At 44.2% G+C, this 72,089-nt stretch overlaps 1 long non-coding RNA gene across 1 annotated transcript; it reads right to left on the bottom strand.

Annotated features, from left to right (window-relative positions):
- Positions 1-37,411: 37,411 nt before the first annotated feature.
- LOC139180924 (uncharacterized) lies at positions 37,412-66,493 on the bottom strand. Its single transcript, XR_011565122.1, has 3 exons — positions 66,441-66,493; positions 42,803-42,872; positions 37,412-38,147 (listed from the first exon to the last, which is right to left on the bottom strand). It is a non-coding gene; the product is annotated as an uncharacterized lncRNA (long non-coding RNA).
- Between the last annotated feature and the right edge of the window lie 5,596 nt (positions 66,494-72,089).

Below are 72,089 nucleotides of genomic sequence, written 5' to 3'. Positions count from 1 at the left end.
GTCAAGTGGGCCTTAGGAAGTATCACTAAGAACAAAGCTAGTGGATGTGATGGAATTCCATTTGAGGTATTTCAAATCCTCAAAGATGATGTTGTGAAAGTGTTGCACTCAATATGCCAACAAATTTGGAAAACTCAGCAGTGGCCACAGGACTGGAAAAGATCAGTTTTCATTCCAATCCCAAAGAAAGACAATGCCAAAGAATGCTCAAACTACTGCACAATTGCACTCCTCTCACACGCTAGTAAAGAAATGCTCAAAATTCTCCAAGTCAGGCTTCAACATGTATGTGAACTGTGAACTTCCAGATGTTCAAGCTGGTTTTAGAAGAGGCAGAGGAACCAGAGATCAAATTGCCAACATCCACTGGATCATCAAAAAAGCAAGAGAGTTCCTGAGAAACATCTATTTTGCTTTATTGACTATGCCAAAGCCCTTGTCTATGTGGATCACAACAAACTGTGGAAAATTCTTCAAGAGATGGGAATACCTGACAGTGGAAACAGTGACTGACTTTATTTATTTATTTTTTGGCTCTAAAATCACTGCAGATGGTGATTTTAGCCATGAAATTAAAGGATGCTTACTCCTTGGAAGAAAGGTTATGACCAACCTAGACAGCATATTAAAAAGCAGAGACATTACTTTGTCAACAAAGGTCTGTCTAGTCAAGGCTATGGTTTTACCACTAGTCATGTATGGATGTGAGAGTTGGACTGTGAAGAAAGCTGAGCAGCAAAGAATTGATGCTTTTGAAGTGTGGTGTTGGAGATGACTCTTGAGAGTCCCTTGGACTGCAAGGAGATCCAACCAGTCCATCCTAAAGGAGATCAGTCCTGAATATTCATTGGAAGGAATGATGCTGAGATTGAAACTCCAATACTTTGGGCACCTGAGATGAAGAACTGACTCATTGGAAAAGACCCTGATGCTGGAAAAGATTGAAGGCTGGATAAGAAGGGGACAACAGAGGATGAGATGGTTGGATGGCATCACTGACTCAGTGGGCGTGAGCTTGAGTTAGCTCCAGGAGTTGGTGATAGATAGGGAGGCCTGGCGTGCTGCAGTCCATGGGGTTGCAAAGAGTTGGACACGACACAGCAATTGAACTGACCTGAACTTTTTAATCATTTTGTCTTTCCAGAATATAATTTTGATAGCTTTTTCTGCTTTAGTCTTGGGAAACAAATTCTCTCTGCAGTTGTGTCTAAAAGTGTCATTAAAATCATCTACTAGGGGACTTCCCTGGTGGCCCAGGGGTTAAGGTTCTCTGGTCCTCTGCAAGGGACTTGGGTTCAATCTCTGGTCAGGGAACTAAGATTCTGCATGCTGCTTGGTATCGCCAAAAATAAAAGTTAAAAAAATTTGCCCATTAACATCCTCAGGTGAGTAATCATTACAAAAATCATTAAAAAAATCATCCTCTAATCTTTAATTCTAACTAATGTATGTTTCACAACTAGAAATTCTTTTTAATATCAATTGTGATACTTTTTGGGGGTTCCCTGGTGGCTTAGGTGGCAAAGAATCTCCCCGGTATGCAGAAGGCCTGGGTTTGATCCCTGGGTTAGGAAGATCCCCTGGAGAAGGATCTTTTTTTTATCATTTTCAGTTTTTTGCTAAAATTGTCAATCTTGTTGATTATTTCTTAGACAGAATTGACTGAGTCTGTGTCTAGTAATTGAAGGATCTGAAATCTTTGTGTTTCTTTTGTCTGTTGGCTTTCACCCACGGTGCCACCTTTTCTTGTTGCCTGGTTGCCTTTGAATATAACCAGCTCCAGTTTTCTCCTGAGTGTGCCCAGAAGGCCCACAGCAAGCGTTCATGAAAGTAACCTGTCCACCTTTCAGCAGTGTTCCACGTGGTCCTCCTCTCCTGCTCAGTTACATTCAAGGATCTGCAGAGCTGGGTGAAATCACCTCATTTTTGCCTTCAGTGGAAGTTGCCTCCCACAGGTCATTGCCACTTCCCCACACAACCAATGCCTCTCTCGCTTATTTTGCTCGGAGGGCCAGAGCGACTCTGCATCCGCTGCGGTTCTCAGGAAACTGCGGGGCTGGGCTCTCTGTGCAACAGCGCTGGGGGGTGGGGAGCCAGTGATGGGCCCCTCAGTTGCTTGGGTTGGCTTTTTAATATTTGGGGTAAAACAACTCCTGCGATGTTCACTTGTCTTCCTCTGGCTACCTCCCACGGGGATACATTCCGGCGGCAGGGATCAGAGTAGACTGTAAATACAACAGCCCCTCCCGCCCGCTGATGACGGTTGTTGTTTTCAGCCTTCAGCCCAGCTTGTCAGCCTAACTTTCCGTTCCTTTCAGCTTGACACTTCGACAGCTTGGTACACGCAGATTAGCGTCTGGGAGGGGGTGCGGCAGGTGGGGGTGTGGAATGTTACCTCACACGCTGCCAGGCATGCTCAGACACGTGGAACACCCAAGAGGCGGAGGTTGGGGGCCGGGGGTAGCGCTAAGGGTGGGAGGATTAAGGAGGCGAGAGCCGCAGAGCCTGCTTCGTAAATGACCAGAACTTGACACACACGCGCGGGCCCCCCCACACTCACACACACACACGCACACGCACACACTCACACATGTGTACACACTCACATGCGCACACACATGCGTGCACGCACACACACTTTCACACACTCACACATGCGCACACACTCTCACACATGCATATACACACACCCTCTCACACGCACACACTCTCACACATGCACACACTCTCACACATGCACACACTCTCACACATGCACATACACTCACACGCACATACACACACTCACACACATATACTCTCACACATGCACACCACACACACTCTCTCTCACACATGCACACACACATGCACATACACGCACACACACACACTCTCACACATGCGCGCGCGCACACACACACACACACACACACATGCTCACCTATTTTTGGCCTAAGTGCCTCAGGGCTTTTCTTGGGGAAAGCACATGCACTCTTTCCCTCCCCAGGTTCCACCTGGTAAATTTCCTACAGCCCTGCTGTGGAAGTCTCCGCTGCCCTCCTCCCAGCCCGAGCCCAGTGCCCAGAGCGGAGCGCCTGGCCTGCCTGCCCACTTCCTGTTTCACTGTTTCACCTCAATGGACGGAGTCTGCTGGGAGCCCGTGGGGAGGGCTCGAGCCCCAGGAGTACCCCACCCTCCTAGGCGGGGGCACTCTATGTCCCGTCCCAGGCACTGCTCCCAGAACAGCGTCACCCTCTGTATCCCTCCCTTGAGACCCACTCCTGGCCGTCCTGAAAATAGAGTTTATTCCATTTTCATTGAGGAGAGGGGACTCCACCATCCTCATACCATCTGATTCGCCTGAAGAGTCACATCTTCCACCCTCATGAAAAACACAGCAGCTTGTCACAATGAGTGATGTTACCGTGAATAATGCAGTTTTGAGTTGAAGCTTCTTCTTTTCCAAGAATCAGTAAATTTCCCTTTTCCTCTGCCTTTCCTCCTCTCCCCCATGACATCTAGGTTTAACAAGTCATGAGTCATTGTGGTTTTACTCTTGGGGAGAATTGTTTTTTTTTTTTTTTCCTACTGTTAACTGCATTGCCAACTGATGAAAACATTTAAAAGGAGCATTGAGTAAGGTTCCCTGAGCTATACAAGTAGGTTCTCATTACTTATCTATTTTACGCATGGTGTCAATAGAGTATATATGTCAATCCCAGCCTCCCAGTTCATCCCACCTCCCCTTTCCCCTTTGGTGTTCATACGTTTGATCTCTATGTCTGTGTCTCTATTTCTGTTTTGCAAACATTTACAGTAGCCAGAGCATGAAATGCCCATCAACGGGGGAACTGATAAAGAAGATGTGGCACATATAGACAATGGAATATTACTCAGCTATAAAAAGGAACAAAATTGAGTCATTTGTAGAGATGTGGATGGACCTAGAGACTGTCACACAGAGTGAAGTAAGTCAGAGAGAGAAAAACAAATATCATATATTAATGCACAGACTTGGAATCTAGAAAAATGGTATAGATGATCTTTCGCTGTCCTAAGTGGTATGAGATGGTATCTCACTGTGGCTTTGATCTTCAGGTGTTGGATTTTATTCTAAGGGTGGCAGGGAGCATTGGGAGGATGAGAAGCAGGGTTGAGGGTAGGTGAACAGGATGCTCAAGTTCAAAGGGACCTCACTGGCTGCTGTGTGGCAAACAGATGGTAGGAGACTCCAGCGGTGAATTGGGAGGTGCTGATAGCTTGGATAAGGATGAGAACAGAGGAGGTGGGGAGAAGTTGTCAGATACGGGTATACTGTGAAGGTAGTACAGAGTTGACAGTTTTTGCAGATGGATTGAACATGGAGTTTGAGAAAAAGAAAGGAGTCAAAGATGACTACAGAGTTTTGGCCTGATAGGCAGTGGTAACCCCATTAACTGAGATGGGAGCCAGAGGGATGAGATAAATTTCAAGTGGGGAGGGAAATAAAAAGTTGCATCTAGAATGTTACATTTGGGAAGTCTAATGCATATTAGACATCCAAGAGGGCATGGATTGGGGCCTTTAAAGCTCAGAGACAAGGCTGGGTAAAAGATAGGGATCAGATTTGTGCATTGTTCATTGGAAGCACTGATGTTGAGGCTGAAACTCCAATACTTTGGCCACCTGATGTGAAGAACTGACTCATTTGAAAAGACCCTGATGCTGGGAAAGATTGAAAGCGGGAGGAGAAGGGGATGACAGAGGATGAGATGGTTGGATGGCATTACCAACTCAATGGACATGAGTTTGAGTAAACTCTGGGAGTTAGTGATGGACAAGGAGGCCTGTGGCGTGCTGCAGCCCATGGGGTCACAAAGAGTCGGACATGACTGAGAAACTGAACTGAACTGATACATATTTAGCTTCTCCTTGGCAGTGGCTGCTCTTGCTCGGCTTTAGAGCTTGCCAACTCAGTAGTTGTGGTACACCGGCCTAGTTGCCCTGAGGCATGTGCAGTCTCCCAAACCACATGGGACCCAAGGAGGTTGTCTAGGTCAGGGGTCAGCAAACTACCACCCATGAGCCAAATCCAGCCTGCTGCCTCTTTTTGTACCAAGGGCTAGCTAAGAGTGGTTTTTACATTTTTGAATGTTAGGGAAAAAAAATGTTGAAAAGAATCAACTTTTTGACACATGAAAATTGTATGAAATTCAAATGGCAGTGTTCACCAATAAAGTTTTCCAGGTACCCAGCTGTGCCCATTGGTTGATGTATCATCTGTGGCTACTTTGGTGGCCTAGGGACTGAGTGAGAGAGGGAAGACAGAGAAGAGGCGTGGGGGCTGAGGCCTGGGCAGTGCCTGTCAAGGGTCAGCCACTGCCCCTGCGAGTCCAGGGGACCAGCAAGCCAGGGTTGCTCACCTCCTGCATTCAGGCCTACTTAGCATCTCCTGGATGGCTGAGGTCAGAGCGTCCATGAGAAGCACTCAGACGGTAGACTCTGCCTGCCGTGCAGGTGACCCAGGTTCGATCCCTGGGTTGGGAAGAACCCCTGGAGAAGGGCATGGCTACCCACTATAGTATTCTTGCCTGGAGAGTCCCATGGACAGAGGAGCCTGATGGGCTACAGTCCATGGGGTCACCAAGAGCCAGACATGACTGAGCGACTTAACATTTTCACTTCCACGTGAAATGGCTGGCGTCCTGCCTTGTTTTCCTCTGTAGGCTGCTGTAACAAATGACCACAAACAGCATAACTTTAATATCTGTTCTCTCACCGTTTCAGAACATGTAAGTCTGAAATGGAGGGATTGGCAGGTCCGCAGGAGGATCCAGCTTGCTTCTTTGTGGCTTCTGACACCCCATCTTAAGCATCCTTTGGCTTATAATTGCCTCACTACAGTCTGGTTCTGTTCTCACACACCTTCTCCCCTGTGTCTCGGCATCACCATGTTCTTAGAAGGACATAAGTCACTGGATTAGGCCCCTTCTTATCCAGTGTGACCTCAAACTCGATCACATCTTCAGAGACCTGATTTCCAAACAAGGCCACACTCGCAGGCATTGGGGTGAGAACTTCAGCACACCCTTTGGGACACACTGTTCTATCCACGACACTTGCACACACAAAGATCACGTGGGTTGATCGAAGCGTGCCTGAGTTCTTGAGATGTTTTTTAAAAGGACACAGCCAGGACTTCCCTGGTGGTCCAGCAGTTAAGAATCCACCTGCCAGTACAGGGGACATGGGTTCGATCCCTGGTCCAGGAAGATCCCACATGCTGCGGGGCAGCTAAGACTATGCACCACAGCTCCCGAAGCCGGCAAGCCCTACAGCGCATTCTCCGCAATAAGACAAGCCTCTGCAAGGAGAAGCCCACTCCCTGCAACTAGAGAAATTAGAGAAATTTCACGGCAATTAGAGAAAGCCCGTGCACAGCAATGAAGACCCAGCGCAGCCAAAATCAAAAGCAAAAAAAAAAGAAGGACACAGCCAGGAGACTGATCTTGGGGAGGAAAAAAGAAAAAAAAATTCCTTTATTGGTTTTATGATCTTCATGCCTTTGGGTGGAGTGGCTGCCTCCCTATGGGCAGAATTTGGGCAGGAGAAGAACACAAACATCTCTGATGTCATAGTGAGCTCAGGCAACCCACTGTGGAGTTTCTTGAGTTTCAGGTAGAGGTTCTCTGCCAGGAATTTCAAGTCTCAGGCCTGAGATGCCACAGGAAAAGGCAGTGAGGAGACTGCGGGGGAAGGAGCCCTGGACCCAGAGACTAGGGGCTGTCATCCTGAGGCTGCGTGACCTTCAGCAAGTCACTGTTGCTGCTCCCCTTGGACCTCAGCTCCTTCTGCAGGAAGGAAGTGACCACGGCCCCATCTCTCCTCTCTCGGTGTCACCATGAGGATGAGCAGAAATCTGAGCCCTGGACGCAGCACGCACTTCGCAAAGTGTTATTTCCAGATGAAGCAAACCTGACATCATAGCATGACTAAAAGCCTGACACTTAGCATCTCATCTGTAGTGGATCAAGTTTCTTTCCAATAAATCAAATTTTGCGAACTCGAAAAATTGCCAGATAACTTGTTTTTCCTCCAGCCTCCCTTTTCCTCTCCAGTTGTAGTAAAATAGACATAACAGAAACTTTACCTTTTTAACCATTTCAAAGTGTACAATGCAGTGGCCTTAAGTACATTCTAGTTCCAGAATATTTCATCATCCCAAACAGAAGCCTTGTTTCTGCCAAGCAGTAACTCACTGTTTCTGCTCAGCCCCACCCCCTGCCCCTGGCAATCACAAATCTGCTTTCTGTATCTATGGATTTACCTATTCTGGACATTTCCTTTACATGGATGCACCCAACATGTGGCCTTTTGTGTCTGGGTTTTTTACGTAGCATAATGGTTCCAAGACTCACTCATGCTGTAGCATGTGTGTTTCATTTTGTATGTCTGAATAATACTCCATTGTGTAAATACGCAGCTTTTTGCTTATCTGTTCATTCGCTGATGGACCTTTGGATTGTTCTGCCTTTTGGCTCTTATGAGTACTGCTCCTACAAACATTGCTGTATACATTTTTGCTGGAACACTTGCTTTCAAGTTCTTTTGGGTACATACCTAGGAGCGGAATTGTTGGGTCACCGGGGCTTCTCCTAAGGGCAGAAACAGTGCTGGTAGGCATCCTTCTTTGGGGGCCTCCCAGGTAGCGCTCGTGGTAAAGAACCCGCCTGCCAATGCAGGAGACACAAGAGACACGGGTTCGATCCCTGGGCCGGGAAGATCCCCTGGAAGAGGAAATGGCAACCACTCCAATATTCTTGCCTGGAAAATCCCATGGATAGAGGAGTCTGGCAAGGTACAGTCCTTGGGGCCACGAAGAGTTGGACAGGACTGAGCGGCTGGCATATATATATGTTTGATTTGTGGTGGAACTGCCAGATTGTTCTTCATAGTGGCTGCACCATTTTGCACTTCCATCAGCATGTATAAGGATTTCGGTTTCTCCCAGATAATGTCTGAACACCTGGTTTGTTAAACGCAATAATGCCTCCTGAACAAGCCAGCTGCTTGTTTTTCTCTGTCTTTCCTGCATGATTGGAGGCCCTGGGGGTAGCCAGTGGTACCCCCACTCTGGTCCCCTCGGGGACCTCTCCTGGTAGGTCACTCATGGCCATCATTCATGCAGATCTTCCAGAACCAGAGAGCTGACCCTAGAATGAGGATATGGGTCAGCTGACTAGAACCTCTGCAGTACTCATGGGGGCAGAGGACAGGCCTGTCAGCATGGGATGGTCCCCTGGTCTTGGACTTGATCTTAATCAAGTCCCTCTTCCTGGCTGCCTGGCCCTGCTGGCTGAAGAGTCAAGCTTAGGGGACCTGTTCACTCCCAGTTCAAATCTCCTGACAACTCCTTACTCTGCTGTAATGGGTCTGCTGGCCCCTTCAGGCTACCTCTTGTCCTGAACCCTTTCTTCTCCTGCCCTTATTCTCCAGCCCCTTATTCTTCCAGTGCGCCATGGGCTGGCTCTTACAGCTCTTTGATCCTCAGAGAACATTCTACTGTCTCTTAGGGGAGCAGAAAAGGCATTTCAGTTTATTTATTTACTTTTTACTTTATTAAATTTTTAAAAAATTTTATTTAAATTTACTTATTTATTTTAATTGGAGGCTAATTACAATATTGTAGTGGTTTTTGCCATACATTGACATGAATCAGCCATGGGTGTACATGTGTTTCCCATCCTGAACCCCACTCCCACCTCCCTCCCAAGGCATCTCAGTTTAGATCCAGACACACACCATGAACTCACAATAACTCACATGGAACTCACAATAACATTGATATACAACCAAATGGGTTGAGTTACGTAGGTAAATGTATTATTTATGCTCAGTGTTCTAGAGGGATGCGAAGAATGTGGGGTCAAAGGATCCCTTGGTCTGACAGTGTGAACCTGTCACCTCTCCACTTCTCTTATTTTTGGGGTAAAACCCCCATGGAACTATGCCCCCAGGGCACCATGAGGGAGTCGATGAGAAGAATCCTTTCACACGGCAGACTTTTAATTTCCTGGATGGATTGGAGCCATGTCTTTTTCTCTTTTTGGCTGCACCAAATGGCCTTGTAGGATCTTAGTTCCCGGACCAGGGATCCAACCTGTGCCCCCTCCATTGGAAGCGTGGAGTCTGAACCACTGGACCGCCAGTGAAGTCCTTGGAGCCATCTCTGACCAAGGCTTTTTTTTCCTTGAATGACCAAACAGCCTGCTGTATGTTCCTGCTGGGATGTCCTTTGAAGAACATTTTGGAAGTGAAGGGAGGCCTGGCTGGAAGCAGCTGCAGGAGGAAGTTTGAGGAGGCCATATGTCGGAGGTGAGAATGGTCTCAGCCCAGGGAATGCAGCAGGAGAGTGTTTCTGGAGCCTGGATGCATTCCACTTTGGTTTTTAGTTCTAACCAAGCTATTTACGGGAAACGATGTTTGCAAAAAACAAAGTTGCCCCCGGCCCTGCCGCACCCCCGTCACTCCGGCAAGCCATCCCCACCGGCCGGGGAAGGTCCAAGATATGCAGGCGCATGAGCCGCCCCACTGGGCACATGAGGGCGCATAATTTTCGCGGGCCCCTGCTCCGCGGCTCTGGTGAGAGCCCGGCTGTGTGTTCAGGACTCAGCCTCCAGGCCTGGCTTTTGGCCTTGGCCTCACCTCCCGGGGGGTGGGGGGCGTCTGTGCGGGACTCAGGACTGATTCCACAGGCAGCGGACACGTCGCCAGTGTCACTCACGGCCCCCCGGTGTGTGCGCTTCCTGTCCCCGTGAGTCTGTTTCTGTCTCCCACGCTGTGCCGGAGGCCTGGCGCGCACAGTACTTTATATTTGGAGATAACGCATCTGGGGAAGCGAGGGACATCAACAGTGGAAGGGTCAGTGGCATCTTTGCTTTTACTGTGTGTGTGTGCTTTTGTCTTGCCAACGTTTTTTTTCAGCCAAAGAAGACAGAGGTCTGTTTTGTGCTGCAGGGCCCAGAAGTGAACTGCTTACTAAGAAAGTGTCCACTCACCTCTGTTCTCCAGGCTGAGGCTGGGCACAGGGTCTCAGGGGCAGGAGGAGAGGAGGAAGAAATGGAGGGGCACCTTGGAAGGACTGGTGTGTCTTCCTGCTCCCTCTTCCCTTCCCTGCGCTGGGCTGATGGGAAGAGGAAGAGAAGGAGCCTGTGGCCCTGGGGGAAGGGGTGCACAGGAGGAGGGGCTGGAGGGGAGCCTGTGGTTCCTCCCAGCTCGACCTGCTACCAGGGCGCCTCCCTGCTGCTGCTCCCCTAGAACACACCCTACACACACATCACACCACACACACACATCACACCACACACATCACACCACACCACACACATCACACCACACACACATCACACCACACACAATCACACCACACATCATACCACAAACATCACACCAAACACACACCACTACACACACATCACACCACACACCCCCCTACACACCCACATCACACCACACACACCCCTACACATACATCACACTACATACACATCACACCACACACACCACTACACACACATCACACCACACACACCCCTACACACCCACATCACACCACACACACCCCTACACACCCACATCACACCACACACATCCCTACACATACATCACACTACATACACATCACACCACACACACACCACTACACACACATCACACCACACACACACCCCTACACACCCACATCACACCACACACACCCCTACACACCCACATCACACCACACACATCCCTACACATACATCACACTACACACACATCACACCACACACACACATCACACCACACACACACCCCTACACACACATCACACCACACATATACCCTACACACACACATCACACTATACACACACCCCTACACACACACATCACACCACACACACACCCCCTACACACACATCACACCACACACATACCCCTTACACACACATCATACCACACACACATCACACCACACACACACCCCTATACACACATCACACCACACACACACCCTTTACACACACATCATACCACACACACACCCCTACACACATACATCACACCTCACATACCTAATATCCTCTACACACACATCACATCATGCCACAAACATACCAACTCCCCACACCACACCACTCATATACCAACACCAGACACACATATGCACACACCACACGTACATCGCACCACACACCCAATACCACCCCCACACCAAACACACACCTCACACACACATACATCACGTACCAGCACCCCCTCCAACACACACACCCAATACACCCCTCATACACATCCCCATACTACAGACACACTCCTGACATCACACCACATCTAACTCTCTTACTTTTCCTTAATCTTTGTTTGTTAATGTTCAGTCGCTAAATCATTTCCAACTCTTTGTGACCTCACGAACTGCAACACGCCAGGCTCCTTTGTCCTTCACTATCTCCCAGATTTTGCTCAAATCAGTGATGCTACCTAACCATCTCATCCTCTGTGCCCCTTCCTCCTCCTGCCTTCAATCTTTCCCAGCATTAGGGTCTTTTCAAATGAGTCAGTTCTTCGCATCAGGTGGCCAAATGATTGGAGCTTCAGCTTCATCATCAGTCCTTCCAATGCATATTCAGAGTTGATTTTCTTGAGGATTGACTGGTTTGACCCCCTTGTAGTCCAAGGGACTCTCAAGAGTCTTCTCCAACACCACAGTTCAAAAGCATCAATTCTTTGGTGCTCAGCCTTTTTTGTGGTCCAGCTCGCACATCTATACATGACTACTGGAAAAAACACAGCTTTGACTATATGGACCTTTGTTGGCAAAGTGCTGTCTCTGCTTCTAGTTGTCTAGATTTGTCATAACTTTCCTTCCAAGGAGAGAGTGTCTTTAATTTCATATCTGCAGTCACCATCTGCAGTGATTTTGGAGCCCAAGAAAATAAAAATTTTCACTGCTTTCACTTTTCCCCCTTGTATTTGTCATAAAGTGATGAGACCAGATGCCATGATCTTAGTTTCTTTACTGTTGAGTTCCAAGCCAGCTTTTTCACTCTCCTTTTTCACCCTCATCAAGAGGCTCTTTAGTTCCTCTTCACTTTCTGACATTAGAGTTGTATCATCTGCATATCTGAAGTTGTTGATATTTCTCCTGGAAATCTTGATTCCAGTTTGTGATTCATCCAGCCTGGCATTTTGCATGATGTACTCTGCATTTAAGTTAACTAAGCAAGGTGGCAATGTACAACCTTGCCATACTCCTTTTCCAGTTTTGAACCACTTAATTGTTCCACGTCCAGTTCTAACTGTTGCTTCTTGTCCTACATACAGTTTTCTCAGGAGACAGGTGAGATGGTTTGGTATTCTCATCTCTTCAAGAATTTCTCACAGCTTGTGATCCATACAGTCAAAGGCTTTAGTGTAGTCAATGAAGCAGAAGTGGATGTTTTTCTGGAATTCCCTTGCTTTCTCTATAATCCAAGGGATTTGATCTCTGGTTCCTCTGCTTTTTCTAAACCTAGCTTGCACATCTAAAAGTTCTTGGTCCATGTACTGCTGAAGCCAGCTTTAAGGATTTCCTTACTGGCATGTGAAGTGAGTGCAAATGTACAGTAGTTTGAACATTCTTTGGCTTTGTCCTTGTTTGGGATTGGGATGAAAACTGACTTTTTCCAGTCCTGTGGTCACTGCTTAGTTTTCCAAATTTGCTGGCATATTAAGTGCATCACTTTAACAGCATCATCTTTTAGGATTTGAAATAGCTCAGCTGGAATTCTATCACCTCCACTAGTTTATTAGTAATGCTTCCTAAGGCCCACTTGACTTCATACTCCAGGATGTCTGCTCTAGGTGAGTGACCATACTATCATGGTTATCCAGGTTATTAAGACCTTTTTCTGTATAGTTCTTCTGTGTATTCTTTGTATTCTTGCCACCTCTTCTTGATATCTTATGCTTCTGTTAGGTCCTTACTGTTTCTGTCCTTTATCACGCCAATCCTTGCATGAAATGTTCCCTTAACATCTCCAGTTCTCCTGAAGAGATCCCTTGTCCCTTCTACTCTGTTGTTTTCTTAAACCTCTTTAAAATGTTCATGTAAGAGTGGCAGCCAGACACTTTGCAGCAAGAGTATTTGTTCAGTCATGTCCAACTCTTCGTGATCCCATGGACTGTAGCCCACCAGGCTCCTCTGTCCGCGGAATTTTCCAGGCAAGAATACTGGAGTGGGTTGCCATTTCCTACTCCATGGGATCGTCCCAACTCAGGGATCGAACCCACGTCTCCTGCATTGGCAGGCAGATACTTTACCATTAAGCTATCAGGGCCTTCTTATCTCTCATTGTTATTCTCTGGAACTCTGCATTCAGTTGGAGAATGAATGTTTGTTCAGTTCAGTTCAGTTCAGTCACTCAGTCGTGTCTCTTTGTGACCCCATGAATTGCAGCACGCCAGGCCTCCCTGTCCATCACCAACTCCCGGAGTTTACTCAGACTCATGTCCATCGAGTCAGTGATGCCATCCAGCCATCTCATCCTCTGTCATTCCCTTTTCCTCCTGCCCCCAATCCCTCCCAGCATCAGAGTCTTTTCCAATGAGTCAACTCTTCACATGAGGTGGCCAAAGTACTGGAGTTTCAGCTTTAGCATCATTCCTTCCAAAGAACTCCCAGGGCTGATCTCCTTCAGAATGGACTGGCTGGATCTCCTTACAGTCCAAGAGACTCTCAAGAGTCTTCTCCAACACCACAGTTCAAAAGCATCAATTCTTCAGCGCTCAGCTTTCTTCACAGTCCAACTCTCACATCCATACATGACCACAGGAAAAACCATAGCCTTGACTAGATGGACCTTTGTTGGCAGAGTAATGTCTCTGCTTTTGAATATGCTATCTAGGTTGGTCATAACTTTCCTTCCGAGGAGTAAGTGTCTTTTAATTTCATGGCTGCAGTCACCATCTGCAGTGATTTTGGAGCCCCCAAAAATAAAGTCTGACACTGTTTCCACTGTTTCCCCATCTATTTCCCATGAAGTGATGGGACAATATGCCATGATCTTCATTTTCTGAATGTTGAGCTTTAAGCCAACTTTTTCACTCTCCTTTTGCACTTTCATCAAGAGGCTTTTTAGTTCCTCTTCACTTTCTGCTATAAGGGTGGTGTCATCTGCATATCTAAGGTTATTGATATTTCGCCCGGCAATCTTGATTCCAACTTGTGCTTCTTCCAGTCCAGCATTTTTCATGATGTACTCTACATATAAGTTAAATAAGCAGGGTGACAATATACAGCCTTGACGTACTCCTTTTCCTATTTGGAACCAGTCTGTTGTTCCATGTCCAGTTCTAACTGTTCCTTCCTGACCTGCGTATAGATTTCTCAAGAGGCAGGTCAAGTGGTCTGGTATTCCCACCTCTTTCAGAAGTTTCTACAGTTTATTGTGATCCACACAGTCAAAGGCTTTGGCATAGTTAATAAAGCAGAAATAGATGTTTTTCTGGAACTCTTGCTTTTTCAATGATCCAGCAGATGTTGGCAATTTGATCTCTGGTTCCTCTGCCTTTTCTAAAACCAGCTTGAACATCAGGAAGTTCACGGTTCACATATTGCTGAAGCCTGGCTTGGAGAATTTTGAGCATTACTTTGCTAGTATGTGAGATGAGTTCAATTGTGTGGTAGTTTGAGCATTCTTTGGCATTGCCTTTCTTTGGGATTGGAATGAAAACTGACCTTTTCCAGTCCTGTGGCCACTGCTGAGTTTTCCAAATTTGCTGGCATATTGAGTGCAGCACTTTCACAGCATCATCTATCAGGATTTGAAATAGCTCAACTGGAATTCCATCACCTCCACTAGCTTTGTTCATAGTGATGCTTCCTGAGGACCACTTGACTTCACATTCCAGGATGTCTGGCTCTAGGTGAGTGATCATACCATCGTGATTATCTTGGTCATGAAGATCTTTTTTGTACAGTTCTTCTGTGTATTCTTGCCACCTCTTCTTAATATCTTCTGCTTCTGTTAAGGTCCATACCATTTCTGTCCTTTATCGAGCCCATTTTTGCATGAAATGTTCCCTTGGTATCTCTGATTTTCTTGAAGAGATCTCTAGTCTTTCCCATTCTGTTGTTTTCCTCTATTTCTTTGCATTGATCATTGAGGAAGGCTTTCTTATCTCTTCTTGCTATTCTTTGGAACTCTGTATTCAGATGCTTATATCTTTCCTTTTCTCCTTTGCTTTTCACTTCTCTTCTTTTCACAGCTATTTGTAAGGCCTCCCCAGATAGCCATTTTGCATTTTTTGCATTTCTTTTCCATGGGGATGGTCTTGATCCCTGTCTCCTGTACAGTGTCACAAACCTCCTTCCATAGTTCATCAGGCACTCTATGTATCAGATCTAGTCCCTTGTATCTTTTTCCAACTTCCACTGTATAATCATAAGGGATTTGATTTAGGTCATACCTGAATGGTCTAGTGTTTTTCCCTACTTTCTTCAATTTGGCAATAAGGAGCTCATGAGCTGAGCCACAGTCAGCTCCCGGTCTTGTTTTTGCTGACTGTATAAAGCTTCTCCATCTTTGAGTGCAAAGAGTATAACCAATCTGATTTCGGTGTTGACCATCTGGTGACGTCCATGTGTAGAGTCTTCTCTTGTGTTGTTGGAAGAGGGTGTTTGTTGTGCCACCCTCCAAATTCTTATGTTGAAATCTTAGTGTTCAATGTGATGGTGTCAAGAGGTGATTAGACCATAAGGGTGGAGCCCTCACAAATGGGATTAATGCCCTTACAGCAGAGACCCTGGAGGGCTCGCCGGCCCTTCTACTGCGTGAGCGCACAGTGAGAAGTCTGTAACCCAGAAGAGAGCCCTCACCTGACCACACGAGCACTCCGAGCTTGGACTTCCACTTCCACAACTGTTAGAAAAGAAATTCTGTTGTTTCTAAGCCGCCCCACCTATGGTATTTTGTTACAGCAGTCCAAAGAGACTAAAAGACCCACTGTCACCCGTTTACCCCATTTATTCAAAAATAGAAACTCTTGTAGCTTTCTCTCCGTTGGGGCTCAAAGCCAGTCTTTGAGGCCAACAGAACCAGTTCTCCTCTAAGCAATCCTCTCTCGACAAGATTCTCTTGGTAACCTGGGTGAGTGTCAGTTAATGCAAATCAATCTGAAGATGACGCCAAGCTAGACTGAGTCCACTCTGGATTTGGGGCTCTGTGAGGACACCCTCTGCTGCCCCATGTCTCAACCCCCCTCTAAATCATAGCACGTCCGAGGCAGGATTCCCACAGACGTCTCTCTAGTCCTTGGAGGCAAGTGACCTGCAGCTGTGCCTGCAGGTCATGCTGGCTCTAGTCTCTAGGATCATTCCCACAGCAAAATCTCAGGCCCCAGGCCTCCCACTGCCCCCCACCTGCAGGCAAAGATGGGCCTTACAGGATGGGTGGGACCTTGGCAGGCAGAAAAGGGGAAGGGACAAGTGTTTAAAGAGCTCTGTGTGGCTCCCAGACACTCACTGGTGTGTTATCTTGTCTGCTTCCTCAAAGAGCTTCCTGGGTTGGCTGGGCCATCCTGTTGTTGCCATTTTTAGAGCTGGGGAAAAGAGTCTACCATGACTTGCCCAAGGTCCCCGAGTCAGTAAGCCTCGAGTGAGAAGAAGCTCCTCTCTTCAGAAATCCAGCCCAAGTCTCCTTTCCCAGCCTGACATGGCCTCTGGGTTAGAGGCAGCTCTTTCAGAGAGGAAGCTATCCTTGGAGAAGACCCTCCATGGAGGCTGCTCGATCTGCAAAAGGAGAAGGGAGGGGGTGGGGAGGGTGTTGCTAAGAGCATCAGAGTTCCCTGGAAGGTCTGCAGTTCTCCCAGGAGTCATTTTTCTGGGGGAAAAGATGGTGTCTACTGTCCAAGCTTGGAGGAGAGGCTTTGTGGATTACATTTAAAACAAAGGGCTTCCCTGGTGGGTCAGAGGTTAAAGCATCTGCCTGCGAGGTGGGAGACCTGGGTTCAATCCCTGGGTTGGGAAGATCCCCTGGAGAAGGAAATGGCAACCCACTCCAGTATTCTCGCCTGGAGAATCCCATGGATGGAGGAGCCTGGTGGGCTACAGTCCAGGAATCGGAGTACACTTTCACTTTCACTTTAAAACAAAGAAGAAAGACAAGGCTGTGGTAATGGGTAACTAATTCAGCTAAGGACACACCAGTTCTCCCCTCAATCTCTTTTGAACACATTTTATTTAAACAGTGGATAAATTTTTTTTTTAATCTTCTGGCAGTGTTGCACAGCATGTGGGATCTTAGTTCCCTGACCAAGGATCAAATCCATGCTACCTGGATTGGCAGTGTGGCGTCTCCACCACTGGACCACAAGGGAAGTCCCACAGGTGCTGTTTAGCCTAAGTTGAAAGCAAAACCCTTTTGGTAATCACTTCTTTCCACTTAAATGCAGGCTCACTTGGCAGGTAAACACTTTGGTGGCTGAGGACCCAGCCTGGTGACAGGTGAGTGTTTCTGCTGTGTGACACCTTCAGGGAGCAGGACAGAGTCTGGCTGCAAGCAGCTGGTGACCTCAAGGTGGACATGGGGCTGAGAGCACAGAGTCCACGCCTACAGGCTCCAAGTGATCAGTAAGAAGCTGGGACATGACACAGGACGGCCAGACAGGCAGGCTGGGACGGGGTGCTGTTCCTCTCTGGGAAGCCTCCTTGCTGCAGCAGCCAGCGAGGATTTTGGACCATCACCCTGGCTGGACACCAGGTCCCAGCCACTGGGTATCAGACCCTGGGATGTGAAGACATTGTGAGGGGCTGACCCAGACTGTGCCCCGTTGTTGTTGTCTAAAGACTAATGTGTCTCCCACTTTCTCAAATCCAGATTTCAAATCTCGGTGATGCTGTGATGAATGAAACCCCAATTTCAATGTTTTATTAACATACCCCCATTCAATAGACGGGCTTCCAAGGTGGTGCTAGTGGTAAAGAACCTGCCTGCCAGTGCAGGAGACTTAAGAGATGCGGTGTGATCTGTGGGTGGGGAAGACCCCTTGGAGGAGGAAATGGCAACCCACTCCGGTACTCTTGCCTGGAGAATCCCATGGATGGAGGAGCCTGGTGGGGCTACAGTCCATGGTGTTGCAGAGTCAGACACAACTGAACAGGGGAGCCTGGTGGGTTACAATCTGTGTGCTAAGTTGCTTTAGTCGTGCCCAGTTCTTTGTGACAGTATGAACTCTAGCCCTCCAGGCTCCTCTGTCCAAAGGATTCTCCAGGTGAGAATACTGGAGTGGGTTGCCATGCCCTCCTCCAGGAGATCTTCCCAACCCAGGGATCGAACCTGCGTCTCTTACGTCTAATGCACAAACACAAAAGTGTAATGAAGACAAACGAAATTATTTGACACTGCGATGGACTGAATTGTGTTCCCTGTCCAAATCTTTATGTGGAGGCCCTAAGGAGGCCCAGTAGCTCAGAATGTAACTATATTTGGAGATGGAGGACTTTAAAGGTGATTAAGTTAAAATAAGGCCATAAAGGGTGCTAATCCAATCAGACTTGTGTCCTATGAAAAGAGGAGATAGGACACAAAAAGGCACAGAGGAATGACCGTATGAGAACACAGCCAGAAAATGTGGGACACATCCGCAAACCAACCCTCCCGGCACCTTGATCTTGGACTTGCAGCCTCCAGAGCTGAGGGACAGTAAAGCTCTGTTGTTTAACCTGTCCAGTCTATGGCAGCCCGAGCAGACTATTAAAGGAGTTGTCCTGCTTGGAAAGGCTGTCTAGCTCTATTCCCACTTTTGGCCACGTGTGGAGTTAAGGAGTCATGGGGTGGGGGCTGGAGGGGCTCGCTGACTGTTCAGCCCTTCTCCACCCTCAGGCATCCTCATGAAATACTTGGTTGGCATTGATACCCTCAGCGTTGAGATGCTTGGTCTTGGTTTGTGTACCCACTCTGATGGCAAGCCAAGCTCATAAAGCAAAACAGAAGACGGCAGACAGGACAGAAGGAAGCCAAGACCGTAACCAGGTCCCCACACGGACACCTTGAGCACTGGCCCTTGGCCCTGTGGCGTGGAGGCCTCTGCGGCTTCACTGGGATGGCTTCCTGTGGTCCCTTCTTCTCCCCATCATCACTCCTGAGTCAGATCCCGGATGGGCTGAGCCTGGGCTATGTGCTTGAGTCCTAATGGCAACTTCAGCAGGAATGGGAGTAGTTCACGTGTTCAGCTTCTGTACAAGGACATTCTTGACCTTGCCTCCCACCAGATGCATCCACAGGATGAAGGATCCCCCAAATGCAGGGATGCTGGGTAACCAAAATAATCACAGACTCTCTCTAATGATGGGATGTGTGTGTGCACACACACACGCACAAGACGGGGATGGCATTGACCTCTCGTTAGAGTAGCGAAGAGAATGAGCTTTAGCATCACACAGATGGGTCAGAGTATCAGCACCCTCAGTTATGAGCTCTCGATCCTGGCTTTTTACAGTTTAAGCCTCAGTTTTCTCTCCTGTAAAAGGGGAATAATAATACCTACCTCATAAAATGGTAGCCATTATTATTATCATTATTGATGTTATTATTAGAAATATCAGCAGAGCCATGCAGTGACTCATCTGTTATGGACTCCAGGCTTAACGACAAGGTCTCATTAGATCAGTCTTCCAGATTTTTCCCCAGTGTCTCCGGTGGTGAACTCATCTTCCTCACCTCACAGTGACAGCCATCAAAATGCAGGTGTTTTAATAAAAAGGATTATGCTAAGCTCAAAGCATAAGGTTTTTCTTGCTGTTTTATCCTGTGGTACGTGGCCCTCTAGCACTGTTTCATAAAAGCTATGGCTTGTTGGGTGTACCCAAAGTCCTTTGTAGCACTAACCTTAAGAAATATAAATGTCAGGAGGTGAAAACTGAAAAAGTAGTATAAAGTAAAACAACTGAGCTTCCCATTAGAGTATGCAAGAAGATGAAGCCTGGGAGCGCAAGAGCCAGAGCGGGAGGTCAGTGGCTGATTTCATTAGCAAACAGGCCAGTACAAGGAGTCACTGGAGTTTATTGATGTGAAGCTGTTACAGGGTGAGCGCCAAGGCACAGACAGATCCAGTGCATGTGGAAGGGGCAGCGTGTGCCCAGCCAACGCACACAGCACCCTTTCAAGTGGGTCCTTTAACCACAGGACTTCTGTACCTTTTGTAAAAATGACGAAAGATCGGCTCATGTTCAATAGGTTTTAACTGGGAAGTGTATTTCATTATGTTCTAATTCTTGGAAACTTAGGGAATGAATGATGTAAACAGCAATTTTCAATCCTCTACCATGTTTAATGGAGCAGAATACTGTATTCTTCTACCTACTCACATAGTTACCTGACTATTAATAATAACTAATAGTTACCTATAAAATCTGCACAACAGACTCTTTTTTCCCTCTTTTGTACCTAGGGGAAAATGAGTACATAATCAATTTCTAGATTGCATCACCTTGGAAAAAATTTTCCCTGAGCTCCAAATCAGTATATTTGTACCATAATTCTAGATGGAGACAGAATGGCAGGATGGATGGAGATTTACAAAAGGTGGCTTTTCCTTCTGACACTTTTGTCTTTGCTTGAGTGGTGAGTGGATCATCAGATCATATCTGCTTTGGGGCAGGAAGCTCCTGAAATGTTCAGTTTACTCAGGCATGGGTTTGTTTGACTCAGTCACACCATGAAGATGTGGCAACAAGAGGCGGGTGCTGGTGGGGACAGTGCTGGGAGGGGTGGGGTGAGTTGGGTACAGGAGGTGGATTTAGAGCAATCAGTTTGAAGGACTGACTCCTAGTTAACAGAGAGCTCTTTAGCATCTACAGTATGCCAAGCCTGGTCCTAGGCACAGGGCAGACAGGGGAGAATAGAGGAGACACCATCACTGCCCTCATGGTAGGCGCGCGGTTTTCAGGTTGTTTCATGCCAAAAGAATGAAATTTTGAGGAAGACGGAAGAGAGTGAGCATTGTTTACATGAGCTTCAAGTGGGCTTTTTTTCATTTGTACTTTCATTTAATTCCTCCAGCATTTATTATTGACCGTTTACTACACACAGGCTTTGTGCAAGACACTGGGGACACAGTGATGATCAAGCCCCATTTCCAGCACTTGTAGAGTTCAAAGTTTGGGAGGAGGGAGGTGTAGATATCCCAGGACAATATATCTGAGCTCTGGTAGAGGCAGGCTTGGAGGAAGAAGATGCAAACCTTGCTGAAAAAGATGTAGAAGGCTTCCTAGAAAGGGAAGATGGAGGTGTAGGTGTCCATCCTAAAGGATGAAGGAGAGGTTGTGGTACGACAGGGAGGAGAAGATTCCGGGAAGAGGGAATAGAAGAACTCAATTAGGGGACACGGACACAAGAAGAAGCTTTTTAAGCAGGGGAGGGCCATATGGAGAGCCTCCGTGGGAAATCTGGTTTTAATTTAATTGAAGACATGATGGGGGATCACAATCAAGTTCAACGAGTAACTCGACGAAAATGACATTTGAAGTTGATAACGTCTGTGTTCAGGATCATGTCCTTAAACAGAGAATGTCTATTAGCAAGCCAATTAAGGCCCTTAATAGGCAAGAACAACAGTTGGAAGTCTCTCTGTAGGTCTTGGTACATCTTCAATCTCTTTAACCTTCTAGACCTGTGAGTCAGTAAAGCTGGAGCTACAAAGTATCAAAATCTGTTTGATACTGCCCCCAGCCCTGGCTCTCAGCCTTGGCAGACATCAGAATCCCTTAGGCAAATGACTGAAAACTGCACATTCCCACCTCACCGCCTTTTCTGGATATTCTGTTTACCCAGATGAGGAGTGGCCGTCCAAAATCTATATTTTGTAAAGCTCCACAGGGATTCAGATACCTCACCTGGATTCAGACACCTCATCAACGTTGAGGTACCGACTTGGAGGCTCACGGGTGTTCTATGGGACTTCTCAGGTGGTGCTAGTCGTAAAAGAACCCGTCTGCCAATGCAGGAGACTTGGGTTGGACCCCTGGTTGGGGAACGTCCTCCAGAGGAGGAAATGGCAACCTGCTCCAGTATTCTGGCCTGTAGCATCCCATGGACAGAAGAGCTTGGCAGGTTACAGTCCATAGGGTCACACAGAGTCTGATACGACTGAGGTGACTTGGCCCGTGTGCACCCACGGGTGTTTTATCAGTTCAGTTCAGTTCAGTTACTAAGTCTGACTTAGTGACTCTAAGTGTCCAACACTTTGTGACCCCATGGACTGCAGCATGCCAGGCTTCCCTGTCCATCACCAACTCCTGGAGTCTACCCAAACTCATGTCCATCAAGTTGGTGATGCCATCCAACCATCTCATTCTCTGTTGTCCCCTTCTCCTCCTGCCTTCAATCTTTCCCAGCATCAGGGTCTTTTCCAGTGAGTCAGTTCTTCGCATCAGGTGGCCAAAGGATTGGAGTTTCAGCTTCAGCATCAGTCCTTCCAATGAATTTCCTTTAGGATTAACAGGTTGGATCTCCTTGTTGTCCAAGGGACTCTCAAGAGGTGTTCTATAGGGTTCTATTTTAAATCGTAAATAGCCCTGGGGAGGTAGTGCTGCTCTGGACTTTCCATGGCTGCCTTCTCAGACACACCATAGGATTCCAGTGGCTTTATGGTGTGGAGTGTGGGGGTTCAGAAGAGGGCTCTGAAAGAATGTTCTGGAAGGGGTTTGGTGTGTTGGGGTGAGGAAGAAGGGGACAAGGTAGAAAAGGTCTAGGTGGTAGGAAGGGCTTCCAGAAGGGAGAGAAGGCACTTAAGATGCCTCCAGCTGCTGGGATTTTGCTGCGCATGCCCCACCCCTGAATCTGGAAGCAGGCTTATCTCCAGCCTCACCCCTTTCCGGTGGTGGGTGCTACATGTTAGCCAGCTAAGGAAATCCTTGGAAAGAAAAGACAGCACAACCATCAAAGATGGCTACTTTTCAACCTCATGAGTTGATCTGTGTTTCTAGAGTTCCTGGTACGACCGTCCCCGTGACTGCGGAGAGGGCTGGGGTTCTCTGCCCGGACTTTAAGCTTGAGCTGTCCCCTATCACGTGACTCCAAGGCTGTCGACGTCACCACAGAGAGTTTTTTCCTCAGAGTCATTCGCCATCTTCAGTTCTCTTCAGTCTTGTGTTCACCCATCTTCAGCAATTTGTGATGAAGGCGTTTATTTTTTCACCATGGCCTACGCTTACCACCCGCCTCCCAGTTTTCCTGTTGCATTCAGAAACTATTTTATTTTATTTTTTTTTTTTACAAAGGAGCGCTCCTTCCTCCAATCCAACCTCAAAACAAATATGGTTTTGGCAGAACGAGCCTGCCTTGTAATGGCTGGCCTCCCATACCAGTCACTGTCACTTCCTTCACGTGTTTTCTCCCTTGGTTCCTCTTTATTTCTCTGCCCTTCCCCTCTGTTGGAGAAGGAACTGGCAAACTACTCCAGTATTCTTGCCTGGAGAATCCCATGGATGGAGGAGCCTGGTGGGCTAGAGTCCACGGGGTCACAAAGAGTCGGACGTGACTGAGCGACTTCACTTCACTTCACTTCCCCTCTGTGGGAATGAGGGTGGGCAGGACTCCTCTCACCGGGCCCTGCTTATTTGATGGTGTCCTAGAACTGACTGGTGAAAGATTCTGATCTCATATGGAGATCCCCCTTCAAAATCTCCACTGGCATCTAAGCTTTTGCTGCAAGGCAAAGACTGGTTTCCTGTCTACCGTGCTTATCAGTGTCTTCTCTTTCTGGAGTGAATTTGGTGTGCTTTGCTTTAGATGTGCCAGTTCCAACACATATTCTGTGTCCTGAGGTAGACAAAACGGGAAGGACCTCATTCCACTGCAAGAGGAGATTTCAACTTGATCGAATGTTCTTTCTCGCAAAATCTCCCCAGTATAAGCAGCCTAGCAGCCCTCAGTATCTGGGAACCCATGATCCTTCTGTCTTATTGCTTGGCTCCCTTTGCATGATCTAAGATACCTCTTGGTTGTTTCTTGAGCCAGGCAGTAGGATGCCATTTAAGGGTCTCGTGGGGAAGTCACATAGTTCACTTCTGTCATATCCCACTTGCTGTTAGTCATGTGACCATATGTAGTGAAGCTAGGAAATGTTGTTTTTTCCTGAGTTTCTATGAACTCAGCTGAATCCTTCATTGATTATTGGAAGATTTTTAAAAAAGTATTTCATGCATGTGTGAGAAGGCTGTGCATTTTCTAATTATTGGGTACAGAATTCTGTTTGTGGTTATTAGGTCAAGTTTGTTAATTGTGTTGTTGACTTTTATCTGCCCAACTTTTAAATAATTGAGACCTATCAAACAGTTGAAATCTCCATGATGAAGTGGATTTGCCCATTTTCCCTTGAATTTCTATTCTTTCTCTTTATATTTTGAAGCTAGTTAATTAGATGCAATCATATTTTGAATTGCTGTGTCTTCTTGGAGAACTCTTTCATCACTACTGAGTGATCCTCAAGTCCTAATTATGCCTTTTGTCTTGAAGTATGTTTTATCTAATATATGTCTGCTACCTTTTAAAAATTATTTAATTTTTAACTTTTTCATGTTTTAATGCTTTAGATATATCTCACAAATAGTACATATGTGAATTTTGTTTTTAAAATCTGATCTAAAAATTTGTTTTTTAATTGGAATATTTAGACCATTTATATTTATTTATTTTTTTGATGTATTTGTCTTCATTTTAAGTTTAGTAAAAAGATTTAAAATAGAAGATTTCTGCTTCTGTTATTTAGACATTTTCATATCTGTATCTTTTATATAGCTTAAACATGCTTTCATATCCTTTGAACATTTTCTCCATATTAATATCCACAACAACAAAAATTCCAAGATGTATGATCCCTTTTCTTTCACATACTTCTTGCAGTTTCTTTTGGATGTGTTTTTCCTGAGTATAATATCTTCAAAAAGTTTTAATGTGACTCTTAGTATGGCAGATTTCCTCAAGCCTGTATGTTAGATAATATTTTTATTACATTCTTATATTTGAATGACAACCTTGATGGGAATGGAATTCTAGTTCAAAGCATCTTTTCCAATGCTTTAAAACTGATACTCTGTTATCTTTTCTCATTTAACATTGTGTTTAAAAAATGTGATGTCCATTTTATTCTTTTTCATTTGCAGTTGATGTGCTCTTTTGGAGAGTTTTCAGATTTTTTTCTTTGAGTGCTGCTGCTAAGTCGCTTCAGTCGTGTCCGACTCTGTGCGACCCCATAGACGGCAGCCCACCAGGCTCCCGTCCCTGGGATTCTCCAGGCAAGAACACTGGAGTGGGTTGCCATTTCCTTCTCCAATGCATGAAAGTGAAAAGTGAAAATGAAGTCGTTCAGCCGTGTCTGACTCTTAGCAACCCCATGGACTGCAGCCCACCAGGCTCCTCCGTCCATGGGATTCTCCAGGCAAGAGCACTGGAATGGGGTGCCATTGCCTTCTCCGTTTCTTTGAGTGTGGTTTTTCTTAAATTTCATTCTAGTGTGTGTAAGTGTTGGATTTTCCTTCTCTCTCCTTTTGGAATTCTATATACCCTTTCAGTTTGAAGTTATTTGTCTTCCTTAATTCTGAGGACTTTATCTCCATTGATTCCTCAAATATTTTCTTTTCTCCATTTTTATTTTATTTTTTCTTCTATTCCATGACTCCTGTTTTCTGGATACTGGTGCTTCTACAACTTTCTTAACTATTCTTTTATATTTTCTATTTCTGAACCCTATTTTCTTTCTGGAGACATCTCATCTGATATTCCAACTCACTAATTCATTCTCCAGCTGTATCCATTTAACCACGTAGAAGACTTACTGTGTTATTTATTCCCGTTATTTAATTTTCATACCTTATATTTCCCCCTATTTTTGTTTTTTATTGTTTTGTTCTCATGAACAAGGAAAGAAAAGGGGGAAGTCCAAGAGAAAGCCCCACATAGGACACTCATATTTGGTATAATCCACCAAGCAATTCTTGAGCCCCAGTCTTCCCCTTCAGTGTCTGAGGTAGAGGCAGCCCTGGCTAGAGGAACTCAGAGATGATCATCCCAGCCCTGGGTTGGGAGAGCAGGGAATGCAGAGTCTACTCAGCTTTCACTTGTGTTCAGAAACGCTTCACAGGAACAGGACTTTTGAGCTGTTTTTTCTTTTTTTTTGCTCCTAGACCAGCAGTCTGGGCTATTACTATTAATTTCTGAAGGGGGAGAGCAGCTATTGATTCCAAGGCAATTGGAGGAAAGAGCAGAACTCAAACCGTTTTTCCTACTTTATCTTCCTAGAATGACACTGGCTGCTGTCCCTGGTTTTTCTTTTGTTTCCTAGATTTGGGGTTTCCTATCTCCATTCAGCTCACTCTGAACGAGACAGGTAATGGATTGTGTGACTTCTCCATTGCAGCAGGAATGGGAACCTTAGGAGGATACTCTTCAACCATGCTCTATTTGTCAGGCCAGAGAAAGGATATATACACTATCCTATTATATATTTAATTATATACATTATCATTGTATACATATATATGTACATATAATTATATACATATTAAGAAAGTATAAGATTTATATAAGTTAAGATAAAGTATAAACATGCCACTCCTGCATTATTGCCTGTGAAATTCCAGTGAATAGAGGATCCTGGCAGGCTACAGTCCATGGGGGTCACAAAGAGTGAGACACGACTGAGCGACTAACACACTATTTTATAGGAAACATGTATACATCTTATGTAGCATAAGATTTATCTAAATCTTATATGATTTATATGTGTATATATTTATATTTATTGTAAAGAACTTTTTAAAGATTCATTATAAAGACTTGGCTCATGTGATTATGAAGGCTGGGAAGTGCAGAATCTTCAGGGTGAATTGATTGGTAAGCTGAAAATCCAGGGGACCGTGGAGAGCAAGTGTCACAGTCTGATCCCTGCAGACAGGGTCTCAGTCTCACCAAAGTGAGCTCCACCCAGGATGTGTCTTAGTATCTAATCAGGAAATAAGGCCATGCCCTTTGTGGCTTCCAGCATCTTATGAATTCCCCACATCAAAGAAAGACAAAGATGCCTTTCTGTTGCTCTTACTCACATGGAAGCGACTGTACTGTTCCTATGGAAAGATTGACTCTCTACCCCATGACGAGGGTATCAGCTCAGGGTAACCATTGTTGTTGTTGTTCAGTCGCTCAGTCGTGTTGGCTCTTTGAGACCTCATGGACTGCAGCACACCAGGCTTCCCTGTCCTTCACCAACTCCTGGACTTTGCTGAAACTCATGTCCATCAGGTTGGTGATGCCATCCAACCATCTCATCCTCTGTCGTCCCCTTCTCCTCCTGCTTTCAATCTTTCACAACATCAGGGTCTTTTCCAGTGAATCAGCTCTTCCCATCAGGTGGGCAAAGTACTGGAGTTTTGGCTTCAGCCTCAGTCCTTTTGATGAATATTCAGGGTTGATTTCCTTTAGGATTGACTGGCTTGATCTTTTTGCTGTCCAAGGGACTCTCAAGAGTCTTCTCCAGCACCACAATTCAAAGGCATCAATTACTTGGTGCTCAGCTACTGGAAAAACCATAGCTTTGACTATATGGGTCTTTGTCAGCAAAGTAATGTGTCTGCTTTTTAATATGCCGTCTAGGTTTGCCATTGCTTTTCTGCCAAGGAGCAAGCATGTTCTAATTTCATGGCTGCAGTCACCATCCACAGTGATTTTGGAGCCCAAGAAAATAAAGTCTGTCACTGTTTCCATCAGGCTCTAGAAGATACTAATTGTGCCCTCTGTGGGGATGGAGAGAATGAGAATGATTATTTGATAGCAGACTAATGTCATGCAGAAACAGACATTCACATCAGTAGGGGGGTCAACTCATGCTGGGCTCTCCCTGCCATCTTGGGCTTGGCCCCCCCGCTCTCTGCTCTCCTTCTGGCCACTTCCACCATCCATCCCCAGTGGCAGCTGGGATGGGTCTTAGGAAGCCTGACTGCGCTTGCATTGTTCCACTGTGGTGCCTTCCAATGACTTTGCTTGCTGCTTATAGTAGAATCCATACTTGTCATCATGGGGCCCCCAGTGAGCCCCAACATCATTCTTCACCGTTTTCTCCATTGCTCACCCCACTCTGGCCACATTGGCCTCTCCCAAGGCTCCAAGCTCACTCCTGCCTTGGCTATTCCTTCTGTGTAACACACTCCTCCCCAGATCTTCATGTGGCTGTCTGTCCCTAGTCATTCATTCCACAACCTGAGTGTCAAGTTCTCTGAAAGCTTTTCTCAGACCACCGTTCTAAGTGGTCTTCCCCATCCCAGCGTGGTCCTATGCCCCATTACCCTGTTCTGTGCTCTTCATTGGCTGTATAACCATTATAACAGTGATTATAACAGTGATCTCATTGATTTGTTTTCTTATTTTTTTGTCTGCCCTCGCCCACTAGATTATAACCTTCACAAGAGACTCTGTGGTTTAATCACCTCAGTCTCTCTAGTGTCTAAAACTTTGACGTTCAGGAACAACAGGTACTCAGATATTGATGGAATTAATCACAGCTCTTTCAGTGCACTTCGCTCGGTTTGCTCTTTTAACAAAGCTTTTAAAATATTATTTCAAACAAAATGTGAACATGATTTTGGGTGTTTTCCAGAGAAACTAGTTCATGGAGAAGCATTACAAAAATAAGACTCATTTGACAGAAATAGTATGGGATTCAGTTGGATCACAGTTTGCATTTGTAGGGGCGCATGTGAGGTCCTGAGCTATGGAATGCTTGCCTGTCTGACTTAAGGAGCTCACACAAAGTTCAGAAGAAGCTTTTGCTTGTAACCTCCTCCTCTAAGTTCCTCTCTCATGCCCAGTGGCAAGGTGGCAAGAAGCAGCTGATGAAGGCGTGGGGCAGACAGGGTCAGACCTGGATCTCTGCCGCCTTCTGACATCCTAACACCTCGGGGAAGATAGCAGCTCTCAGCACCTGGCCCAGGGTCTCCATGAAACCCTGGCACAGCCACCCAAAATGCCAGGGTGCTGCACAGGCAGGCAAGGGACCTTCAGTGGAGGGGGCTGGTGCTGACAGAGGCAGAGAAGTGAGCCAGGGGCCAGCCGGAGACTGTGCTGGAGGCTGCTGGGAACAGATTCATGTCTCCACCAAGGTTTCAAGCTATCCTCTGACAGTGCTTGTCAGGGGTTTTACCACTCTCCTGAATGTGTATGATTCAGCCCAGCTCAGCTGGCAGTGTGGAGGGGCAGTGAGGCGTTTCCCTTGTGCTGTGCCTCACCAGGCTCACGGGTGGTCGCTGGGCTCCTCCAGGTGGTCTTGGGTGGGTAGAGATTGGCATCCAAAGCACAAGTCAGACTTAATCTCCTTTCTTTTAAAATTAAAAAAAAATTCTATTGAAGTGTATTTACAATTTTGTGTTAGTTTCAGATGTACAGCAAAGTGCTTCAGTTATACATATACATATGTCAATTCGTTTTCAAATTCTTTTCCCATATATGTCATTACAGGGAATTGAGTAGAGTTCTCTGTGCTATACAATAGGTTCTTGTTGGTTATCTTTTTTATATTTAGTAGTGTGTATATGTTAATCCCAACCTTCTAATTTATCCCTCCCTCCAACTTTTCTTCTTTGGTAATCCTAAACTTGTTTGCAAAATCTGTGTCTGTTTCTGTTTCATAAATCAGTTCATTTGTATAATTTTTTTAGATTCCACATATAAATGGTATCATATGATATTTGTCTTTTCCAAACTTATGTCATTTAGTGTGGTAGTCGTTAGAGCTATCCATGTTGCTGCAAGTGGCATTATTTCTTTTTATGGCTGAGTAATATTCCATTGTATATATGTGCCACATCTTTATCCATTCCTCTGTCAACCGACAAGCAGATTGCTTCCATGTCTTGGCTGTTGTTAATAGTGCTGCAGTTAACATTGGGAGCATGCATCTTTCTGAGGTACAGTTTTCTCTGGGTATATACCCAGGGCTGGGATTGCTGAGTCATATGGTAGTTCTTTCTATTTTTAGTTTTTTAAGGAACTTTGAATCTACTTTCAAGGTGTATTTTCCACTAGAGATGTAAATTCCCATTTAAAAGTACAAAGTGAGAATTAAAACAGAGCCACATGAAGCCCAGAAAAAAAAAATCCCCCTGTTTTGTGTGTTGGGAAATAAAGGGGCATCAAAGGGTGAACAAAGTCAATTCAGGACCTTAGCATGTAGGTGGTTTTTGTAGCTGGGGCTCCACAAAAATTCTCAGAGATGGGGTGATTTGGGCGATGTCTATGAGGGGTCTGGTGTGGATGACTCTTTTGGTTCAGTTGGATTTAATTCAGGTATATGATCTCTGTCTCTGCTTCATGCCAGGCACTGTGCATAGGGTCTATCAGTTCCTGCCTTCTTGGACTTTATGTTTAGGCCGGGGATGCAAACAGACGTCCCTTCCACAGAAGTGTGATGACAGAGGGAGGCGGCTGCCTCCTTCTCAGCCAGACCTAGGGATTTAAAATCCCAAGAGTCAGTTCAAGTTCCTAACTCACCAACCTCTAGCTCTTTGAGTTTTGGCCAATTATTCAATATTTTTAAGGCTTTAGTTTTCTCAGCTGTAATATGAGGAAATGACATCTTCCTTGTTCATGTTATGAGGTTCATGTTATGAGGATCTGATGAGATCATTTATCTGAAAGCCCTTTTGAGCTCATAAGGAGAAATGTAAATTGTTACTGGGACCACCAAGAATTCAGTTTTGGAGTTTTCAGCGATAATCTTTTGCTGTTGACTGCTGTGTTGTGATGCTCCCTGTTAGCAATGGGATGTGAAAAGCTGAAAAAAGGTACAGAGATGCTCTGTCCAGTATGAGAGCCACATATGACTGTAAAGCCCCTGAAATAGACCTAGTCTGAACCGAGACGCACACAAGGATGTGAACTGTTGTAAAAAGAAAAAAGAGAGAGAGAGAGAGAGAGAAATAAGTAAAATCTCACTAACAATTTTTTTTGTATTGGTGACATGTTCAGATGATAATACATTGGATTATTAGGTTAAAGAAAATATATTATAATTGATTGAATTACTTATTTAACATGGTTACTAGAAAATTTTAAACTACCTGTTTGGCCCACATTAGGTTACCCTCGTGGCTCAGATGGTAAGGAATCAGCCTGCAGTGCAGGAGACCTGGGTTTGATCCCTGGGTTGGGAAGATCCCCTGGAGGAGGACATGGCTACCCATTCCAGTTTTCTTGCCTGGAGAATTCGATGGACAGAGAAGCTTGGCGGGCTACAGTCCATGGGGTTGCAAAGATTGGGCAACTAACACACACATACACACACACATATTTTCACTGGAAGTACAGCTGTAGGGTTTCTCTTTGGAAATATCATTCTATGCACAGTACACATAAACATTCGTATAATTTCAGACATGAAGACTCCTTAAAGCCTCAGCTGCTGCTGCTGCTGTTGCTAAGTTGCTTCAGTCGTGCCTCAGCTATGTAACTCTAAAATGACTGTTTTAAAGGTTGTTTTCCATTTACACTCAACATACACACGAAGAATGTTCATATGAACATTGGATCACCTTTAGTGAGAAGCATTACTGTGTTCCTCCAGGCAGGAAAGGGTTTCTTCATCATGGTCATCTAAGAGGCTGTATGGAAGGCCCCTGGACACTGTGTGCAGTGCACTTGGGTCTAGACGGGCAGGTTTCTGCAGAGACACGCCTGACGCATCACTACAGCTATGTGGTTGAAACAGAGACACCCCAATGTGTCAGCAAGGAAGAGATTTTCCAAGGACCCCATGAACAACCACAGTTTCCTCCAACCCTCGAATCTTTTCCCCCTGTCACGGAAAAAAGACCAAACAGAAAGACCCAGCCTTTCGGTCCCTTTTTCTAATTCCCTAGCTCACTGTATTCATTCCCCAACCCTTTGAAGGATTACCCACACTGATTTTATCAGTGGAGGCAAGGTGGCTCAGAACAGCTCAGAAGTTGGCTGGCAGTCAGGTGGGTTGGAGGGTTGGGATGCAAACGCTTCCTAGGATTGGTCTCTTTTTGCCACTCAGCTGCTGTCAGAGGAAGAAGCAGGAAAGTAGAAGGAGTCGCGGGTGGGGGGCGGGGGAGGGAGGGAGATACTGGCCACGCCCACTCCCTTGCTTTTCTTCTGAGAAGGAAGCTTGGGTGTTCCTACCATGAACCAGGCGCAGGGGATTCCCTGGGGTTCTTGGAGTGCCACCTTTATTTTTTGTTCATTTTGTTTTGTTGTTTGCTTTTGTTTTTTGTTCATTTTTTATTGAAATATAGTTGATGGTGCAGACGGTTAAGAATCTGCCTGCAATGCTGGAGACCCGGGTTCAATCCCTGGGTCAGGAAGATCCCCTGGAGAAGGGCATGGCAACCCACTCCAGTATTCTTGTCTGGAGAATTCCATGGACAGAGGAGCCTGGTGGGCTACAGTCCATGGGGTCGCAAAGGGTCAGAAATGGCTGAGCAACTCACACTTTCACTTTCATAGTTGATTTACACTGTTGTATTAATGTCTGCTGTACAGTAAAGTGACTCAGTTATACACATATATACATTCTTTTTTTAAGTGTTCTTTTCCATTATGGTTTATCATAGGATACTGAGTATAGTTCTCTGTGCTATATAGGGAAACCATCTTTTCATGAATTCTTTCAGAGGAAAACCGCTAGATGCCTAACAGCAAAAATAAAGCCTCAAACCAGCAAGCAAAAAACCCAGTCTGTAGAATTTGTCCAGCTTGAGTTAGATGTGAGTCCTTGTCTAGAGGAGCTACAGAAACAAGTCGTGTCCCTCCGTGAAAGATGGGCTTGGAACGCCATCTACCCTCACACATGACACTGCTGAGGGCTTCTGGGTTGACTGGGATACAGTGAAATGCTGGTGTCAGTCACCTTCTGGAGGAGTTTGCTGGCCTGGTCCGCAAGCAGACCCAGCAGATCCCTGCCCAAGTTCCCCGAGTGGGATGACCAGTGGCGATATAAAGGGCAAGTGGACAAGTGAGTCTTTCTTTCTGAGAATGTTTTCACTGCAGTTAGGTTAGAAAATGATCCAGGGAAGATATAAACTAGCCCTTTCATTTAGCAAAATAAAATGCCTATCCCCTGGGTAATCCGTGGAGTAGATGTCGCAGCCAGAATCTTGTTCTTAAAGTTTTCATTTAATTTGCAGCCCCCCTTCCTGCCACCTGCCAGGATCAGGTTGGACAAGAAGAGAGGGAACAGCAGCCTGGCAGATGCTGCCACGTGGTATGTCCTTGTAGAATAGCTTCCATGGCATTTATGTTAAATAACCACTGGAAAATGTGAGGTGTCAATGATAGGAGGTGTCTGCATCTCCTGGGGCTTTGTTCCAGTTTTAATGAATATGGACAATGCAGGGAATGTCTCAATTTTCAGAGCTGTGTTTCTTCATTAAACACTGTCACTCTTCACGGGGAAGGAACTAGACATTCCTGACACACGATTTGGCAGGTCTCAATCACAGACACTCCAATACTGGCTTTCAGAAACCTGTTCCAAATTTGGCCCAGGCTGTCAGACCTTGTCCAGGCACTGATTAGGAGAGGACCTCCAGGTCTGGGCAGAGAGCCGTGCTCTAAAATAATACTTGCTGAGTCTCCCAAGGAAATCCGGTTGAGGAGGGTAAGTGGATTGCTCTTCAAATGACCTCTCCCCCCTTGGGAGAGAGCAGATGGGGTGAAAATACTCGGTGTACCTCTGGTGTCCCCACAAGAGTTTCAGACAAGAGAAAGGACCCTCTGTGTATGAACCAAGTGAAGGTTTTGTTTGATTCCTAGCACACCTGTCCTCATCAGCTAATTCAACTACAGCACAGCTGGTGGCAGGGGCTTCCCGGGTGGCACAGTGGTAAAGAATCCTCCTGCCAATGCAGGAGACATGGGTTGGATCCCTGGTCAGGAAGACCCGCAGAGAAGGAAATGGCAACCCACTCCAGTATTCTTGCCTGGGAAATCCCATGGACAGAGGAGCATGGCGGGCTACCATCCGTGGGATTGCAAAGAGTGGGACTCGACTTAGTGACTGAGCATGCGTGAACAGCTGGTGGCATCTGTCGATTAAAATGGAAATTGTAAGGTAAAAATGCATTTTGTTTAGGAATTGGGGCTGTGTCTTCCGAGTGGTGCCTCATTCAGCATTTCTCAAAGCATGTTCTTGAGATCCTCCTGCATCAGAACCTGGGGATCTGTTTCAGTTAGATTTGAGGGCTCCTAACTACCAAATATGTGAGAACTGGAGCCAAAAACTTGCACTGTGCCAACCCACAGGCAATCCTGATATACCCTGAAGTTTGTGAGCCGGGGATGTAAAGAGAATGACATTTATTTCATTTTGAACTTGTATGTCCATTGACGGGAAATTTTGAACCACAAAAGACAGGGATCCTTATGTGTCTTGTGTTTGCTGACTAATGGCGTGTATCTTGTCCTTTCTCAGTTATAGGTCACCATCTGCCAAATACAGTGTTTCTAAGAAGTTGTTTCTGTGCCTCTTCTGGAAAGAATTTGTCCTTCAGTATATGTGATTGCTACATGTTGATAAAAGCAAGAGAAAAACAATAAAACTGTTTTGTTGAGTTTCTCATTTTTCTGAAGCAAGCAGTTTTCAAGTGATAAAAAAGCAATTTAGTGAAACTTACTGTTCAGGAGCTTAATGATAGAAGGGATATGGGCCTGTGTATTCATACGCAGATCCTTGCACATATAATCATCCAAGAGTCTGAGTTGCTTGGTCCTCAAAAAGCATGCTTTTTGGAGTTTGCACTATACCTGAATCTAGAATGACGTTTGGTTGCTGAAAGGATGCTCATGTTAGATCAATGTAGCAGGGAGTCGAAAATTTTTTGATAAAGTTTGGATGATCTGAATTGCTTGTGTGTGTGTGTGCTATGCCAAGTTGCTCAGTTGTGTCCAACTCTCTGTGACTTCATGGATTGTAATCTGCCAGGCTCCTCGGTCCATGGGATTTCCTAGGCAAGAATACTGGAGTGGGTTGCCATTTCCTCCCCTAGGAGATCTTCCTTACCCAGGGGTCGAAACCGCATCTCTTGTGTCTCCTACATTGGCAGGCAGATTCTTTACCACTGTGCCACCTGGGAAGCCTTATCTGCACTGCTTATGTTAGGAAAAATTTAGTTTTAAGCTATCTGGTTACCTTTCAGTTCAGTTCAGTTCAGTCGCTCAGTCATGTCCGACTCTGACCCCATGAATCGCAGCATGCCAGGCCTCCCCTGTCCATTACCAACGCCCAGAGTTCACTCAGACTCATGTCCATCGAGTCGGTGGTGTCATCCAGCCATCTCATCCTCTGTCGTCCCCTTCTCCTCCTGCCCCCAATCCCTCCCAGCATCAGAGTCTTTTCCAGTGAATCAACTCTTCACATGAGGTGGCCAAAGCATTGGAGTTTCAGCTTTAGCATCAGTCCTTCCAATGAACACCCAGGACTGATCTCCTTTAGAATGGACCGGTTGGATCTCCTTGCAGTCCAAGGGACTCTCAAGAGTCTTCTCCAACACCACAGTTCAAAAGCATCAATTCTTTGGCGCTCAGCTTTCTTCACAGTCCAACTCTCACATCCATACATGACCACTGGAAAAACCATAGCCTTGACTAGACGGACCTTTGTTGGCAAAGCAATGTCTCTGCTTTTGAATGTGCTATCTAGGTTGGTCATAACTTTCCTTCCAAGGAGTAAGCGTCTTTTAATTTCATGGCTGCAATCACCATCTGCAGTGATTTTGGAGCCCCAAAAAATAACATCAGCCACTGTTTCCACTGTTTCCCCATCTATTTCCCATGAAGTGATGGGACCAAATGCCATGATCTTCGTTTTCTGAATGTTGAGCTTTAAGCCAACTTTTTCACTCTCTGCTTTCACCTTCATCAAGAGGCTTTTTAGTTCCTCTTCACTTTCTGCCATAAGGGTGGTATCATCTGCATATCTGAGGTTATTGATATTTCTCCTGGCAATCTTGATTCCAGCTTCTGCTTATTCCAGCCCAGCATTTCTCATGATGTACTCTGCATATAAGTTAAATAAGCAGGGTGACAGTATACAGCTTTGACGTACTCCTTTTCCTATTTGGAACCAGTCTATTGTTCCATGTCCAGTTCTAACTGTTGCTTCCTGACCTGCATATAGGTTTCTCAAGAGGCAGATCAGGTGGTCTGGTATTCCCATCTCTTTCAGAATATTCCACAGTTAATTGTGATCCACACAGTCAAAGGCTTTGGCATAGTCTGATTAGCTTAGGCAAGGCCTATTGCATTAGACAGCAATGGAAACAAATAACCCTTCCCCTACAAAGTAACAAGTGGCTCTTCAAACAAATAGTCCTTAATTACTGCAAAACCACTCTAGTTCTCTAACAGATCCCAAACCATGGCATCTAGGGACTGGCCACATGGAGTCAATGAGACAAAATGAAAACATCAACATTAGGCCAAAACTACATCTTTCTTCTTATGAACGGAGGAATCTTTTAGCCATCAAGGAAGCTCTTTGTAGTTTGTCTAGTTAACCTAGAAACACCAAGGTGGTGTCCTGGACAACCTAGCAAGCAAAGAAGAATGTTGTTTCCTTCATTGTGTGACTTTGGAGAGTCCTGAAAGTGTGTGCTGTGCTGTGCTTAGCTGCTCAGGAGCCCGCCAGGCTCCTCTGTCCATGGGGATTCTCCAGGCAAGAATACTGGAATGGGTTGCCATGCCTTCCTCCAGGGGATCTTCCTGACCCAGGGATTGAACCTGGGTCTCCTGCATCGCAGGTGGATTCTTTACCATCTGAGCCTCCAGAGAAGCCCTTGAAAGTATATAGCCCACAAATTTATTAGTTTTAGAGGAGATACATTGATTTTGCTGAAGTTGTTTGGCCAGGAGGTTCTATAAAGTCCAGCCAAGCTTCTCTGCACCCTTCTCTATGCTATTCTATACTATGCTAAGTCACTTCAGTCGTGTCTGACTCTGTGTGACCCCATAGACAGCAGCCACCAGGCTCCCCTGTCCCTGGGATTCTCCAGGCAAGAACACTGGAGTGGGTTGCCATTTCCTTCTCCAATGCACGAAAGCGAAAAGTGAAAGCGAAGTTGCTCAGTCGTGTCTGACTCTTAGTGACCCCATGGACTGCAGCCTATCAGTCTCCTCCATCCATGGGATTTTCCAGGCAAAAGTACCGGAGTGGGGTGCCATTGCCTTCTCCGCACCCTTCTCTCAGGTCCTCTTATTACTCCGTCACAGTGATGGGGATCCACCTCGTTCAAATAAACACTTATGAAATAAATGATATGAAGTGTCCAGGGCTGATGAAAAGTGATCTCAAAATGTATGTGTTTCCTTTACTTGATCTGGATTAAAATGAAAAATATCAGGTCTTAGACATTGCAAAGTTTAATCAGGAAATCAGAATCTACTCTGAGTCTTTTAAAAATTTATTTATTAAAAGTTTTATTTATTTATGGCTGTGCTGGGTCCTTGTGGCTGCATGTGGAATTTCTCTAGTTGCTACGAGCTGTAGCTACTCTCTAGTTATGGTGCACAGCCTTTTCATTGCAGCGGCTGCTCTTGTTGCAGAGCACGCGGTCTAGGGTGCTCGCGCTTCAGTAGTCGCAGCATGTGGGCTCAGTAGTTGAGGCTTAGCAGGCTCTAGGGTATGGGCTCAGTAGTTGTGGGACACAGGCTTAGCTGCCTGCGGCATATGGGATCCTCCCGGACCAGGATCGAACCCGTGTCCCCTTGCATTAGCAGGCAGGTTCTTAACCACTGCACAACCAGTGAAGTCCCACTCTAACTATTTAAAATAGAGGATGTTTAATACAGGAAATTGGTTACACAGCTGATGAAAGTTCTGAGAAGCCAAGCAACGGGAAGTGAAGGAATCCAAAAATCAGCAAGAGCAGGAGGCCCCCAGTCCCCTAGGCTGGGGACTCAGGAAGGAGGGTGTTAGCAGAGTCAGGAGCCGAGTCACTCAGCACCCATGGTGGGCGTGTCTGGTGGGAGCTGGAGGCATGCTGGAGATGCAGCAGCTGCTGAGACAGCCCATGAAGCAGAGAGAGAAAGAGGGTGGCCCCCTGGGTTCTCCCTTCCTCCTTCTCCTCAGTCTCTTTCCAATGCTGTCCTTCAGCCAGGAAGCCTGGAAAACACAATCGACAGAGGTTCATTTCCATGTGATCAATACAGGGGAAGGAGGAGTGGATGGACGCGTCACTCTGCTGGGAGTAAGGCAGGACTGACTCCTTGCTGTCAAACATGGAATTCACTGAATTGTTGGAACTCTGGCCCAGCCTCTCGGCCAACCGCAGTAGGGCAACTTTCCTTCTGAATCGTTTATTTGCTTGAGTGTGATATGCCATGATCATCAATACAGACAAAGCAAGTGCAGACCTTTACCCACCGCATAGAATAACCACGGTACTTGGCATCATCCACCTGTTGTGGCTGCCTGGGGCAGTGTGGCGGTTCTGATAGAAGTTAAAAACGTAACTAGGGCCTCTAAGAAAAGGACCACAACTTTCAGAGATCCTCCTCTGCTCAGGGATTGTGAATCTGGGATGGAGGCTCTATATTAAGCCATGCTGGTTCTTTCCAAGGAAAGGTGTATGCCTTGGGATAGTTGTACTGACTTATACTATTTAGCTATACTGAAGTAATATGGTCAGGAAAATACAGCAATTATTAGAGCAACGATCCATCTATAACATGAATCTTTCATGGGAAAATATTCATGTTGTGAACTTTAAATGCTTTCCTTTTTCTGTACTGATCCCCTCCTCCCCCGTGTTACCCCAAAACTGAGTTTGCCTCTCGGTGGTTGTTCAGCCAAAAAACACAACCAAGCCAAAGATCAGGAGAAAGAAGGATTTATTATTACTTTCAGTAAGTAAGGAAAACACTGAAGATCTTTCCCAAAGCAGTGTCTCCCTGAACAGAAAACTGGGAAAGTTTTAAGCTAAGTGTTAGTCCAGTGGAGTCCGACTCTTTGCAACCCCATGGACTGTAGCGCTCCAGGCTTCTCTGTCCATGGGATTCCCCAGGCAAGAATACTGGAGTGGGTAGCCATTCCCTTCTCCATTTAAGCTAAGGGTATATGCATATTCATGAACAGGCTTGGGTTGTTGACAGAGTTCAAGCTTTAGTGGATTGAAGTCGTGAGGGTCAGAAAAGGCCAACACCATCATCCCTTAAGTTCCAGCTGATCTGGTGGTTGAGCCTACAGGCTAATATTTAGCATTGAAACAGAACTGGGAGTTTTTGTTGTTATTTAGTTGCTGAGTCAAGTCCGACCGTTTTTGCAACCCCATGGACTATAGCCCACCAGGCTCCTCTGTTCATGGGACTTCCAAGAATACTTCAGCGGGTAGCCATTTCCTTCTCCATGGGATCTTCCTGACATGGGGATTGAATCCCGGTTTCCTGCATTGGCAGGCGGATTCTTTACCACTGAGCCACTTGGGAAGCTGGAGAGTCTTTACAACTGATACTTTATCTAAGCTATGGTTACTTCTCTTGCCTGAAACCAGTAGTTTTATTTCTATATTCTTTTGTTCCTCTACAATTAGTAACTACTGAGACCTGTTCAAGGGCAAGCACTGTGGTCAAGCTTAGATCACAGAATGGCTTAAGGCAAAAATGGCTTCTCTTCTGTCAAGAAATCCATTCCCATTTCTCTTTTTCCAGGGACTCCCTACCCTATTTGCTCATATTACTTTCTGGTACTGCATCCCACGTTAGGCTCATCTTGTACATTTCCTGCTCCAGTCCTACAGTCAGCCACTTCTCTAAGGAGCCCTGGAGACTTATATTGGAGAACAGCTTTAGAAACCAAGACCTCAGGGCTAGATGTGCTGTTTGACCACTCTTCATCCATCCATCCCTTTCTTAAGGATATACCTTTCCCAGTGCCGTCTTTGGACAAGACTCCAGAGCAGAAGAGACAAATGAAGTGTAAACAATTCTATTCTGCGTGGCCCAAGAGAAGGGCTGTCCCTGGGTATGCACAGAGCTCCACAGCAACCGGGAGGCAAAAGGCCATTTCCAGTTGGAGATCCATTTCACGGAAGTCTCTGTTCTTGATTCTAGACTCTACCTCCTATCTTCTAGGTCCATATCTTAGTAGCTTGGCTCATATCTGCCCTTCTACATTACGGTCTGTTATATCAGCCTGAGCTGAGTTGAAATTCTGGTTCTGTCACTTATTAGCTATGTGGCCTGGAGCCTGTGTTTTCACAGTGGGGATGGTGATGCCAATAGGACCCACCTTTGGAGGCCTTTGGGAAGATTCAGCAGAAGGCATGTGGAGTGCCTGGCACAGTGTCTGGCACAGTCACAAACAACAAATGCTGGCAAGCAGAATGACAATGAAAACTGGATTCCCTCTGGAGGCAGCATCACCTTGAGTGTGACACTGATTCTTAGGACAGAGATGCAGACGAGGCTGTGATTAAAACAGGCTGTAAAGGCAGAGCCCAAGAAGTGGCTGCAGAATGGTCTGACTCCTGGGGTCACAGTCAGGTCTGTCCTGCAGATGACACTGTTTTTGAGATGTGAACCATCAGTGACGGAGGTCTTGGGGTCACCTGGCGAATGGGGGCTCAGCACAAAACTTAGCACCAGGGGGACGAGACGGCTGTTGCCACTTTCTCCCACCTCCATCTCTGTGATTTATGCTTATCAGGATGCATTAACATAGCCTCCGATGTCAATGTATGCTTGATGTTCCAGAAGGAATCTTCGTGCTAGGGTTTTCCACCACAGAGCTGCTTCCCCTGACAGTGATGATGAGCCTATCAAATGTTTTCTGTTCTGGAAGGAAAACAGTATTTAAACTAAGGTGCTTCAGAGAGTCTTGAGAACTTTTAGGGGCAGGTGAAGCATAGATGTCATGAACTTTTGCTGGGACCAGGTGTGTCCCCAAAGTCTTAAAATAGAGTTTACTATGGAGGTTGTGGTTGTCTCACGTGATGTTTTTCTTTAAATCAAGAAGCATCTAGATTAGTGATCTCAAGGTGTGGCTCCTGGACCAATAGCATCAGCAACCTCTAGGAACTTGTTAGAAATATAAATTCTTGGGTCCTATCCCAGACCTACTGAATCAGACACCCTGGATGTATGCCTTGCCTCCTACCCCTGCCCATTACAATCTATGTTTTAACAAGCCCTCTAAATGATTCAGATGCCAGATAAAGCTTTGAAACCATTAATCAAAAAGATGCAGGACTCTCCCAAACTTTCAGCCTTAAAGCTAAAAGTATTTTGAGCTCTGAGCACCTGAAGAGAGGACTCTATCTAATGTATGACACTCAGTAGGTACACATTAAGTGTTTATTGAATGAATGAATTTAAAAATACTGAAGGGGTTAAAATTCAAGACACTGACAACAGCAAGTGCTGGGGAGGATTTGGAGCAAAATGAACACTCATTGACTGCTGATGGGAATGTGAAATGGTACAGCCACTTGCGAAGTCAGTTTGACAGTTTCTTACAAAACTGAACATTCTCTTAGCATACAATCTGGCAGTAGCACTTTTTAATACTTACTCCAAGGAATTAGAAACTTATGTCCACACAAAAAACCTGCACAGGTAGGTTTATAGCAGCTTTATTCATTAATTGCCCCAAAGTGGAATCAACCAAGAAGTCCTTCAGTAGGTGAATGGATAAATAATGTGGTATATCCAGACAATAGAATAGTATTCTGCAGTTAGAGGAAAGGAGCTATCAAACCATGACAAGACATAGAGGAACCCTAAATGCGTATCACTAAGTGAAAGAAGCCAATCTGAAAAAGCTACATTCTATTTGATTTCAACAGTGTGACATTGAGGAAAAGGGAAGACTATGGAGATAGTAAATAGGTCAGTGGCATTCAAGGGCCGGGGGAAGTGTGAGATAAAAAGGTGGCTCACAAGAGGATTTTTAGAGCAGTGAAAAGACTACTTTGTATGGTACTACAATGGTGAATACGTATCATTATACATTTGTCCAAACACATAGAAAGTACGGATAAAGAATGAGCCCTCGTGTAAACTATGAAATTCAGTTAATAATGATGTATCAACATTGGCTCATCAGTTGTAATAAAGGGACCACACAAATGCAAGATGTTATCATCAAGCCTTAAACACATTAGCGTCAACCCTCCAGATACACATGGAACTGATTTAAGAGCATCTTGTTTCCTTGCAAGCATAAATTCCTTAGTCTCTTTTTCAAAGGGGAGGAGTCTTCTTTCCAAGAAGAAAGAGAAGGAAATTCTTCTAGCTCTTAAAGCCTTGGTGCAGTGAGCCTGGAAGAGTTGTGCCTGTCCCCTTTGTGAAGATCCAGACCCTTGGGGCATGCTTTGGGAAATCAGTGGATGAATTTTGACAGTTGGGCTGTTCTTGGTACCTTGTTCCTCATGGGGGCCAGTAAGTCATTCTGAAGAAGTTCAGTATTTCCTACAGATGATCAGTAAGAGCTTCTCTGTGACATAACCACACTGCACACTTATAGAAACATTCTGGTGATAACTACATGGCTTTTTTTTAATCTTAAAGAATTCATAGTGCCTCACCAATGCTGGCAAAGGGGGTTTGCTGGAGAAACAATGGAAGTGGCAGCAGAGCACCATCTTTCTTTAGGGTTGGACTCAGCTAAGGTTGGACTAGCTAGGGTTGGACTAGCCAGAGAGGGCTGGGGACAGTTGCAGCCAATGTGATGTAGGCAGATGTTGTGGGGTGGGGCTTCCAGGTAAACTCTATAAAAGACAGAAAGAAAGGTGAAGTGGGAGGGAATAAATTGACATACACCTTTTGTCCTCTGTCCATCTCTTTCTTCTGCTTGGAATGCTGATGGAATGCTGGAAGTGGAGTTGCCACCCTGTAGCCAAGAGGAGATCATGAGTGCCAAGTTCACAAACTGAGGATAGGCATACAGAAAGATAGGAGAAATGTCACACTTAGAGGGTGTTGTACTGCTTCTACCAGCCCTGCACTATTTACCACTGAATTTTATTTTTTACATGAGGGGAGAAAAATAACCCTAATTTGTTTAAGTTGATATTTTGGGAGTTTCTGCTACTTGCAGTCAAATCCCGTATCTGACTGAATGAGAGGTATATTCAGTTGATGCTTGTGGTTGAGAGCACAGACTTTGAGGTCTGCCTGGCCTGGTTATGTGTTCTGCCATGTGCGTTTGAGCATACTCAACTTTGGATACTTCATCTGTGAAATGGACTCAGTAGCACTTCTGACCACAGTATTGTTTTAAGGATGACTTGAAAGAACATATTTTAATGGTTATAAGCACAATGTCTTGTGCATATTAAGGACTATTAAGGACAGAATAGGTGGTAGTACAAGACTGGAGTTGCCTCCCACCTCAGATATGCAAGAATTAAGAAAAAAATAGAGCAGGATCTGAGTGTTGTCTTGGACACTCTGAGTATTGTACAACTTCTGGATTTCATTGTCATGGGCTAAATCAAAGTCACATGATGCCAAGTGGATATTCCCAGACCTAACCCCAGACTGTTATCTACTCTCACCCACTTCTAGGGCTTGATGTCTACAGATCCCTCTGGGAAATAACCCCCACTCAACACAGAAGAGTCATGGACAGTCAAGCAGAGGGAGCAGCCTGCGATTCCTGCCCCAAGGCCATCACTGATGGCACCAGAAGTAGACATCCAACCTGAAGGGGTACACTCTGTAGGCTGGCCAGTGGTCTGGCAAGGGTCCTAGTGGGACGATTCTTCTCACGAGGGTCAATAGTTCTGCTGGCTGGCCACTCTTCTGGAGGGACCTCAGTGCTGCCTGGCAAGCTGGTTCCTTGTCACTGATCCACACATTCTCCTACCCTCTGAGATGGCTGTCTTGAATGTTTTTATCTCCCTCAGGGCTTTCCTGGTGGTTCAGATGGTAAAGAATCCACATGCCAATGCCAGGAGACATGGGTGTGATCCCTAGGTTGGGAAGATCCCCTGGAGGAGGGCATGGCAACATCTTCAAGTATTCTTGTCTGGAGAATCCCCATGGACAGAGGAGCCTGGCGGGCTACAGTTTATGGGGTCACAGAGTCACACATGACTTTTGCATCTTGCTCTGTACAAACATGCCCAAAGGTTCTCATCTTGAAACAACATGTGACTTCCCTGTGGTCCAGTAGTTGAGAGTCTGCCTTCCAATGCAGGGGATGTAGGTTTGATCCCTGGTCTGGAAACTAAGATCCCACATGCCCCAGAGCAACTAAACCCGTGTGCTGCGACTAGAGCAGGCATCGCAATGAGAAGCCTACATGCTGCAGTGAAGACCCAGCACAAGCCAGAAAAAAAAAATCCTCCCTGCGCCCAAGTCCCCGATGCCCTCCACCCCACCCCGTGCTTCCGTTTACAGCCCACTTCTGCCCTGTCCTCACTTCCTTGCCTTCTGTCCCCTTGGATTTCACTCAACAGGCTTCCATCTCCACTGTTCCAGGGACACGCTCTCGTCACCCGATGGTTTCTTCCTTGTTGAATCTGGTGGTCACTTCTCAGTCCTCAGTTCATTCACACTTCTAGTAGCCTCTCACACAGATGATGATTCCTTTTTGGAAAAAGTGTCTTCACTTGGTCTCCTCAGTGTGAGAAATGGACAAGAATAAATACCTTGATGATATGGCTGGGGCAAGGACATTATTTCATTTTCAGCAGTATCCCCAGCACCTGGGACAGTATCTTTCATGTATGAGGAACAGAGTATCTGTTGAATGGATGAGTCTAGATCAGGGGTAGCAAAGTACAGCTCACAGGCCAAATCTGGCCCACTGCCTGTTTTTGTAAATAAAGTTTTATTAGAACACAACTGTGTTCATTTGTTTACAGATTGTCTAAGCCTGCTTTCACACATTCCACAAGTTGAATAGTTGTGACAGAGACCACGTGTCCCACAAAGCCGAAGATATTTACTGTCTGGCCCGTTACAGAAAAAGTTTGCAGACCCCTGATTTAGACAATTGTTTCTATTTCCACTGTGTGCTATGTGTGTAAGACCCTGACTACAGATGATCAAAGAGACAAAGCTCACAAAAGGAATCACAATGCCCTCCCTCACCCACGGACATTATCAGGGTCTGTCTGTAGCCTGGTCTGTGGTGAATAATTCAGTGGTGATGGGAGAGTGAGGGAGGTGGAAAGGAACGGAAAAAGAATATTAACCTTATTTTTATTAATTAATTTTTATTGCAGTATTTGTGCTCAGTCGTGTCTGACTCTTTTCTACCTCATGGATTGTAGGCTGCCAGGTTCTTCTGTCCATGGAACTTTCCAGGCAAGAATACTAGAGTTGGGTGCCATTTCCTACTCCAAGGGATCTTCCCAACCCAGGGATCAAAGCTGCGTCTCTTGCATATCCTGCATTGGCAGGTGGATTCTTTACTCCCTAGTGCCACCTGGGAAGTGCTTATTGGAATAGAGTTATTTTACAATGTTGTGTTAGTCTCTGCTGTACAGCAAAGTTAATTGGCTCTATGTGTACGTACATCTTCTCTTTTTGGATTTCCTTCCAATATTAACCTTACAATCATTTTATACCATGCATTTTGCATAGTTTATTTCACTTCATCTGCACTGCCTTCTCCAATCTACGAATGAGGAAACTGAAGCACTGGCAGACTAAATGTTTCATGGAAAGTCACACAGAGCTCTGAAGTGTTGGAAAGGGGGTGGCAAGGCCAGAACCTGGGATGGACCCTGGCTCAAGTGGCAGTGATGATGGCAGCAAACACACATGGGGCCTCTGAAGATATGCAGATACTGTTCTTAGTCTGTCCCATCAACCGTGGTAAACTAAGGCACAGGAAGAGTGACCAACTCCCCCAAGGTCACCTGGCCCTGGTCAAGGGCAGGGCCAGGACTTGACCTGTTAGTTTTGTTTTGTCTCTGTTCCCTTCCACTTTACCATAATGTGTATTAGGTCCTCAATGAATAGTCATCGAACTAGTGGATTTGAACTGGAACTTCCTGGCTCCCAGCCCAGAATCTTTGCCACTATCTGGCACCAGCCACCCATTGAGGGTTCAAAGGACTGTGCAACATTTTGCTCAGAGTAGAGCTGGAGGCCACCTAACTTGTTTCTGCAGAAATTACTAGAACATTTTAGAATTTACTCATCCTCTATCTATATTTTCATCTCTTGGTACACTGCCCGCTCCCTTGGGGAAACTATAATTTCCATAACTGATGATAACATCTGTTTTCAGACATGTGAATCGGTTGCAGAAATGTGTGTCAGCAGAGAACTAAGCCTCCAAGCTTCAAGGAGGTTTCTTACAAAAGTCGTCGGGAGTGGCTTTCTTGCTCAGTCCTGCCAAGAGTTTCAAATCGTGCAACAAAATATATTCTCCAGTTGACAGTTGTGTACATCATAGCTCTCCAGTGGGAGGTGAATTTTCTTCCCCATGTGAAAGTTACTTCACCTAAAATATGGTATTTGATGTATTTATCTTCCAAAATTAGATAAAACCATTATAAATTTTACATACACCAGCCATCCTTCAAGACTAGGACAGAGCTATTTGGGAAAGGAGGCATTCTGTATTCATTAAGGCACACTTCCAATTTATTGCTGGTGGGGAAAGAAGAAAGTGACATCTTTCTCTCTTAGTTATTTCTAATTCCCATAAAAAACAGAGAGTACTGCAGACTGGGTGGCTTGAACAACAGCATTCATTATTGGTTCTGGAGACTGAGAAGTCCAAGATTAACATACTGGCTGGTTCAGATCCTGGTAAGAGCTGTCTTCATCACTTGCACGTGGCCACCCTCTTGCTCTGTCCTTGCATGGCTTTTCTTTGCTGCCTGCATTTGGGGCACCATTTGCGGTACCTTCTAGGAAGGCCACTAATCCTATTTGACTAGGACCCCACCTTCGTGAACTCATATAACCTTTACTTAGCTCCTAAAACAATCACTTGGGGGTTTGGACATCCAACATATGAATTTTTTAAAATTTAAATTAAAAATATTTTTATTTTGTATTGGAGTATAGCCAATTAACAATGTTGTGAATTTCAAGTGGACAGCAAAGGGACTCAGCTGTACATATACGTGTATCCATTCTCTCCCAAACTACCCTCCCATCCAGGCTGCCACATAACATTGAGCAGAGTTCCCTGTGCTATACAGTAGGTCCTTGTTGGTTATCCGTTTGAAATACAGCAGTGTGTATATATTGATCCCAAACTCCCTAACTATCCCTTCCCACCAACCTTCCCCCCTGGTAACCATAAATTTGTTCTCTAAGTCTGTAAGTCTGTTTCTGCTTTGTAAATATGTTCATTTGTATCATTTCTTTTTAGATTCTATCTATAAGGGAATCTGGGCTTCTCCTGGGGCTCAGCTGGCAAAGAATCGGTCTGCAATACAGGAGACCTGGGTTCAATCCCTGGGCTGGGAAGATCCCCTGGAGAAGGGAACAGCTACCCACTTCAGTATTCTGGCCTGGAGAATTCCATGGACTATATAGTCCATGGGATCACAAAGAGTCACACACGACTGGGAAACTTTCACATATAAGGCATATCATATAATAGTTCTCTTTCTCTGTCTGACTTACTTCACTCAGTAGCCAACATATGAGTTCTGGGAGGACAAAATTTAGTTCTCTTCTCATCCCTGGGAACCTCCCCATGGGACCTGACATGATGGAAGTTTGTTAGCTGATTTTGCAAATATGATTCAGTCTGGTTTTGAGTCTACATTAAACATGCTTCTATATGGGAAAACCTCCATCGGTTTGCTTTAGCTTCAAGTTCTTGTACCCAGGAGGAGAAGTCAGGTGTACCAGCAGCAGTTAATCATCTTTGTGACTCCTCCATATGGTAATAATAATGGAGGTTTTCTTTTAACAACTGCATAAGAGATACCAGGTGCCATCTCAAGAAGTTAGTGTCTTGAAGCACTTTGTCTTATCTTTTCATCTTTTTGAGAACCTATGATGGACGGGGCTGTATTTATTTTTACTTCCGTTTTGTAGATGAGGAAACTCAGGTTAGAGAAGCCAAGTGATTTGCTTAAGAGGACACAGTTAGGAAGTGACTCAGTCTGTATTTGAACTGAGTACAAACTCCAAGGAACTCTTCTGACCACACTCTCTGTCTCCCATTTGGCCAGGACACTTATATTTCCAGAAACGTCAGTCCACAATCATCAAGAATAATGGTTCAACACAATCCTTTAGACGAATCTCTAGCTGAGAAAGAAGCTGATTCATTTTGATTGAGTTCTTGCTTCCATTCGGATTTACCTTATTCATTTTTGTTGGTCATATAATTGAGGCCATGGGACACCTTTCTGAAAAGTCACTCATGACTTAAAAAGATTTGGTTTTATATTAGATGTTTAGAAGTTTCTGGAAAGATTCACTTCTGAAAAGAAGCAGTGGAGGATCAGAACAGTGTTGTTTTCTCATTCTGTAATTTCTTTTCATGGCTGTCTTCTCTCATCTATGCGGAGGGGATCCTGAGACAGTTTTATGGCCTTTTTTTTTAAATGAAAATTTCCCTCACTTTTCAGAAATGCAAAGGAAAAATGATCACAGAAAATGTTTTTCTTTTCTCTCTCAGTTCTGTGTTGCAAGTAGTATGTTTTTGTCATGATTACAGTCATTTTTTTCAAAGGCGTCCAGCTGTTTGAACGCTCTGAGTTGGAAGCAGGGAAAGGAATGGAAGGATTGCTTCTTCCTTCTTGAAAGCTAACGTGGGCGGAATTCAGGCTGCACAGACCTTAGACATAAACAGTGATGGAGGCGAGAACATATGATCCAATAGGTTACCCCTAGTTACTAGAATTAGGGAGTTTATCTCTTTTCTTCCCCCTCTAAATGTTTATACTTAGGGAGAATTTTCCAGCTCCCTGAGAAAACATTTATTTCCCCAAGAAAGATAAGAGTGCTTATTCTGTGCCGTGTCTATTCAACTGCAAAGAAGTCTTGCAGGTGGAAAGAAGCCCTCTGATTACCAAGCGGCCCATTTCAGAGCATCCAGGCTTGCTTTATTGTCCGTGCCCACTCATTTTGTAAACTGTTCATCAAATAGTTAACTCTCTCCCGCTGCCCACCTGCCTGGAGGATGGGAGGATGGAAGGAAGCCACCGGTACAAAATCATGCGGCAACAGTGACAAGCGTTTGGCTCGTTTAGAGGTGCCTGTCCAGAGAACCACGCAAGAAAACAATGGCGTGAGAGTATGTGAACTTCTAACCCTCTTCCCCACATGCCAGTGGGGCGGTGGGTGGTGTGAGCAAGTGTTCAAGTTCCCTGAAGTGGGTGTTTTTATGGAGCCAAGTGACAAAGAACCAAAGAGGGTCAGGACTTGTGAGCAGCAAGTGGAAAACTACCAAGAACTGTTCAACCCTGCCTGCCGCTTAAATCACTTCTCTGAAATGAGGGGAGCCTGGGTTCACTTCCCTCCCCTGTGCTTCTTTGACATGGGACAGCTCTAAGGGGCAGAGATTTTGCCAAACACTGACTTTTTTGCCCAGTCAGCCCCTTCTCAGTTCCTCTTGTCCAAACGTAGTGACAGTTTGTCAGCAAGCAGGGTGGGGAGGCTGGGGCCGGAGGGTGTTCATTATTGCTAAATGACTCCCATCTGCGATTCTGCCTGCAGCTTTTATGAACCCCACATGTTTTAATTAACACATTGCAAAGGCAACATCAGCTGAAAAGTGCCAGCAGTGAGAGTATTTCAGTGGATCCCCACTCTGTGATTGTCTGAATTGGATCTGCTAGAAGCATACTCGGAGGAGTACGCTTACAGTAAACATTTGGGAAAATAGTGTGAAAAGGCAGGCAGACCGTGCAGCAGCTCCATCAAGGAATTCCTGAAGGTTTACCTCTGGGTTTACACCGTGGCTTTAGCATTTGGTGAAAGCTTCCTAGGGGGTGGGAATATGGGAACCCCGGGGAAGAGCCAAGGTCTTTTCGTGATAAAAAGTGAATAGACGTTGGCTGAGCACGCCAAGTGTGCTTGGGTGAGTGGTTCGTGTTTTTACAGAACATGCTTCAGGAAGGCAGTGGGATTTTTCTGGAAAGCACATTGGTTCTGGAGATGTGAGGGGTGGGATTGAGCTGGAATTTCTTCTCATTGTGACACCCTGGGCAAGAAATGTAACTTTTTGGAGAGTCTGTTAAAAGGGGACAATGCCACTTGCCTGTCTCGCATGAGGCCAAGTGTGCAGGAGTGCCTTGTAAAAACACAGCACTACTGCCATAAACGTTACATAAATTATCTGTAGCACTTATAAATAATGTAGGTGGTCACTTCATTTGTGGGTTCAGCAAACAGCATGAATATCTACAATTCCCTGTGCCCCCGAGTTTACAATTGACACACACAAATAAACAGAAAAATACTCTATGACATGTGAAGTATTATAATGGGGAAATAGAGATCGTGTGGAAGTTCATAAATATGGCACTTAACCTGGACTTGGAAAATTTCAAGAAGGCTTCTAGGAAGAAGGAATGTCCAAGCTGAGCTTAACTGTCATCTTCTGGGTGAGGACTCTCATACCCACGTTACTTAAAAAGTTAGCCCAGCCTCTTGTACACCCTGTCCCCCATCTAGCGTTATTTTTCTTTAATGCGCTTATTACCATCTGACACACACTACATGGCTACTTGTTTATGCTTTGTGTCTGTCTCCCTCAACCAAAATATAAGGTCATAAATTTAGATACTTTCTTTTGTTCCCTACAGTATCCTTATTCTCAGTACCTAGACTAGTTCATGGTGCAGAGTAGGCACTCAGCAGATGTTTGTTGAATGAATTATTGGGAAATGTAAGTGTTAGATGAACAGGAAGGAATATTCTAGGTGAGGAATAAGCATAAGCAAGGACCAGGAGCTGTAGAGCACAGATGGGTTTGGTGTCTTGGTCTGTAGGGGCTACTATAACAGAGTATCCTAGATTAGGGAGCTTACAAGCCACTGACATCTGTCTCTCACAGATCTGGTTGCTGGGTGTTCAATGCCAAGTTGCTAGCATACTTGATGTGTAGTGAGGGCCCTCTTTTTGGTTCTCAGTTGGCCATCTTCTCATATTGTCTTCATGAGAAGGGACTGGGAGCTCTCTGGGGTCTCTTCTATAAGGGCACTAATTCCATTCCTGAGGGCTTCACCTTCATAACAAACCACCTCCCTAAGGCCCCATCTCCAAATACCATCACACTGGGGATCAGATTTAAACATAAGAATTTGAGGTGGGGGGATACAACCATTTACCCTATAGCACCTGTGTGTGTGTGCGCTCAGTCATGTCTGACTCTGTGACCCCATGGACTGTAACTTGCCAGGCTCCTCTGTCCATAGAATTTTCCAGACAAGAATACTGGAGTGGGTTGCCATTTCCTACTCCAAGGGATCTTCCTAACTCAAGGATCGAACCTGTATCTCCTATGTCTCCTGCATCGGCAGATGGATTCTTTACAATTGAGCCACCTGGAAAGCTGAGATATGGAGATATGAAACTAGCCGGTAGGTTGGGCCAGATCCTGAAGGGCCATGTAAACCAAGTTAAAGAGTTTGGATTTTCTTTCGAGGGTAATAAGGACAAACGAAATGTTTAATGTGAAAATGACAATAATATCTGGGTTTCCACAGCTGGGCACTATGGGAAACTCCTACAATTGTCTGGGATCAAAATGGCGACAGTGTGAACTAGGACCATTGCAGTTTGGGGAGAGGTATTTGGGAGCTGGAGTTGAAAAGCCATTCATGTGATGTCTGGAATTATGGCAGCCGCAGTGCAAACCATGAAGGCAATTAATCTAGCAAGCTAAAGATGAAAGTTTTGGGGGCAGGGTGGGTGGGGAATGCAAAGAAACTAAGTCCTTGATGACATCACAAATAGCCAGTTTAATCAAGCTGGGGATGTGCTTTTTCTAGATTTTTTTCTTAAAGAGAAATAACAAATTTTCCTATTACTAAACTGTTTTAAATTAGTGAATTGTTTTTTTTTTAAACTTAACAACACAAAATATTCCCATTTAAAAATCATGAATTTAGTTACATTGTTTAAACAAGTTATTACCCTTTTAGATTATTATATTTTATTTTAGGTGAAGACTGGTCTGGGTTTTAGGAAACTCAGACTTGGATAATGTTTTACAACACACTAGGAAGTGGGAATCAAAATACTTTTGTGTCGGAGTTAGAGTAAGATTGAATATTTGCATGAAATTCACATTCTGTAAGAAACAATCAAGAATATGCCTATGTCAATTGGCATTTTTTAAAGCCTGTCATTCACAAATGAACTTATCTACATACAAAGCAGAAACAGACTCACAGTGTAGAGAACAGACTTGTGGCCAAGGGGTAGTGAAGGGGGAGGGATGGATTGGGAGTTCGGGATTAGCAGATCAAAATTATTATATGCAGGACGGATAAACAATAAGGTCCTACTGAAGAGCACAGGGAACTATATTCAATGCCCTGTGATAAACCACAATGGAAAAGCATATGTTAAAAAAGGTATATATATGTACCACGGAATCACTTTACTGTACACACAAATTAACACAACATCATAAATCAACTATACTTGAAAAAAATAAAATTAAAAAAAATCCCCCAGTCTGTCATTGACCCACCGGACAGATATGAACAGCTTCACAAACCCGAGAGGACTCATTCCCTCTTTGATCCAATATTTATGTAGAATCTACTATGCGTCACTGCTTCTCTTTTCACCTGCTGGATTGTGCTTTACTAGGAATGCTATTTCTCTTATTTATTTTTATACCCTTGCTACTTAGCAAGCAGGATTTGAAACATAGTTGGCCCATAAATATTTGTTGAACAAAATGTGATCTGATTTTTCCGGTTGGGTTGAAAATGTGGGTTTCAGCTTCAGACGGGGCTGCAACTTTGATACTGTAATTGAGTGACCTTGGGAAAGTTACTTACTGTAGCCTAGGCTCAGATTCCTACTTACTGGGGATAAAAATCCACCGGGGGGGTATGAAAAGTGTCTGGTTTATTGCCTGGCACTAAGTAGGCACATTGTAAATAGCTGTTATCTTCCTCCTCCTAACAAGATCTAAATCAAGCCACGTTCTATGCTCCAACTGATGAATATTCTAGGAACCCAAGTTTTGTGGCAAATGTAAGAAGGTGAATCTGTTGCTGGAAAATTATGTAAGGCACTTGCAAATTATTTTTGCCTTTGGTTCTCCTTTTTGTGATCTACCGCAGGGTTTCCTGCTATTAGTCCAGTTAATTGAGAGCCAACTGTCTTTCACATCAACACCCATGTAATCAGAGGATCTCCCAGACACACAAAGGCAAAGACAAGTCTCTTCTTTCCATTTTTCAGATGTAGTATTTTCCTTACCAGCTGAACTAAAGGGTAACTTAAATTCTAATCTTAGGCCAGCATTATAGGTTCTTTTTTTTATTTAAGTAATTTTAAAATTGAAGTAGAGTTGATTTACATTGTTTCAGGTGTACAGCACAGTGATTCAGTTATATATATATATATCCATTCTTTTTTAGATTCTTTTCCGGTATAGATTGTTATAAGATACTGAATACCGTTCCCTGTGCTATACAGTAGGCCCTCGTTGTTTATTTAATGTGTGTACGACACTGTGTCTCTGTTAATCAACTATTCTTTTCTGTTTAAATTAACTTCTCTCACAATTTATCTGATAGACACAACTTTAAGACAAGGTTAGATGGGAGAAATTTGTCCCTGTTGATGCTTGCTGTATAGGCAAAGCAGAGATCATAGCTTGTGCTTATTTTGTTTGAATTAAATTCAGGGCTTCTGAGCTTGGGTCTTAACTCTGTGCCTCAACTGGAGCGTTGGACTTCAGATGTGCCCTGACCTTGGTTTCTGCTGTAAAATTAGGATTTTAGACTAGATAATTCTGGAGGTCCCTTAAGCTCTGAATTCTGTGCTACAGGTTTCTTTGCTGCTTCCTTCTCCTCTTCTTGATTTCTTATTCCAATATTCATTTCTTAAATAATTCAAAAGAAGAACAAAGTCAACCAGAGCTCCATTATTTTTCCACAGGGAGCAAAAAAAAAAAAAAAATAGCCTAATATCCAATAAAAAGGAAAAGGCTAACTGAATTATGATTTCAGTCACCTCACTGAAATATCATCCAGTGATCAAAGAGGATGTTTATGACGACTCTCTAGCAAAACAGAAACATCTTTTTATGTGATGTTGAATGAAAAAGGCAGAGAATAAATGATCCGTCTGGCATGATAACAATGATCTAGAAAATATACGGAACTGTGTAAAAGTTCTAGAAGGGAGTAAGAAAGTGAAAACCGTTGATATGTAAAAAATAGTTATTCTCTCACTTGTGAGAGGAAGGAGGTTTTCAGTATATTTAAGGTTTTTCATTGGGTGTCTTGTCTTGTAAATTTATTCAAGGTAGACTTCAGGTACCTTAAATGCTACAAGCTGCAGGAGGTTGGCTGACCTCAAGTGCGTGAGATCCCAGGTCCTCCCTCCTCTGAGTCCAGGTTCCTTCTACTACAAGAGCTTGTCTTGGTGACAGTGAGGGAGGAAAATGTGTCCTAAAGACTTTGGTCTTGGGACTTCCCTAGCGGTCCAGTGGTTAAGAATCCCCCTTCCAATGCAAGGGACGTGAGTTTGATCCCTGGTCAGGGAACTAAGATTCTACATGCTCCAGCGGGATCTAAGCCTGCAACTAAGCCCAACAAAGACCCAGCACAGCCAAAATAAAAAAATTAAACTTCCCTAAAAAATATGCATTGAGCTTTGCTTTACTCTGCCTGCCCTCTTTCTTCCTTTTTTCCTTGTTGTTTACACTCTTTTTTTTTTTTTTTTTTTTTTTACCATTAAGGAACAGTTTGTACCCAGTCACTCAGTTGTGTCCGACTCTTTGTGACCCCTTGGGACTGCAGCCCACCAAGCTCCTCTGCTCATGGGATTTTTCAGGCAAGAATGCTGAGATGGGTTGCCATTTCCCCCTTCCCTGAGTTTCCACCATGTCCTGCATCACAGGTGGATTTCTTTATCCACTGAGTCACTGGGGAAGCCCAAGGAACAATTTAGACACTATGAAATGTGCAGATCTGGAGTGTACAGCTCCATGAGTTTTGATAAATGTACACATTCCTGTACACTTGCCAGTCAAGATACAGAACATTTCATCCCCCAAGAAAGTTCTCTGTGTCCTTTCCCGGTAAATTACCTTACCTCTAGGCAATTACTGTTCTGATTTCTATCAGCATAGATTACTTATGCCTCTTCTGAAACTTCATATAAATTGAATCATACATGTTTTCTCTTTTTTTGGTCTGTCCTCTTTCGCTCAACATCCTGTTTGCAAACTTCACTCATGGTGCCTGTGTTAGCAGCTCATCCTCTTCTCCTGGGTAGTATTTTCCTGTGGTCAACTGAATACTGGCCTTAAAGATATCCAGGTTCTAATTCCTGGAGCCTATGGATCTTATTTTATGTTACAAAAAGGACTTTTGCAGGTGTGATTAAGCAAAAAACTTGAAATGGAAAGACTAGCTTGGATTTTCCAAGTAGTCCTAAGTGTAGTCACAAATACATGGGAGGTAGAGGGAGGTTTGACCTCAGAGGATGAGAAGGAAATGTGACCAGAGCCACAGATCGAAGTGATACACTGTGAAAAGACCATCAGCCAAGGGATACAGGAGGGGTCACTGGACGCTGGAAAAGGCAAGGAAACATTCTCTCCTGGAGCCTCCAGAAGGAACCAGCTGTGCCAACATTTTGATATTTAACCCTGTGAAAGTGATTTCAGACTTCTGACCTCCAGAACTATCGGAGAATAAGTCTGTGTTCAGTCACCCAGTTTGTGTGAATTTGTTATACTAGCAACAGGAAATTATTATTATTCCATTGTATGGTTATACCTGTCTTCCCTGGTGGCTCAAATGGTAAAGAATCTGCCTGCAACAAAGGAGACCCAGGTTCAATCCCTGGGTTGGGAAGACCCCTTGGCGAAGGGCGCAGTATTCTTGCCTGGTGAATTCCATGGACAGAGGTGCTTATCACAGTGGATTTATCGATTCACTTCGTGATACATTTTAATTTGGGGCTCTTCTGAATCAAGCTGCTAGGCGTGTTCTTACACAGGTCCTTGTGTGTCGTGCGTTTTCATTTCTCTTGGGTAAATATACCTCAGAATGGAATTGCTGTGGCATAGAGCAGGTGTGTGTTTAGCTTTATAGAAAATGTCCAGTTTTCATAGTGACTATACCATTTTATATATCCACCAACACACTTGATAGTTGATCCTCTTTTAAAAAACACACAAAAAATAATAAGGTTGAGATTGCTGAGATGGGTGGGAGTCAATTCCTGGATGCTTTCTGGATGATTCCAGGACCTGATTGTATTTCCAGAGCCCACAGTGTGAGCTCTAGGACAGATTTATGCAAGGATTTTTTTGTCTTTATTTATTTATTTTTCTTGAAAAGGAAATAATTCACCTGCCTCCCACCCTCTTCCCTCTGTCCCTGTGTGCCCCATTAGCACGCACTGTACTCTCTCTGTGGGTGGGAGTCACAACCCCAGAGGCCTGGGCGACCCAGGGAACAGGAGCCAGCCAGTCTGGACCTCGGGGTCCTGACAGCAACCCAGAAAGCAAGAACGCAGCACGCTGAATGCCTTTCCCGTTGGGGCAGTCAACCATGTTATTCTTCAGTGAATGGAATTTTCTTGCTCCTTTAAGTAGAAAAACACCAGTAGCCCAGATGCCTCCCACAACAGTAGTTGATAAAACACTCAGAGAAAAGGCCGCAGGGAAGGGAGGGAAAATCCTGCCAGATCTGCTGGTGTTTGTTGTTGTCACTGTTATTCTCGCTTTTTTTTTTCACCTATAGAAAATTCGCCAGGACCACTTCCAACCCTGATCTCTCTAGATTCTGGTAGTTTTCTGAGGTTAAACTCAAGAACAAAGAGGCAATTGTTTTCTAGATGCAATCTTGGCGAGCCCAGTTTTGACACCTGAGAGATCTGGTGTGAATCTGGGGGTCAGCTGGTTTATCCCCCCATGATCCTCAAGCCCATTCAGATCACTGAGTTTTTTTGTTGTTGTTGTTAATGGCCTGTCAGCTTCCTGAAACACTACTCCCATCCCTTTCCATTTACAATACCCACATAGTAGTACCTGCATAGACTGTAACCTTCTAAGCCATATCTTTCCTATGAGCCCGTCTTAAATTCAGTACATCCTTTGGAGCTTCTGAGCTTACATCCGTATAAACCCTGGTATATTTCGGTGGTCTGCTGGCTGTTCTGATGACCTTTGGAACTCAAGATCCTGGCTGTCGTTTGGGACCCCTTGGAGCCAAGGGGAGTCTTGTAAAATATCAGGGGGCTGGATCCATCCTGGATCTCAGTCCTGGATGGTCCCTCAGCAGTGACTGAATGGGGATCCCATGCCAAGCCTGGCCAGATGTTGGCCTGGGCACCCTCTTTGCACACGGCAGGACAAGTCCTCTCCCTGCTGCGCAGTCATAAAGCTCTGGAATGTGAGCACGGCATGTGGTATGAGCATGAGCTTGCACAAAAGTGGAAGCCTCCTGGGAGGTGTGGTGCATGGCCTTGCAAAGGAAGTTATTTGGACAGGGCCCCAGGCTTGACACTGCCAAGGGAGAGGTGGAACTGCTTGGGTAACTGTCCTTGGCGGGAAAAGGGCTGCGCAGGGTTTACAAGGAGATTTTCCTCCTGAGCCTTGTCTCTACCAAACTCGCAACAATGCCGGCCTCTTGTTGGACCAGTCTTGACAATACACGCTTGACCTGCATCATCTCTTGATCTTCTCAGCTTCTTTGGAAGCGAGGCCGGGAAACAGTAGGGCAACTTCTTTCAGGCGCTCACACCTCCCCATCGTTTCCCAAACTAGACACCCTGAGAGCCTGACCTTGTGGTTCTGGAATATGCCAGCCTCATGGGGGTACGGGCACTCACGTGTCCTCTTGAGGTGGAACAAAGTCTACACCCCGGCGGGCGCCGTGATGCCACAGAGCACCATGGAAAGACCAGGGCACCAGGGTCTGAAGATGGGGAAGAGGGCGGAGTTGTTTACTCTCGCTATGTCCTCACTTCCTCATCTGTCAAACGGAAGGTTCTACCACCCTGACTTCCTCCCAGGGTGATGAAGAGGGTCCAAGAGACTTTGTGAATGAATGTGCTTGGTCCACTGCCAAGGCCACACGGAAGCAGGTGATAATTATTCTTGGTTGGGAGGCAATGCACATTCAGGCAGAATGAGAGAGCATTTGTCCTTGGTGGGAAATGGCACCAGTGAGGAGATGAGCACCCAGAGATTGAGTTGGAGCCTGGGAGGAGGTTGGGACTCAGGGAGGGGGGTGTACCTTCTCGGGAGGATGGTATGCAAGGAGAAGGTTGTAACTCAGAGAGAAGAAGGATACCCAGGGAGGCAATTTGGGCTGAGTAGGGAGATGAGACTTTGGAGAGGCTCATCACCTGATTTGACCCATACAGGGGTCAAAGGACCAAGTTCAGAGGCGATGGAAAGAGACAGCTTGTGCAGTTCTTCAATTTAGTAAAAAGCAACAGCATGTCCTAAACCCTCAGTGCTCTGCCCACGGTGAGGTGTTTTAGAACAACCATTTGTCCACAATGGTTTTAGATTTCTGCCCAAGGAACACTACTTAAAATTAAAGTCAACATTAGTTCGATGGAGCTGATCTCATATTTCTCCTGCCTGGAAATACCTACAATTCCTTAAAACAATGTTTCAATTTACCCCAGGTCCGGAGGAATTTTACAGTGTAATAGCTGCCCTCCCCTTTCCTTTTCCTGCCTCCCAATCCTGGTTTGTTGGAGCCGGTAGCGCACACATGGACTTTCTATCGAATGAAGACTGCTGCTGCTGCTGCTAAGTCGCCTCAGTCTTGTCTGACTCTGTGCGACTCCATAGACGGCAGCCCACCAGGCTCCCCCGTCCCTGGGATTCTCCAGGCAAGAACACTGAAGTGGGGTGCCGTTGCCTTCTCCATGAATGAAGACTATTCGCCCTGTATTTGGGCTCCTCCATCTTTACTGAACTGAAGTGCACGACAGACCTGCAGATGCTGGTGACTCATGTTAAATCATGGGGAACCAGGTGGGCGAGCCATAAGTGAATGACGTGCGTGTGCTTTCCTGTCCATCTGACATGTTCCTGGACTTAATTAGAAGGATCATGAGGCCACTGTGGATTTGAGACCATTCGTTCACCCAGTAAGCTTAACTGACCTCCACTCCTGGTCATGTGTCTGCATTTGCACCCGTGGTCAGGACTGATATTTGGCATGTTCAGCTCAGTCTATTAAAATATTGAACTACTTTCATGTTGGTTGCCAAATAACCATTGACTGGACACTTTCCAATGTCCGCAAGGGTCTGTGTTCATTCTAATTGGTCAATGCTTTTTATTACACCGATCATTAAATTGCTGTTGTTTGGGGCAAGTAGTCATTAAATAGTTGTCATTCGGTGTGGCATCAGGTGCCATGCATTCCTTTGCTTGGAAAAGCCTCCATGGTTCTTTCAGGATGAAAGGACTCCCTAAGTGTTGTCTTTGTTTAGATGATTGAGAAAATCAAGTTGAGAAAAGACCCTGACAAGGTCCAGAAGGGATGTTAGCCTTTTTTTTTTTTTTGCAGGGGTCAGTAAGAAAGTCACGGAAATAATAAAATAAGCAGACATATGGCCTAAAAAAGATGAGTTTTGTACAATGAGGCAGCTGTCCTCTGGCCCAGAAGGGCCAGTAAAGATGGGATCATTCTATTTAATGTCAGAACTCCCTGGGCTGTTGTCTATTTTTTGAGTCTTGGGACACGTTGGAGACAAAATTCAGAAGGCAATTCTAATTGGAAGCTTTGTAATCCTGACCCACAGTTGGTCACCACAGGGGATACCTGTACTGGAAACCTGTTTATTTCCATCTGTTCACTGTCCACCATTGGCTTCCCAGGTGGCCCTAGTGGTCTAGAACCCACCTGCCAGTGCTGAAGATGTAAGAGGTGTGGCTTCGATCTCTGGATCGGGAAGATTCCCTTGGAAGAGGGCCCACAACCCATTTCAGTATTCTTGCCTGGAGAATCCCTATGGACAGAGGAGCCTGATGGGCTATAGTCCGTAGAGTTGCAAAAAGTCAGACATGACTGAAGCAACTTAGTGCACATGCATGCATCCCCATAATTTATGAAGATTATAAAAAACTAGAATAGCTGAAAGTATGAATTTTTTCCCCATCATAGCCCCTGCCAACCCTTCCTTTGTTGTTGTTCAGTCACTAAGTCATGTCTGACTCTTTGTGACCCCATGGACTACAGCATGCCAGGCTTCCCTGTCCTTCATCATCTCCCAGAGTTTGCTCAAACCCTTGTCCATCGAGTTGGTGATGCCATCCAGCCATCTCATTCTCTGTTTCCCCCTTTTCCTCCTGCCCTCAACCTTTCTCAGCATCAGGGGCTTTCCCAATGAGCCTTCACATCAGGTGGCCAAAGTATGGAGCATCAGTCCTTACAGTAAATATTTGGGTTTGATTTTCTTTAGGATTGACTGGTTTTATCTCTTTGCAGTCCAAGGGACTCTCAAGAGTCTTCTCTAACACTGCAATTCAAAAGGAGCAATTCTTCTGCCCTCAGCCTTCTTTACGGTCCAACTCTCACATCCATACTTGACTCCTGGAAAAACCATAGCTTTGACTCTATGGACCTTTGTCAGCAAAGTAATGTCTCTGCTTTTTAATATGCTGTCTAGGTTTGTCATAGCTTTCCTTCCAAGGAGCAAGCGTCTTTTAATTTTATGACTGCTGCCATTGTCTGCAGTGATTTTGGAGCCCAAGAAAATAAAATCTGCCACGGTTTCCACTTTTTCCCCATCTGTTTGCCATGAAGTGATGGGATTGGATGCCACCAACTTCGTTTTTTGAATGTTGAGTTTTAAGCCAGCGTTTTCACGCTCCTCTTTCACCCACATCAAGAAGCTCTTCCTTTAGCTCTCCCAAAACAGTCTCTGCTAGTGATTTGCCTGCATATAAACATACTTTTTAATACTTAACATATGAACCGGTATGTAAAATCTGCTTATTTTCACTTAATGTACGACACTACAGTGGATGGTGTGGTGTGCTCCCCAGGTCCTGTTTCAAAAGTGAGACACTCATTGCCTCAGCTGTCTGGAAGCTCACTGGTGACAGATCACAGCTAAGTCCTCGCCCTGGAATTGCTCTTGTTCAAAGTGACCCGTTCTCCCAGGGGACAGATCACATCCAGGGGCTGGTCAATGCAGGGTTCTAAAGGCTCAGCCTTCACTCTGAAAGGCCTTCCCAGCGTCAGAGTCTCCAGTGGGTACAGCTGAGACTCCTGGTCCACCTGTATTTCAGTTGAATTTCTCCTTTTATGTCCTCCTGCTCCTTTCACTCCTGTACAGGTGTTGTCTCTGAGGGCATTTCCCAGCAAAGCTCCAGCCTCCAAACCTCCATCTCAGAGTCCATGTCCCACGAACCAGTCAAGACAATGCCTATCACCTCAATGTCCGCGGAGTATTCCATCATACTAGGAATTCCCTAGTACCTCAGTTGGTAAAGAATCTGCCTACAATGCAGGAAACCTGGGTTCAATTCCTGGGTCAGGAAGATCCCCTGGAGAAGGAAATGTGAACCCACTCCAGTACTCTTGCCTGGAGAATTCCATGGACAGAGGACCTGGCAGGCTATAGTCCATGGGATAGCAGAGTCAGACTCAACTGTGAGACTAACTTTCACTTTTCCTTGCATCATACAGAATCTAACAAATATGTTTAGTCTCATTCCTGTAGCCATGTTTCATGTTTTCTGTTTAGTATTCTTTCTTGCTATTTCCTTCTAATTTTTAATAGATTTTTTGTTTCATTTTACCAGATTAGTAGTTTCCGTTGTGCTTTTTTCATTCCAGACAACACTCTCCAATAGAAAGCTAATGAGAGCCACATATGTAATGTAAAATTTTCTAGCAGCCATGAAGACATGACTCATTGGGGATCATCTGAGAATTCTGACTCCCACACACATTAAAAATGGTTTATTAAAATATGAAATTAATTTTAATAACATGTTACTTAATCCAAGATAATGAATATATTATTTCAACATATATTTAACATAAATCACAGCAAAAGCCTCTTTGACCCACCTTCTAGAGTAATGGAAATAAAAACAAAAGTAAACAAATGGGACCTAATGAAACTTAAAAGCTTTTGCACAGCAAAGGACACTATAAACAAGATGAAAAGAAAACTCTCAGAATGAGAAAAAATAATCACAAATAAGCAACTGACAAAGGATTCATCTCCAAAATATACAAGCAGTTCATGCAGCTCAATATCAGAAAAACAAACAACCTGATCAATAAGTGGGCAAAAGACCTAAATGGACGTTTCTCCAAAGAAGACATACAGATGGCTGACAAACACATGAAAAGATACTCAACATTTCTCATTATTAGAGAAATGCAAATCAAACTAAAATGAGGTGTCATCTCACACTGGTCACAATGGCCATCATAGAAAAATCTACAAACAATAAATGCTGGAGAGGATGTGGAGAAAAGGGAATCCTCTTGCACTGTTGATGGGAATGTAAATTGATGTAGCCACTGTAGAGAATGGTATCGAGATTCCTTAAGAAACCAGGAATAAAACTCCCATGACCCAGCAATCCCACTACTGGGCATGTACCCTGTGGAAACCATAATTCAAAAAGACACAGGTACCCCAGTGCAGTTCATTGCAGCACTGTTTACAACAGCCAGGACATGGAAACAACCTAAATGTCCATTGACAGATGAATGGATAAAGAAGTTGTGGTATGCGCCTTGTCTTGAGTCTTCGTGGATGTATGCAAAGAGATGCAGCAATGCTATGAATACGAGGGTAGCAGGTGCTGAATTCCAAACATACAGGTGAATCACAGAGGGACATGGGAGTTATTGCTCATTTTATTTGATTCTTTGTGATTTTTTGTTTGATCAGGACACCTGTAAGTCTCTTTGGGCTTGACAATTATGCAAGCTAAATGGAATCATTACTTAAAAAAAAAAAAAAAAAGGAAGTTGCGGTACATATATATAATGGAATATTACTCAGCCATAAAAATGGAATAGAATTAGGTCATTTGCAGTGATGTAGACAAAACTAAAGTTTGTTATACAGAGTGAAGTAAGTCAGAAAGAGAAAAACAAGTATCGCATGTTAATGTATATATATGGAATCCAGAAAAATGGTACTGATGAACCTATTTGTAGGGCAGGAATAGAGATGCAGATGTAGAGAATGGATTTGTGGACACAGCACAGGGAGGAGAGGGTGGGATGAATTGAAAGAGTAGCATCGACATATACACTGCTGCTGCTGCTGCTAAGGCGCTTCAGTCGTGTCCGACTCTGTGCGACCCCATAGACGGCAGCCCACCAGGCTCCCCTGTCCCTGGGATTCTCCAGGCAAGAACAATGGAGTGGGTTGCCATTTCCTTCTCCAATACAGGAAAGTGAAAAGTGAAAGTGAAGTCACTCAGTCGTGTCCGACTCTTAGCGACCTCATGGACTGCAGCCTACCAGGCTTCTCCATCCATGGGATTTTCCAGGCAAGAGTACTGGAGTGGGGTGCCATTGCCTTCTCCACTACTATGTGCAAAATAGGTAGCTAGTGGGAAGCTGCTGTATAAAACAGGGAGCTCGGCTCAGTGCTCTGTGATGACGTAGACGGGTGGGGTGGGGGTGGGGTGGAAGGGAGGTCCAAGAGGAAGGGGATATGTGTATACTTATAGCTGATTCACACTGTTGTACAGCAGAAAGTAATGCAACATTGTCAAGCAGATATTCTCCAATTTAAAAAATATATTCAAAGTAACAAGTCATTAAGAAGATACTTAAAATTCTTTTTTATTGTATTGCCTTTTACTGTATTGAAATTCAGTATGTATTTTATATTTACAGCACATCTCAATTTGCACTAGCCATGTTTTAAGGGTTCAATCGCCCCATGTGGCTAATGGCTACAGTACCAGACAGCATACTTTTAGAGGTTTGAAGGTCTCCATCAAAATTGCATTTTAAGATGCCAGCAAAAAATGATGAAATAAGGACCTCCAAAAATTCTCTCCTCCATAAAAGCAACAAAAATGCTGGCAAAAAAGTTAGAATCAACATTTTCAGAACTCTGGAAATTAACCAGAAGCTTGCAGCAATCTGGGAGCATTTGTTCAAGAAAAATAGCTGAATCCTGGCGGGAACAATGAGCTTTGTGTAATTTTCTCCTGTCATATTCCATTAGAGCCCCCCACCCCCCCACCACCCGCAGCACCACAGCAGCCTCAAAATCCAACAGCCTGAAATCACAGTGAAAACCAGCAACCCAACAGCTACTGGAGGGAGCAGAATGGGGTTGAAGCTCCTTCGAAGCCCCATCCTTTGAGTAATGTCATAATTGACCTGTCTGATAATTCTTTGGGAGACCCCCCCACCTAGTGAGACTGTCTTTATTTTCTCTCATTCAGAGTTCGTCTAGTGCCAACAGTCTTTTCCACAGAGGTGTGTGTTGAAAACAATCAGAGGCAATTATTGAACAGCATGATCACCGGAGATGGTAGAATAAGAGTTGGGACAAGCAAGAGGCTAACCAAAAAGCTTAAAAGGAAAATCTGGGCAATGGATACCCATAGGGGATTCTGTGCGACCCCATTGACTGCAGCACCCCAGGCCTCCCTGTCCATCACCAACTCCCAGAACTTACTCAAACTCATGTCCATTGAATCGGTGATGCCATCCAACTGTCTCATCCTCTGTCATCCCCTTGCCCTCCCGTCTTCAATCTTTCCCAGCATCAGGGTCTTTTCCAATTCTTTGTATCAGGCGGCCAAATTATTGGAGTTTCAGCTTCAGCATCAGTCCTTTCAATGAATATTCAGGACTGATTTCCTTTAGGATGGACTGGTTGGATCTCCTTGTAGTCCAAGGGACTCTCAAGAGTCTTCTCCAACACCACAGTTCAAAAGCATCAAGTCTTCAGTGCTCAGCTTTCCTTATGGTCCAACTCTCACATCCATACATGACTACTGGAAAAACCATAGCTTTGACTAGATGGACCTTTGTGGGCAAAGTAATGTCTCTGCTTTTTAATACACTGTCTAGGTTGGTCATAGCTTTTCTTCCATGAAGCAAGCATCTTTTAATTTCGTGGCTGCAATCACCATCTGCAGTGATTTTGGAACCCCCCCCCCCCAAAATAAAGTCTCTCACTGTTTCCACTGTTTACCTATCTGTTTGCCATGAAGTGATGGGACTGGGTGCCATGATCTTTGTTTTCTGAATGTTGAGTTTTAAGCCAACTTTTTAACTCTCCTCTTTCACTTTCATCAAGAGGCTTTTTAGTTCTTCTTTGTTTTCAGCCATAAGGGTGATGTCATTTGCATATCTGAAGTTATTGATATTTCTCCCAGCAATCTTGATTCTAGCTTGTGTTTCATCCAGCCCAGCATTTCACATGATAAACTCTGCATATAAGTTAAATAAGCAGGGTGACAATATACAGCCTTGACATACTCCTTTCCTGAATCATTAACTGACCACTAATCAAAGACTTCAGTGTTCTCATACAACAAGGAATATACACTTCACAGAATTAGTTCAGAAAATTCAACAAACATACAACAAACAACAACAACAACAAAACCTGGGATGGAATCTGAAAATCAGATTTGTTCAATTTTATTAACAATTGATTTGTTCAATTTGTTTAACAATTTGTTCAGTTTTATTAGCAAGCAATTTGCTATTTTATTTGTTTAATCTTCAACAAAAAATTATGAGACATGCAAAGAAGCAAGGAAATATCTCACATAGGCAGAAAAGCAGTTGATAGAAGCAGTCTCTCAGGCAGCACAGATATTGGATTTACCATGCAAAGTAAGTCAGTCTTGTTAAATATGTTCTAAAAAGCTGAAGGAAACTATGGCTAACAAACTAAAAGGAAAAAGTTTCTATATATAGAAAATCCTAAGGAATCTACAAAAAAGAAAACCAAAATCAGTATACAAAAACCAATTGTATTTCTATACACTAGCAATGGACATTCCAAAAATGAAATTAAGAAAGCAATTTCACTTACAATAGCATCCACAAGATACATTTAAAAAAAGAAGTACAAGTCTTGTACACTAGAAACTACAGAATATTAGGTGAAAAAAACTGGAGAAGACCTATATAAGTAGACACCCTATGTTCACAGATAGGAAGATGGCAATACGTCCCAAAGAGATTTTCAGGTTCAACACAGTTCTATCACAGTTCAAGTTTTTGCTTTTTGAAAAAATTGTCAAGGTTGTCCTAAAATTCATATGAAAATACAAGGGATCCATAATAGCCAAAACAATCTTGAGAAAGAAGAAATCTGGAGAACTTACATTTTCCAACTTTGAAACTTAAGCTGCAATAGTCAGGATTGTGTGGTACTGGCATGTAGACAATGGACTAGAACTGAGAGTCCAGAAATAAACCCACACATTTGCGGTTGATTAATTTTCAACAGCACTGCAAGACAATTCAATGAGGGAAAAATAATCTTTTCAACAAAATGATGCTGGGACAACTGGGTATCCACAGTGCAAAAGAATGAAATTGTACCTCTTACCTCTTACCATCTTCAAAATTTAACTCAAAATGAATCAAAGACTTACGTATAAGAGCTAAAACCGAATAACTCTTAGAACCATCGGGGCCACCAGGAAAGACCCTTAGAAAAAAATATAGGTGTAAATCTTCGTGACCTTGGAATAGGCAACTTTTTCTTAGATATGACACCAAACCACAAACAATTAAAGGAAAAATAGATAAATTGGATTTTATAAAAAATTTAAAAATGTGTGCTTTGAAGTACACTATCAAGAAAGTGAAAAGACAAGCCACAGTATGGGAGAAAATACTTGTAAATCATAAACTTAATAAAGGTCTAGTATTCAGAATGTGAAAAAACTTAAAATTCAACAATAAAAAGGCAAATAATCCAACTTAAAAGTGGGAATAGAATTGAATAGATATTTCTCCAATGAAGATTACAAATGGCTATTAAGCTCATGAAAATATGATCAATATCATTAATCACTAGGGAAATGCAAATAAAAACCACAATCAGATACTGTTTCACACTCATTAGGTTTGTTATAATCAAAGACAGGCAATAATGAGTGTTGACAGTGATGTGGAGAAACTAAACTCCTCCTACATTACTGACAAGAATACAAAATTGTGCAATTGCTCTGGAAAAGAGTTTAACATTTCACCAAAGAGTTAAATATAGTTTCCATATGACCCAGAAATTCTTCTCATGGATACATACTCAAGAGAAATGACCTCATATGTTCACACAAATCCTCCTACATGAATGTTCATTCATGTTCATACGTTGTTCAGAGTATCACACACAAAGTGAAAACAACCTAAAATCCCATCAACTGATGAACAGATAAACAAAATATGTTATATCCATATAATGGAATATTATTTCGCTAATAAAAGGAATGAAGTAATGATTCATAATACCACATGATGAATCTTAAAAGCATCATGCTAAATGAAAGAAATCAAATATCAAAGACCACAAGTTGTATGAATCCATTAATATAAAATATCCAGAATAAGAAAATCCAGAGATAAATAGAAGATTTGTGATTGTCAGGGATAGGCCACTGTGGGGAAGGGAAAATGGGACTGGACTGCTAAGGGGTATGGAGGTTCCTTTTTGTGGTGATTATAGTAAAATAATGGTAACAGTTGTACAACTTTGTGACTATTACTAAAATATACTGAACTGTAAACTTTAGAAAGGAGATTTTTATAGTATGTAAATAAATATGACAGAAAACCACAATCACAGAAAACTAACCAAACTGATCACATGGACCACAGCCTTGTCTAACTCGATGAAACTATGAGCCATGCTGTGTAGGACCACCCAAGACAGATGTGTCATGGTAGACAGTTCTGACAAAACGTGATCCACTGGACAAGGGAATGGCAAACCACTTCAGCATTCTTGCCTTGAGAACCCCATGAACAGTATGAAAAGGCAAAAAGATAGGACACTGAAAGATGAACTCCCCAGGTTGGTAGGTGCCTAGATGCCCAGTCTACTACTAGAGAAGAGCGGAGGAATAACTCCAGAAAGAATGAAGAGATGGAACCAAAGTGAAAACAACGCCCAGTTGTGGAGTGACTGGTGATGGAAGTAAAGTCTGATGCTGTAAAGAAAAATACTCCATAGGAACCTGGGATATTAGGGCCATGAATCAAGGTAAATTGGAAGTGGTCAAACAGGAGATGGCAAGAGTAAACATCAACATTTTAGAAATCAACGAACTAAAATGGACCAGAATGGGTGAATTTAACTCAGATGACCATTATATCTACTACTTTGAGCAAGAATCCCTTAGAAGAAATGAAGTAGCCCTCATCATCAAGCAAAGAGTCTGAAATGCAGTACTTGGGTACATTCTCAAAAATGACAGAGTGATCTTGGCTCATTTCCAAAGCAAACCATTCATTATCACAGTAATCCAAGTCTATGCCCCAATCACTAATACCAGAGAAGCTGAAGTTGAACGGTTCTATGATGACCTACAAGACCTTCTAGAATTAACACCAAAAAAAGATGTCCTTTTCATCACAGGGGACTGAAATGCAAAAGCAGGAAGTTAAGAGATACCTGGAGTAACAGGCAAGTGTGGCCTTGGAGTACAAAATGAAGCAGGGCAAAGACTAACAGAGTTTTGCCAAGAGAATGCACTGGTCATAGGAAACACTCTCTTCCAACAACACAAGGCACAACTCTACACATGGACATCATCAGATATTCAATATTGAAATCAGATTGATTATATTCTTTGCAGCCAAAGATGGAGAAGCTCTATACACTCAGCAAAAACAAGACCGGGAGCTGACTGTGGCTCACATCATGAATTTCTCATTGCAAAATTCAGACTTAAACTGAAGAAAGTAGGGAAAGACCATTCAGGTATGACCTAAAACAAATCCCTTGATTATACAGTGGAAGTGACAAATATATTCAAGGGATTAGATCTGATAGACAGAGTGCCTAAAGAACTATGGATGGAGGTTTGTAATATTGTACAGGAGGTGGTGATCAAAACCATTCCCAAGAAAAAGAAATGCAAAAAGGCAAAATGGTTAACTGAGGAGGCCTTACAAGCAGCTGAGAAAAGAAGAGAAGCAAAAGGGAAATAAGAAAGGGAAGCTATACCCATCTGAATGCAGAGTTCCGAAGAATAGCATGGAGAGATGAGAAAGCCTTCCTCAGTGATCAATGCAAAGAAATAGAGGAAAACAATAGAATGGGAAAGACTAGAGATCTCTTCAAGAAAATTAGAGATACCAAGGGAACATTTCATGCAAAGACAGGCACAATAAAGGACAGAAACGTTGTGGACCTAACAGAAGCAGAAGATATAAAGAAGAGGTGGCAAGAATACACAGAAGAACTGTACAAAAAAGATCTTCATGACCCAGATAATCATGATGGTGTGATCACTCACCTAGAGCCAGACATCCTGGAATGTGAAGTTAAGTGGTCCTTAGGAAGTATCACTATGAACAAAGCTAGTGGAGGTGATGGAATTTCCAGTTGGGCTATTTCAAATCCTAAAAGCTGATGCTGTGAAAGTGTTGCACTCAATACGCCAACAAATTTGGAAAACTCAGCAGTGGCCACAGGACTGGAAAAGATCAGTTTTCATTCCAATCTCAAAGAAAGGCAATGCCAAAGAATGTTCAAACTACTTCACAATTGCACTCATCTTATATGATAACAAACTAATGCTCAAAATTCTCCAAGCTAGGCTTCGATAGTATGTGAACCAAGAACTTCCAGATGTTCAAGCTGGGTTTAGAAAAGGCAGAGAAACCAGAGATCAAATATCCAACAAATGCTGGATCATAGAAAAAGCAACAGAATTCCAGAAAAACATCTACTTCTGCTTCATTGACTACTCTAAAGCTTTCGACTGTGTGGATCACAACAAACTGTGGGAAATTCTTAAAGAGATGGAATACCAGACCACCTGACCTGCCTCCTGAGAAATCTGTATGTACGTCAAAAGCAGCAGTTATAACTGGACATGGAACAATGGACTGATTCCAAATTAAGAAAGGCTGTATATGGTCACCCTGCTTATTTAACTTATATGCAGAGTACATCACGTGAAATGCCAGACTGGATGAAGCACAAGCTGGAATCAAGATTGTTGGATGAAATATCAATAAACTCAAATATATAGATGATACTACTCTAATAGCAGAAAGTGAAGAGGAACTAAAGAGCCTCTTGATGAAAGTGAAAACGGAGAGTGAAAAAGCTGGCTTGAAACTCAACATTAAAAAAACCTAAAATCATGGCATCCAGTTCCATTACTTCATGCCAAATAAATGGTGAACCAATGGAAAATATTGACAGAGTTTATTTTCCTGGGCTCCAAAATCACTTTGGATGGTGACTGCAGCCATGAAATGGAAAGATGCTTGCTCCTTGAAAGAAAAGCTATGACAACCTAGATGGTATTAAAAAGCAGAGAGATCACTTTGCTGACAAAGCTCCGTATAGTCAAAGTTATGGTTTTTCTACTAGTCATGTATAAACGTGAGAGTTGGACCATGAGGAAGGTTGAGCACCGAAGACTTGATGCTTTTGAACTGTGGTGTTGGAGAAGACTCTTGAGAGTCCCTTGGACTGCAAGGAGATCCAACCAGCCAATCCTAAAGGGAATCAACACTGACTATTCATTGGAAGGACTAATGCTGAAACTGAAACTCCAATACTTTGCCCCTAATGCAAAAATACTAATTGGAAAAGACCCTGATGCTGGGAAAGATTGAGGGCAGGAGGAGAATGGGGCAGCAGAGGATGAGATGGTTGGATAGCATTACTGACTCAATTGACATGAGTTTGAGCAAACTCCAAAGATAGTGGAGGACAGAGGAGCCCGGCATGCTGCAGTCCATGGGGTTGCAAAGTGTTGGACATGACTTAGGGACTGAACAACCACAATAAAACTTAAATAAAAATAAGAAAAGAAAATGTTAAAAAGGTGGGGGGAAAATTTATTCTTCGGTATTTTAAATTTTAATTAATTAATTAAATGTTGGCCCCTCTTGGTCTTTGTTGCCACATGTGTGCTTTCTCCAGCTGCAGCAAGCGAGGGCTCCCTTCCAGTTGCGGTGCTCAGGCTTCTCACAATGGTAGCCTATCTGGTTGGCGAGCACAGGCTCCAGGATACATGGGTCAATAGTTGTGTGGAACTGGCTTAGCTGTCCCATGGCATGTGGATCTTCTTGGACCAGGGATTGAACCCCTCTCCCCTGCATTGGCAGCTGGATTCTTAACTGCTGGACCACGAGAGAAATCCCTAGATATTCTAAGTTTTTAACAAACCTATTTTAAGCCACATTTCATTTATCCATCAACATCAAGAATTAAATAGCATTTATAAATCACCTTCCTTTCTTTATTTCCACAGTCTGAGAATTTAATGTTCTTATTCTCCCTACTCACCTCTCTACAACCTAGATTTTGTAGCTGATAATGATAGTGGAAATATAAGTATTACTTATTGAGTGTCACATGCCAGGTACCTTGTTTGTTTTAAACACCTTGTCTCATTTTCCCCAAGCTCTTAACTACCACCTCAAACTACTCCTCCAGAGAAGGCAATGGCAACCCACTCCAGTACTCTTGCCTGGAGAATTGCAGGGATGGAGGAGTCTGGTCGGTTGCTGTCTACGGGGTCGCAAAGAGTCGGATACGACTAAAGCGACTTAGCAGCAGCAGCAGCAGCAAACTACTCCTCAGACTGTTCAGAAAATTTTTTGAAAAAACACTGTCTTCTATTTCAAGCCTCCTTCAAACAATATTAAATTAAGTCGTGTAACTACACTGTCAATGATTTTTTGTACGGATTTCTTTTTTTTTTTCAACATTTATTTATTTATTTGGCTATGTTGGGTCTTAGTTGTGGCATGCCAGATCTTTGTTGCAGTGTGAAGAC

This window comes from Bos indicus, chromosome 1, assembly GCF_029378745.1.
Source record: "Bos indicus isolate NIAB-ARS_2022 breed Sahiwal x Tharparkar chromosome 1, NIAB-ARS_B.indTharparkar_mat_pri_1.0, whole genome shotgun sequence".
Lineage (NCBI taxonomy): Eukaryota > Metazoa > Chordata > Mammalia > Artiodactyla > Bovidae > Bos > Bos indicus.
This window is presented reverse-complemented; position numbering and strand designations above follow the sequence as displayed.